Raw genomic sequence first — 68,229 nt, 5'->3', positions numbered from 1 at the left:
CAGAAGCCTCATGGACTCCAGTGGAAGCAGAAACGTGCAGTTTCCTCCAAGACTCGTTATGGGATTACGGGGCAGAAGGTGGCTTTTGTCAACAGGTATTAAGCCTGGTTTTCATTTTGGGCTCCCTTGCCCTGTTGGTTTATCTTTGGACGCGGTAGGGAGAGAAGGGATTTATCTGCCATTCAAGGGTTTGCTTGAGCATCGTTCTGAGTCCTGGCTCTACCAGCCATCGCTTTGGGCACGGACACGATGCTGTTGGGTCTGTCCAGGCTGGGTGGCCGTTTGCACTTGGGGCATCTTGGGGGCCTTGTAGATGAAGGCAGGAGCTCCATAGTCGTCTTGGCTGTACATGATGAAGAGGAGGAGCAACTTAGCTCATGAATAGTCATGCAAAGGGAGCAAACGCTGCTGAAGGAGGGGCAGGAGGCCCAGCATGAAGGGTGCTGTGCTGAGCTCAGGGGACAGGGCTCATACTTCAGAAAATTAACCTTGCCCTCCTCCAGTGCTCACCTATCGCACGGGGGTGGCATTGCCTCCCTCTTCAGACGTGCTGCCGGGGCACACACACAGCTACAGGAATGGTTTGGGTAATTCCATCGAGGCTCAGATCTCGGGGACAAGCCATGGGTGGCAGAACTCAGACTTGCAGTCACCGTGCTGAATGCAGCTCAGCTCCCCTGCGCTGCTGAGGGGCTGGTCCATGGCTTGCAAATGTTGGTTCTGTGGTCACACTTTGCTCCTGTGTAGACCACGTTAGCTGGAATCCCAAGGCACTTTGTTGAGAAAGGTGATGTGTCGCTAGATCCACTTATTGCTGGTAGAGAAAGGGAGAGAGATTTGATGCAAGTCTCTGCAGGGATGTCCCAGGTGTCGGGGTTGTGCGTGGAACACCCTGACTCACAGGGTCAGATTGGCAACAGTCCTCTTCCTCGGGTTACCTGGGCTGTGTCACACGCCTGTGTGTGTTTAACACTCACCTAACGTGGTGAGGTGTCAGATTTGCTCCTTGGTTGTTTGTCTTAGCTCTGGACTTAATGTTGCACGTGAAGCAAGTCATGAAGGGATAAATAGTTGCCTCAGGACAGTAGTCACGGATCTGTGAGTCTCTGTGTTGTCTTCACCAAGCCCACCTGCAAAAGGAGTAGGAAAAATGTGAGTTGCCTGTTTAATCCTGGGTTCTCAAACATCCTGTAGAGCAACCAAAACCATTTAAACAACTTTTTCTCTTGTCTGGTGCCCACGCAGTTCTTTTCTCCAGCACAGACACAGAGTATTGGATTTCCCATTGAACTGCATCTCCCATCAATATGTGGCTTCCATCTTTAAAAGAAAAAAAAAAATTCTTCCTTCCGATGGCTGTGCTGGGAAATCACTGCTCTGGAATTGCCTCGTGACTCCTTTGTTCTGGCCTGGAAAGGATGCTCCAAAAAATCTGATATGAAAAGTTTGATGGGGCAGAGGGAGATGCATTGCCAGCACCAAGATGCCCACCACCTCCAGCGTCCCACGGACCACTGGGTGTGTTGGCGGGACACCACTGAACACAAGAATTAAAGCAGGTTTCTTCAGCCTGGTTGAGAATCTGGGCCAGAGAATCTCCCCAGATGAACTTCTGTCTCAAAGCCAAGGGTGTTTGCCCATTAGCTCTGCAGGGAGGCTGTTGGAGGATATTGCTCCTCTTTTGGGTGGGAGGGCAGTTTTCCATTTCCCTGTTTAGAAGCTCTGCTCTTGGCACAGGCTGTGCAGGATGATGCCAGCTCGATGCAGGTTGATCAGCCTTTGGTCCTGGGTGGCATCGCGACTGTTGGGCCATAGGTCTCACCAGGGGCTGCCTTTATCGGTGGAACTGAACCCAAGTTCATTAATTCAGATACTGCTCATCCCACGCTTGAACTGCAACTACCACGAGGTGGAGATGAGCTTCCCCTCAAGGCAGAAATCTCCAGAGACCGTTCTTGGTTCCCTGGAGCTGCCTTCTCCCTTCGGAGCCTGTTTCCAGGCTGGGTATTTCCCCCCTGTGCAAACAGAGGCACCTCTCAGTGTCGGTACCGCCTGCCTCCTGGGCTCGAAAGGGATGCTGCCAGGTTGCATCTGTCATTAGTACAGTCTGTAGCAGGGCCATTTAGTTGTAACAAGGTCTGATGGATAATTCTGGGGAGACCTGCCAGTTTTTGTCGTAGCGCAGCCGCTCTGCGGGAGGTGGGAATGGTGAGAAATACAGGATCTTGCACAGAAATGCGGATATTGAGTGTCTGAGACTGGCTGGGGTTCGGTCAGCGTTGTCTGTGGTGTGGATCCGGGCAAGAGGCTGTTGTTGGGTCAGGTCTGGTCTAGATGCTGAGAGTGACGGGGACCGAGGATAACAGGGTCGTTGCTCCATGAGGCCAAAGCAGATCAGGTCCTCCCTTGCAGTGTGGGGGGTTCAAAGCAGCTCGTGAGCCCCCATCATGGCCCTGACGATCCCACACGGAGCCCAAAGATCCTAGAGGAGCTCCAAACTGCTCTCTTCCTCTCCTTTGCTGGCACCGGGAGTCCACAAGGCAAATCTTGATCCAGATCCCCTTCCTTTGAGTGGGAAAGACCCAGAGATGGTCCCCGTGGGTTAGCACCTGGGGGGGAAGGAAAAAAAAAAAGATACATGTTCTCTTTCCCTTGTGCTACTAAAAATAGCGCCTGGGGTAATTAAAACCAGGGAATTTTTTGGTACACTTATTTCCTCTTTTGTCCTCGCGGGGTGTTTATCCAGGCTCTCGCTGAAACTGTGAGTCAGTCGGTTTCGTTTTCTGGCTCTCGGTGGAGCAGTCACTGCCTGGTGGGTTCTGTTTGCTGCCAAATAATCCCGCTCCTGCAAGACAAAAACCAACCCCCTGAAAACACAGCAACCAGGGCTTGTCATTTCCCTTCACCTTTATTTACCCGTCCTGAACTCCCTGTAACCCAAGGCTCTGCACGACAGGTCCTCTCCCTTCCCTGCACCCCATCTGGGGCTGGGTCCATCTCCCTGGAGCCACACGTGGGCCGTGTAGATGTGGCCACCTGGAAAAAGCTCTGCCATGAGCAGTGTGGCATGTTCTGGAGACTTGGATACAGGGTTTTATGGAGCAGCCTTGGCAGGATAGTTGTGTCCTCCAGGCCAGGTCCTCACATCCCTTCAAGCTGCAACAGGGTAGGGTTAGACTGGACATTAGGAAACAATTCTTCACAGAAAGAGTGGTCAGAGACTGGAACGGGCTGCCCAGGGAGGTGGTTGAGTCCCCATCCCTGGATATGTTTAAGAGCTGTTTAGATGTGGTGTTGGGGGATATGGTGTAGGGGAGAACTTTGTAGGGGGGGGTTGATTGTTGGACTCGATGATCCCAAGGGTCTTTTCCAACCTGAATGATTCTGTGATCACAGCCCTGGGACATGCTTGGAGCATCTCTGCATTGGAAATGCAATTTCCAGTGGTCAGAGAACAGCACCGCCAGTCTGGCTGGTGGATTTACTGGGATTTATTGGGAAAGGGTTTTAGCTGGGTTGGCTGCAGTGAGCTGCACCACTGCTAGGGAGCATTGCTGGGGCAGATGTCCTGATCTGCTGCAGGTCACCAGCACGGCTTGGAGGATGAGCACCTAAAGCCACGGGTCTGCAGGGTCCTGCGCTTCTGACATCCCCCCAAGCAGCTTTTTCCTGGGCTCTGCACCTCGTTTAATCTCCACCCTGAGCAGTGATGCCCTGTCAAAGGAGCAGGGCTCTGTTCCATCCATACCATTTCTGTCCCCTACAAGTTTTACATCTGAGACAAGAAACCAGGAAGAACTGTGTTACTGGGACCTCAGGGCCAGCCCCCACGAGCCCTGCGGGGTGCCTTAGCTGGGCTACTTGGGAACCCGTGCTGTAGCCCAGATTGCTTCTCCAGCCAGCTGAAACCGAGCTCTAATCAGAGACATCCCGTGACAGTCCCGGGTACTTTCCCCGGGAGCAGTGTAAGGCGTGTGATAAGGTATCGGTCACCACGGGGCTGAAACGCCTCGTTGGGGGCTCCCTGATCCCCAAGGGGCAGGTCCCGGCCGTGTCCCGACCCCTTGCTCTGCCAGCGTGGGGCTGGGGGACACAGAGCCGTGGGCAGACAGGCAGGGACACGCTTGTCACACGGGTTGTTCCTGACTCACATCCTGCCTGCGGGTTGGTTTTCGCGCGCTGCCGGGGCCGGGTGACGTTACTGCACGGTCACATTCCCCTGCTCAACCCCGGGTACCTGCCGTGTTTACCAGAGCTGGGGAAGGAAGCTGCAGCACCCAAAACTGCCCCGGCCTCCCCCTCACCCTGCGACAGGCTCGTTGCTTCCACAGGGGTTTGTGAGCCAAGCAGGGGATTTCTGCATCCTCCTGAAAGGAGGGTGTAGAGAGGTGGGGGTTGGCCCCTTCTCCCAAGTGAACAATGACAGGAGCAGAGGAAATGGTCTGAATTGCAGCAGGGGAGGTTTAGATTAGATATTGGGAAGAACTACTTTCCTGAGAGGGTGATCAGGCACTGGAACAGCCTGCCCAGTTGTGTTGGTTTTTTTTGCTGGGTTTTTTTTTTTTTTTTTGGTGGTTGGACTCCATGATCTCAAAGGTCCCTTCCAACCATGAAGATTCTGTGATTTGGGGGGCTGCTCTCACCTGGTGGCAATGGGCATGCTGGAGACAGCGTTCAGTCCAGACTTATCGTCTGGCGGTTGTCTGCTTTCAAGTGTGGGACGGGGAGTCACTGATCTGGGTTATGGGTTATGAGTTATTCAAAAGCTCTTTTCCTTTCTCTTCCTGCCAAGCAGCCCGTGCAGGAGCTGCAAACCCTGCCCTGGTGTCACCACTGCTGGGCGTGAGAGCAGTGATGTGTGATTGAATCAGCAAGGAATTACACTAAAATGACCAAATTAACTCTTGCTCGCCGCGTCGCTGCTGATGCCACGCGAGGGCACGACCGGCGGTGACACTGAGAGACAGGACTGTGTGCTGAGGGTTGGTGGGCAGCACTCAGACGGGGCTCTGCCTCCCAGTTTGGGTTTGGATCTGAGATTCCTGGGCTTGTTCGTGCTGAGGAATGTCCTTCCTGAGAGGGGCTGGTGGGACGCAGGGAGCGCTGCCAAGCACAAGCACTTCGGCATCTGGTTTGTGTTGTGACAACCCTGTAGCTGTCTCTTGCCAGGAATGGATTCAAAAGGTGAGCCTGTGCCCCCTAAGAACAAAGGCTGGCTTCAAAATTAACTATTTTTTGTTGGATTCTTTTTGTTTTACTGCAAAAGGCCAGCGTCGATACAAATAACACAAATTTAATGGTCTCTTTCCAAGTTGGAAACTTGGGAAAGGGGGGGAGATGAGCTGCTCCCTTGAATTTCCTTCCTCTTGTCTCTCTCAGAAGACCAGGTGGTGAAGGAGACAGAAGAGGTGTTTAGGAGCTATGCCTTCTACCGCTACCAACAGGAGAGAGAGGAGAGAGGGGAGGAAGTGCCCATGGACCCAGAGATTGTGGAGATCGAGCAGGAGCTGGGCAGGTAAAACTCTGATATTAACCCTATGCAGGTCCCTTCACCCCAACCCGAGCCAGGCTCCCTTGCAGACCCACCCCCGGGTCCAGCTGACCTGTCCATAACACCGTCTTCCTCCTCAGCAGCACTGGGAGCCAGGTGGGAAGGCGCCTGGCCATCATCGGTGATGACATTAACGAGCGGTACGACGCGGAGTTTCGCTACATGCTGAAATCCTTGCAGCCCACCAAGGAGAACGCCTACGAGTACTTCACCAAAATAGCCTCCAGGTAAGGCCACCGGCTCCCTCAGCATGGGCTGGATGCCTTCTCCTGGAGAAGACCAGGGAAGGAAAGGTCAGACAGGGTGCAATGCAGTTGGTTAGACCTTTGTCCCCACCCCAGAGCAGCCACCTCCCTGGCTCTGTCCACACACACAGACCCCATCTGTCCAACCTTCACCCACTATCCCTGGGTTGAGCTCCCAACAAGCTCACCGTGATGGTTCCTGTGTCTTCTGCCCATCTCCTCTTCCTCCTGCGCACTGCCTGGACAGTCTTCACCTAACGTTCATCTCATGGTCCTGGCACAAGCTGACCGGGGTCAGAAAGTTTGGGGGATGTGCCTGGAAAGCCAAGTGAATGTCCCAGTTCTCCTTCAGGGGTCCGATCAGTCCTGGACCAAGGCAGACCCGCTGCTGGTCACACTGCTGCTTGCCTGATGGCTGGGAAGTCCCCATGAGTCAGGCATTCAGAGGCACAAAGCAAACGCAGCTGCAGGCAGTGGGGATGGGCAAGTACTTGCTGCTCTTGGCATGGTCCATGTGGAACAGGATCAGACTAACTGAGGATGGCGGATGCTCCACAGGCTTGTAGAACCTGCAGCCATCTCCTGCAGGTGACACACACCCAGCCCAAAGCACAGCAACAGGGTGAAGGCAAACACACAAACAACGTACTGCCCTGAGGTACAGGCTTGGATCGAGGTGGCCACCAAGGGGGCTCAGTCATAGAATCATTGAATGGTTTGGGTTGGAAGGGACCTTGAAGACCACCCAGTGCCACCCCCTGCCCTGGGCAGGGACACCTCCCACCAGCCCAGGTTGCCCCAAGCCCCCTCCAACCTGCCCTTGAACCCCTCCAGGGATGGGGCAGCCACAGCTTCTCGGGGCAACCTGGGCCAGGCTCTCACCACCCTCACAGCAAACAAGTTCTTCCCCACATCTCAGCTCCATCTCCCCTCTTTCAGGGTCCAACCCTTCCCCCTCCTCCTAGGGCTCCCCTCCCCATCTCTCCTCTAGTCCCCTTCAGGTACTCACCCCTCTGTCTGTAGGGAACCCAAGACACCATGAACATTAAGTGGCTTGCCCAGGGTCATGCAGAAGACCTCTGGCAGAGCCAGGAGAGAAGGTGGGATCCCCTGAGTTCCCAGGTCAGCTCCCATGGCTCCTCTGAGCGTGCCTGGCTCTGGCACAGCCCCGTGCACCCCCTGCTCGGTGTTTGTTGTCTAACCACCTCTCTTCTGTCCTCTTCCTGCTCCCCTCTCCTCGGGAGGCCGCACTGCGCTGTTTTCACTGCTTTGCCAGCCTGAGGCGGTTAACGCGCCGCAAACAGGTAAATTAACCTCTCTCTCTCTCTTTGTCCTACCTGTTTCTCTGTTGTTCCTTCCTGGCCTCTAACTTCCCTCTCCCTCTGCGACCCACACGGTGGTTCCATGGAGAAGACAGTTCCCTCTGGCTGCGCAGACGGGGACCTACAGGAACAGGGCACAAGATTAAAACACAGGGCCCGAGTCTACTCTTTTTAATTTTTATCGTTATTTTTCCTTTTTACTTGCCTTGCTGGAAATCAGGGGAAAAAAAAAGATTTCTTCAAAAATTGGTCTAGAGAAATCAGAGCCAAACCTGCAGACAGTGATCCAGTTTGTGCCCACAACCACCAAAACCTGAACTGGGAGCAGTGGGCATTGACCGATTTTTCCTTTTTACTTGCCTTGCTGGAAATTGGGGAAAAAAAATTCCTTCAAAAACTGGTCTAGAGAAATCAGACCCAAACCTGTAGACAGTGATCTAGTTTGTGCCCACAACCACCAAATCCTGGATTGGGAGCAGCAGGCATTGACCAGGCATATTTTGAAAGCCCCTCAGCCCTTTGGAGTATCAGTCTAAGGCAAGATCAGATCAGGTTTTGGTCTTTGAGGGGTTTGTCCACGCAGGAAAAGAGAAAATCCTCTTCTAACATGCTTTATCCTTAGATATATTTGAAGTTCCTTACCTCCAGGCACAAGCGAGGGATGCTCTGGGACAGGTTGGTGGTAGCTCCTGCTCCTGGTGGCATGTGTAGAGTTTGTTGTAGCCCACAGCCTGACGGCTTCTACCACCACCAGTTCCAGCTCACCTTGTTCAATAACCTTACCTGTGAAAGCACAGGACCTTCAGGCAGCTGATGTGCCCTGCGTTTGGGTTGAGCCAAGGCTGGATGGGTGGGAAGGTGGCAGGTCAACCACCACCATCCCAAAGCTTCCACTCTGGCGATTCAGCCTGTGGCTGTGTGGATTTGGCAATTTCCTTGTTCTGAGGACATCCCTGGCTGAGGCAAACAGCCGTGACCAAGACCACGTTTGCTCTGCTCTGACAGCACACCCTGGCTATCAGAGGCCACGTGTCACTTAGCCACAACACAGCTACATTGTCTGTGGGGCTGGGATGTGCCTCGAGGACCAGCAGCATCCCCAGCCCTGCTCGAGAGCCCGTGGCTTGGGATGCAGAGAGCAGGCAGGTCCGAGCCCAGCAGGGCAGTGATTTAACCAGACCATCACCTTCATTTCAGCCTGTTCGAGAGCGGCATTAACTGGGGCCGGGTGATTGCGCTGCTGGGCTTTGGCTACCACATGGCCATCTACGTCTACCAGCACGGCATCCCGGGCTTCCTCCGCCGCATCGCTCGCTACGTCGCCGAGTTCATGCTCCGGAACCGCATCGCCCAGTGGATCGCCCAGCAGGGAGGATGGGTGAGCCAGGGGGCTGTCCCGGGGGGGTTTGGGGGCCAGGGGAGGCAGATGCACTCTGGCTGGTGGAATGTGCAACCCAGGGACAACGGCATCACTGAGGTTGTGGGGCCACCCGGGTGCAGGGACCCAGCAGATCTAACGAGCTGTGGTTATTCTCTGTTCCCCGTTAGGTGGCTGCACTCGATCTGGACAATGTTTACATGAAGTACATGCTGGTGGTGGTGGCCCTGGTCATGGTGGGGCATTTAGTGGTACGACGCTTCTTCAGGCCCTGACTGACATGGGGGCAGAGGCTGGGGGGGCCCGGCCAAGCTCTCTCTCAAATCTCTGCTCTTCATTGACACCTCCCAAGAGAGGGAGAACCTCCAAGAGAGAGAGAGAGCAGCTTGGATCTGTGACCCTCCTGCTACAGGGATCCCAGGGGCTCTGCCATCTATGGAGACACCACCAGGAGCTATGGAGAGAAGCGGTTGGGGGTGGGAGGGGGGGAGGGAAGGTTCAACTTTACTGTCTGTTTCATGCCTCGCTTACCCGCTGAGGACAGAACGCCGCTGGGGCAGTCCTGGTGGGCAGCAGCGAGGGAGGAGAACAGGCTCCTCCAGAGTCAGGAGGAACAAACATGTAATTGTAATAACGCCAGTGTGTGTGCGAGCGTGTGGGTCTTGTCCGCTCCTTGGGGTAGGTGCAGAGCTCCCCATTTGCTAATGGCTCCAGCCCAGACTCTGCCTGATTTTGAAGAGGGATTGCAGCCATGGTTGCTGTGATTTGGAGTGAGTCACTGGAGGGACAAGCCAGAGTTAGAAAGCCCGTATGGGGCTTGCTTTCACCTCCCCTCTGCTCCTGAGCCCAAGTATTTGAGCCTTCTCTTCCCTTTTAGCAAGCAACCCTACCGCTTTTGAAAGAAAGATGCTGACTACCTGTCACCTGGCCGTGGATGGTGACACCTGGCTTTTCCCCTCCACAGCCTGAAGCTGGGACCTGCAGCTCTCCTGGGGCTGATGCGGGCGCTGGGGTGCAGCCTCCCAGCCCTCCATCAGCTCCAAGGCTGGGTGCCGGCAGGTCTAGGGAACACCAGCAGGCTTCCAAACACTAAAAAGCTGTGGGGTGAGCTGTGGGGAGCTGTGAGGCCTCCCTGTGCCCTCCCTCCAGCTCTGCTGGGGCTTCCATTCAGGAGACTCAGATGCTGGCAAAGGAGCAGCCCAGGGGAGACCAGTTGGTCTCCCTTGCTCTCGGTGGGAGGCACTGGAGTTGTGTCCCATCCCTGCATCATCTCTTTGCCTCCTGAGCTCAGCTGGGCAGGAGGGCACAGACGTGCCCTGGTGAAGCCCAGGGCTGCAGTGGTTTGTGGCTGCCCAGACAGCGGGGAACAGCCTCTGCTGGGCACAGTGCTTTTGGGAAGTGTTTTCACCTCGTTCCGTTCATGACAAATGCTTGAGCATGATGCTAGGGGAGGGAAGGAGGGAGGGAAGCAGCCTGCACGCTCCCATCCCAAATCTTTCTGCCTTTTTCAAAACAGAAGAGAGTCCCAGCGTGGTTTAGCTTTTTACTCCAGGTGACTCTGTAAAGGCTTGAAACTGTGACTGGCCCTGTCTGAGCCAAACTCACCCTATTCCAGCATCACTCAGGTCAGCCAGCTCGGGGAGAGAGTCAGAGGGACCTCAGAGGCTGGAAATGAGCAGTGGTCCTATGTCTGGGCTCCTCTCCTGGTGCAGACAGAGCCCTTCTGGGCTGCAGCCTGGGACAAGGGGAGCAGCAAAACGGTAGCCCTGAAGATCTGAGCCCTCCTGCCCTCTGGGGTCTTCCCACGATGGCTGGAGCAGGGACCTTACCTGGTATTGGGCTGGGTGACAAGTGACAGTGCTTTGGCTCATCTCCATGGGACGGGGATCACCAAAGCGGGGCAGAGCCCAGCTCACCCACAGCCCTGCCCGGTGTCACCTCCTGCAGGGACCACCGGGATGGCCCCAGGAGGGTCAGAGAGACCCCGAGAGCAGCCCGTCTGCCCCGCTGTAACGAAGGTGTTCCTGACAGACCTCTGTCTGACCTGCTTTTACAATCCTCCAGTATTGCCTCCCCGGTTCACTGACTCCTACCTTCATCTTCACCCTCAGATAGACTTTCTCCTCAGTGCCCATCCCTTGCTGCAGTTTAAGCTTGATACTGCACGTCCCGACCCGGCGCAGAGCCTGAGCGGGACCAGCCCTAATTTTATAACACTTGGGTCCCTCACGTTCCTGCCTCTTTTAACATAATAGCAAACTTTTCAGCCTATTTCCCATATCAGGGTCTTTTCTGTGCTTATCATTTTGACCCTGGCTGTTTCCGCAGTATCCCTTTCCCTGGCGGAGTGCCCTGGACTGTGCTTAATAGAAAGCCATTAAAATATTTGCTATGATATTCCTCCTCTATATATCTCCACTTTGGTTGCTTTATTTGTTTTATCTGTGCTGAGGGGCACAAATCTCCAGTGGATTGTCCACGCTCAGGTTTTGGTGCTGTGCTGGCTCTTTGAGACGCTGAACGCCCACCTGAGCTCCTTTGGCCCCTTGCAGGTGTGTTTCTTTGCGTTTATCCCCACACAGCTCCATTTACCACCATCCCACCCGTCTCGAGCAGATCTTGAGACCTCAAGGCTCTTCTCTGATGCAAACCAGTCAAACCAACTTAGTGTCACCCGCAGTTTCCCAGCCCCACACCTTACCTTCTCTTTTCTCGGTGAAAATACCACCAGATGGAGCCTTTTTGCCACCATGACAATGAACTACTAATTGTTATTTTTCCTTTTCTCTTAAGCAGCCCCTTTATTGACACGGCACTGTCCTCTAGGGCAGTTCTCTGGTTCGGTCGTGTCTCCAGCAGGACTTTTTCAGAGGTCCTTGGAAAGAAAACAGTACAAACCAGCTTTTATTCACTACTTCACCCACACACTCCAAGAACTCTAACAGATTGGAGATAGCTTTTGCTCGTAGAAAAAGCTGTGCTGCTTGTAATTTATTCTCATCTTCCAGACAGGGTGTTTCACCTCGCAAACCAAAATCAGCTGTAAGGCCAGCAGACTTTTCCTAGAGAACATTTTTCAGCTCTATGGTAGTTAATCAAGCCCTAGTAAAGTCTGTGATACCAGGACAGAGAAGGGAATTCTTAAGAATAGGTGCTGTAGCAAAGGGAAGTTTCCATTTTGTCTGTTTTCTCAGGGGATTTGCGGGAAGGATTGTCTCAGGATATCAGCGTTGGGTCTCCCTCTGCTCTCGCCTCTCCTCGCCTTCCTGATACTGGTTACTACGTGGGGAAAAAACCAAAACTTGAACTGGGAGGGTGAATGGGTGACTGGTCTGTAGTTCTGTGTCCTGTCACTGGATGGCAACAGCATTGCAGGCACAGCCACCTGGGTGCTGAGCTCCCACAGACCGGGAAATGTCCCTTCCAGGTCCCCCCGGGATCCATCGGCCATGGTTTGCACACCCAGAGCTGTGGGTGCCCACTGGTTTGTACTGGGCTGCTGCTGGAAGCACGAGTGCTTTAGCAGGGCAGGAAGAGGCTGGAGCAGGGTTGGCTTTGCTGGGCTCCGAGCAGCCCGAGGTGAGGTGGGTTGGCCCTTCCCAGAAGCTGATGCTCTCCGTGGGGCTGGTGGCCCCTCTCAGAGATCCACGGCGGTATCTACCTCGAAGCCCCACTCGGCAGAGTTTGGGCAGGGGCCTGGACACAGTCAGGCCACCTTGACTATATGCAGAAGGCTTTTGCTCTGGGACTGGCAGTGCCAGGAGCCATTTTTACAAAAAAAGAAAAAAAAAGAAAAAAAAAAGAGTACATCTCTGCTATAGAAGTAAGAGTTTAGATACAACTACATTCTTAGAATAACCCCAAACTTCCCTTGCAGACCTGAATCAGCCCCTTCATTCTGCAGGGATAAAGCCCTGAGCAACTACAACAGTTTTTTAAATCAGTGTGAACTTTGTTTATCCACCAACCCAGTCACACGTCGTAGCTTGTACAAAAGCAAGCCCTTCTCATGCACTGACCAGCAGGATCTCCTGCTGCCACCGTCGGAGCCACCGTGGTGCTACTGGGGATGACAGCCCCCGGGCTTGGGCTTCTTCCCCTGGGGAGTAAGGGTGACAGAGGTGGGAAGCCCTCAGTTGGAAAATGAAGGCAGAAGATGAGGAGAAGGGGAGAAGGCTCTGCCGTGGCTGGTCACGAGGGGATTGTTCATAGAGTTGTTTGGGTTGGAAGGAAGGGCTCACCCCCACTCAAGGCAGGGCTACCTAAATCACTGTGGGGTTTGGTGGAGAGCTGCTGGGAAAGAAGGCCATTTTTCAAGCATCAGAGACCCAACGTGGGGCTGCACCTGAGGAAGGACTGGCTCCCTCTGATGCTGCACCCACCGAGGGGTGAAGGGAGGAAAGAGGGGTTCCTTCTGGTGAGGATTTCTTTTTGCAAGAGGTTGTCCCACAAGAGCTGTTAAGGGAACACAGCACAAGGAGTTGTCTAGGTGGGAAACTTGGACTGAACAGAAACATGTGTTTGGGAGTGTGGGCAGAGGAATTTCATTCAGAAGGGTGCTTGAAAGAGGGGTGGGACTCTGAAGGCAGAGTCTCATTGACTCAGCCTATTTGAGAGCATTTTTTAGTGCCACCCTCTTCCCAGCATTTTCCTTCTGGATGGAGGAATCTACCTGAGCTCGTGGTTTGCTTGTCAGAGCCACTTCTCCCTTCTCACCATCCCTCATGCTGATCCTGAGCCATCCCCACCAAACACCGGGTACCAGAGGGGACAGTGATCCCCAGAGAAACCAGTCCTTTCATGGCCAGGACTGGTGGCAGCCTTCTGTGAAGCTCTGTGTGATGGGTTTTACATCTTGTATACTTGAAACCACACTGTCACTCTTAATCCTGGCTCTTCCTTGCCTTTCTCACAGCATCAAGGCACGCGGTGTTTCACACAGCTCCTTCCCCTCATCCCTCCAGGAAGCCCCAGTCTCTCCCAGCACTGCAGGAAGGGCATGGGGTATATGATGGAGCAATAAAGCATGTTTTGCACTGATTCTGGAGGGGAAGGGCTGGCAAACACCTTTTCTTGCCAGGGGAACGAGGAAGGAAGACCACAGGTTGTCCCAGCAGCAGCAGGGAGATGGGGAATGGGCTCCATCTTCAGGGCAGCCTTTCCCCAGAGCAGGGCATCTCCAAAGGGCAGGTAAAGGGGCTGTGTGGAACATGGTGTGTTGCTTTTACCTGAAGAAAACCCCCATCTCTTTCACAAATATTCATTTTTAAAATGATGTAATATATATATGTGAAAATAAAAATGGTACATGCAATGCAAACTCTTTTCCGGGCTCTGTTGAGATTTTTTTCCAGAAGCTGTACCCCTTTGCAGGATGCTCTTGGTAGCTCTTGGGTACGTGGTAGTTTCCCCTGTACAAATTTGCACAAGCCTTTTAATCTCAGTTGCCCCACTAGTTTAGGGATACCAGGCCTTCTTGAGCTTTTTCTAGCATGAAGAACTAGACGGGGGGAGAAATTTGCTGCTGATACTTGCTCTGCCATCCCTGAGATAGCACAGCAAACGTTGCAGGGCTGGAGAAGAGTCGGCTGCAGGAACCTGCTCTGATCAGCTGCTCGACCTGCCCAGAGTTAAGGATCTTATCTCTGATGTGTCCACACCTCCCTGGCAGGAAACAATAAGGGTAGGAAATTGCAAGGGGAAAATCCATTACAGGGTTCTCAACTGCCATAAAACACTCCAGCAAGGGGGGGAGAAATCTGCTGCTGACACTTGCTCTGCCATCCCTGAGATAGCACAGCAAACGTTGCAGGGCTGGAGAAGAGTCGGCTGCAGGAACCTGCTCTGATCAGCTGCTCGACCTGCCCAGAGTTAAGGATCTTATCTCTGATGTGTCCACACCTCCCTGGCAGGAAACAATAAGGGTAGGAAATTGCAAGGGGAAAATCCATTACAGGGCTCTCAACTGCCATAAAACACTCCAGCAAGTGAAAGAGAAACAGAAACGCGTTCTTATCAGAAAAGCCCAACAGGGACAAGATGGGGAGATGCTCCCCTTTCCCTGCACCCAGATGGGAGCAACTGCTGAAGGTGCAGAGAACTCATGGTGCTAAACAGAGCCAGGGTTGGCCACAAAGATGTGAAACCAGGGCTCCTGCACCAGCCACTGTCCTGGGCCACCTCTCCCAAACACTAGCCCTGGTCCCCAGGCCATAGCACTCTCTGTTGTGCTCTTTTCACACCCCAAGGCAGGACAGGACCCCGTACCAAGCTGCCCTCCCTCGCTCAGAGATAAACCCTGCTCCTTACCTGACTTCTCTCCCCTCGCAGGACTAGTCCAGACGAGCTTCCCAACCATTCCCCCGGCACTGCAGAGCTCTAGCTCTGTCTGTAACAGGGAAAGAAGCAGATGATGGTGGGGGGGGACAGGCTGCTTTAACATCACTGCCTGGGGTGTGACAGCTGGGACTGGGTACCTTGTTAATGAGCTTGTTTCACTAATAGGTAGGGATGAACCCCACCTGCATTAGTGGCCACTAAGTCATCCCCACCTGCAGCTGCTTCTGCTGGTGCCATCCCACCTCCAGCACTGGCCACCACTACAGCCCTTGCTTTTGGGGCTGGGGGAAAGTCCCCTTGGAGCCCCAGTCTCTTGGTTGCTGATTGTGGTGGGGAGGGGAAATGTTGTCTCCATCTGTCCTCGCTGATGAACACAGAGCATCCTTCCAGTCTCCCTGTGCCAACCCTCAATATATTGCTGCTGTTCTGGCTGGGAAAAGGTGGGGGCGGGCAGTGGCAGGGTTTATGGTGGCTGTAGGACTCTGCGGTGTGACGGGGGTGGCTTTACAATGGGGGTGGCTCTGCCTCGGCAGCCTGCAGAGCAGCAGGGCTGTCACTGCTCAGCCAGCTCAAGAGGAATCCAAGTGACTCCGCAGCTCCCATCCGGGGCTCTGTCCCATCCCACCTCACTGCAAACCAGCCTGTGGTTCCTGCAGAGCAGTGACAGCTTCAGAGCAGGGACAGCTTCGTGCCATCATCCTCCACACACCCCGGGATCTGCAGTTCCCACCTCTGGACGCCAGTCAGTTAAAATGAGGGGGGAGAGATGGAGGGAGGATGGTCTGGGACCAGGAGGTTCTGGAGGGTCTGAACCCAGGCCATGCCCATTTTCTGCAGAACTAATCCTGGGGAATGTGTATGAGAGCGTTGGGAGGAGGAGAGGAGATGAAGGCTCCGGTTATAAATTGCTGTAGGAGGAGTGGGGCCTCAGGCTTTCCACACAATCAGCCAGCAGCAGATTAAGCATCGGAATCTAAATAAATATTTACCCTGCAGTTCCTGGTCTCTATAAATAGCCGCGTGACACAGCTGCCAGTTGGTACTTTGGGACTGCTGCAGTGAGGGTCGAGTAAGATGAGAGTATTCCCAGTATTCCCAGTATTCCCAGCCTCACACGTACCCAGCACCGCACCCAAAACCTCTCTGCTGACGTCCTGTCCCTCGCTGTCACTGCCTCTCTGGACAAGTACAGGTTAAACTTTAACAGAAGATAAATGGCCCTAATTAAAGAGCCAGCTGCTCCTGTAATCCCCTTTGTGTCCTACCCCAAAACCAGATCAAGTTCCTAATTAAATTACCAAAAAAAAAAATATTAATATTATTAAGGCCACAATATTATTGAAGTATTTGCCTTTGGCCATTCAAATAGAATTAAACCAGAATCCAAGATCTGGTAGCAATCTAGATCTTGATCTGGTATTTGAGACAAGTACCCTATCTCCAAAACTGGGTCAAACTCTGAACCACCCCAAGTTTTGCGGAAATAAAGGCTTTTCTCGTTAATTTCCAGGATATGAAATGAGAGTGGGCAGGAGCGGGGAAATCGCACTTGTATTTATCATCTTAATTTTTTCAATAAAATTCCTCTGCTGGCAGGCAGGTTCTCCTTCATTTGGCGTGTGTTTGAAGGTTCTCAGCCCCTGGGTACGATTCAGCACGCTGTCACCGCGGTGTCAGGGACACGCTTCCCTCCCCAGGGCTCGTTCACATCCATTCATCTCACACATCATTTCTGTCGCTGAGATCTGGGATTCCACATGGGACCTGGCTGCATTGACACAAACGAATTGAAGGAAAGAGCCTTTGATCTCCCAGCTGAAAGGGGAACACGTGCAGCAATAAAACCCCGTGATTGACATGGGCTGGCACTAGCACCTCCGGCAGCAGGAGCACCCTTGTGACAATAGCTTTGCAGCAAACAGTTCACTAAACCAATGTGGATTCTTCTCCAATTTGTTCCTTATTCCCAGATGTCCCTCAATTCTCCTGAGCAATCTCCCTGAATCGTGGTGGTCTGGGCAAATTTGAGAGAAACCTGACTTCTCTCCCCTCGCAGGACTAGTCCAGACGAGCTTCCCAACCATTCCCCCGGCACTGCAGAGCTCTAGCTCTGTCTGTAACAGGGAAAGAAGCAGATGATGGTGGGGGGGGACAGGCTGCTTTAACATCACTGCCTGGGGTGTGACAGCTGGGACTGGGTACCTTGTTAATGAGCTTGTTTCACTAATAGGTAGGGATGAACCCCACCTGCATTAGTGGCCACTAAGTCATCCCCACCTGCAGCTGCTTCTGCTGGTGCCATCCCACCTCCAGCACTGGCCACCACTACAGCCCTTGCTTTTGGGGCTGGGGGAACGTCCCCTTGGGCTTTTGGGGCTGGGGGAACGTCCCCTTGGAGCCCCAGTCTCTTGGTTGCTGGTTGTGGTGGGGAGGGGAAATGTTGTCTCCATCTGTCCTCGCTGATGAACACAGAGCATCCTTCCAGTCTCCCTGTGCCAACCCTCAATATATTGCTGCTGTTCTGGCTGGGAAAAGGTGGGGGTGGGCAGTGGCAGGGTTTATGGTGGCTGTAGGACTCTGCGGTGTGACGGGGGTGGCTTTACAATGGGGGTGGCTCTGCCTCGGCAGCCTGCAGAGCAGCAGGGCTGTCACTGCTCAGCCAGCCTCGAGAGGAACCCAAGTGACTCCGCAGCTCCCATCCGCGGCTCTGTCCCATCCCACCTCACTGCAAACCAGCCTGTGGTTCCTGCAGAGCAGTGACAGCTTCAGAGCAGGGACAGCTTCGTGCCATCATCCTCCACACACCCCGGGATCTGCAGTTCCCACCTCTGGACACCACACAGTTAAAATGAGGGGGGAAAGATGGAGGGAGGATGATCTGGGACCAGGAGGTTCTGGAGGGTCTGAACCCAGGCCATGCCCATTTTCTGCAGAACTAATCCTGGGGAATGTGTATGAGAGCGTTGGGAGGAGGAGAGGAGATGAAGGCTCCGGTTATAAATTGCTGTAGGAGGAGTGGGGCCTCAGGCTTTCCACACAATCAGCCAGCAGCAGATTAAGCATCGGAATCTAAATAAATATTTACCCTGCAGTTCCTGGTCTCTATAAATAGCCGCGTGACACAGCTGCCAGTTGGTACTTTGGGACTGCTGCAGTGAGGGTCGAGTAAGATGAGAGTATTCCCAGTATTCCCAGTATTCCCAGCCTCACACGTACCCAGCACCGCACCCAAAACCTCTCTGCTGACGTCCTGTCCCTCGCTGTCACTGCCTCTCTGGACAAGTACAGGTTAAACTTTAACAGAAGATAAATGGCCCTAATTAAAGAGCCAGCTGCTCCTGTAATCCCCTTTGTGTCCTACCCCAAAACCAGATCAAGTTCCTAATTAAATTACCAAAAAAAAAAATATTAATATTATTAAGGCCACAATATTATTGAAGTATTTGCCTTTGGCCATTCAAATAGAATTAAACCAGAATCCAAGATCTGGTAGCAATCTAGATCTTGATCTGGTATTTGAGACAAGTACCCTATCTCCAAAACTGGGTCAAACTCTGAACCACCCCAAGTTTTGCGGAAATAAAGGCTTTTCTCGTTAATTTCCAGGATATGAAATGAGAGTGGGCAGGAGCGGGGAAATCGCACTTGTATTTATCATCTTAATTTTTTCAATAAAATTCCTCTGCTGGCAGGCAGGTTCTCCTTCATTTGGCGTGTGTTTGAAGGTTCTCAGCCCCTGGGTACGATTCAGCACGCTGTCACCGCGGTGTCAGGGACACGCTTCCCTCCCCAGGGCTCGTTCACATCCATTCATCTCACACATCATTTCTGTCGCTGAGATCTGGGATTCCACATGGGACCTGGCTGCATTGACACAAACGAATTGAAGGAAAGAGCCTTTGATCTCCCAGCTGAAAGGGGAACACGTGCAGCAATAAAACCCCGTGATTGACATGGGCTGGCACTAGCACCTCCGGCAGCAGGAGCACCCTTGTGACAATAGCTTTGCAGCAAACAGTTCACTAAACCAATGTGGATTCTTCTCCAATTTGTTCCTTATTCCCAGATGTCCCTCAATTCTCCTGAGCAATCTCCCTGAATCGTGGTGGTCTGGGCAAATTTGAGAGAAGAGAGACCTGAAGGTACCTGTGTCCGTTGGAGCGTGGGGTGAGGTGAGCCTGTCCCAGCAGATGTGACCATTCTGACAGGGATGAAGTTGAGCTCCACTGTGCTTTCCTGGCAGCCACACAGCTTTCTGGGTCAAAGCTGAAGCCCGTCCAGATATCAAGAGCTCTGGCAGAGCAATTTCATGTCTGCACTCAATACACCCTTTGGACAAACCCCTATCATCAGACAGCCGTGGGGAACACTGCAGTAATTCAATGCCCTTGGATGGATCTCTGTTGTGAAGCAGGAACCTCTTCTATTATAGTTGGAAGACCTGATTCAGCACAAAGCAAGCAATAAATTCAGTTTTCTACTTACACCAGGCATTGAGGGAGACCAAAGCATAACGCTGTCTTTTTGTACAAGTCACATTTCCAATTCAGAACTCCCTCTCTCCAAAAATGCTCTCACATTTGCGTGAACTATGGCTCTGCCCATCAACTGGGCCACCAGAATAGTCGAGGGAGTACCCTGGCCTTTACCATGTGCTGATGGTGCTCGTCTGGGGGGATTTACACCCACGATTTAGGTTGGGGTTGTTCTACACTTACTCTGCAGAACCTGGACCAAAGGTCAGAATGCTGAAACTGGATGAGGTCTCCATGGCTCGGATGACACCCTCTTTGAACTCCCGGGCAGCACACAGGCAGCACAAGATGTTTCATGATCCTTTTTCCCTGCAATCTCCTCACAGAAACCTGCAGCTAAACAATGACAAGACACGTAACGACCATGGCTTGGCTGCGTTTCCTTAAACATAAAGCAATCCAAACATCAAAGCACCAAGCAGCGAGGCTTTGCCAAGGCATCTTTCTAAGAAGAAATGAGTCATTTTTAGCAGCTGGCACATGTGAGTGAGGGAAAGGCAGACCCATAAAGACAGCAAAATTCTGGCACTCTGGAGCTTGTTCAGGCTTTGAATCTTGCCTTTAAAGCCATTCAGAGAAGCTCATTTTGTAACTGGCAGGCGGCGTTGCTCCTGCTGCATCCCCATCATCTTTACTCCTCGACAAAGATGTTCTCAGGGGAAAACAGCATCATTCCCAGCAGAAGCGTTGAGCTCCATCCCTTCTAGACTTTGCAGCTGGCAACTCCTCCGCTGCTGAGTGGAAAAAAAAGCATGCTCCTGCAGAGGATTCTGCTGTGGCAAGTATGCATGGACCATCAAGGGTACAGGCAATAATAAAAACTCAACTTATTGAGGAACTGACCTGAAACGCCACCAGAGAAGGGCATCAGGAATGGACACTGTGTTTCTCCTGTGACCCACTTGGTGGCCTTACCTGGAAGGTGCTCAGATGTGAAGCATCCTCTCTCCTCTGCACCTGGCTGCAGCCTCCCGGAGAGGGTGCTGCAAGAGGCAATAGTCATCTCACTCACACATCTCTGCATCTGGGGAGAAAAAAAATAAAGAAAAAAAAAATCAACCCAACAGAGATCCTAAATAAGAATAACACCAAGGTTAGAGCTGTTAACTCCAGAAAAGGATGCGCACTTCAGAACAAATAAATGAAAAAACCCACATTTGTCACATCTTCCAAATCTTGTGGTTTCTCTTCCTTTAATAAAACCGTGGTTCTCTGCAGACTCTTTACCTTTATTTTCCTTTTGCCAAGAATTCCCTCCGGTCCCTGTGTCCTTTCACCTTTTCATTTTCTATTTCTGCTACGACTGAAGAAACACTGAAGAAAAGCATAGTTTTTCTCTTAACAAAACCTTCTCAAAGCATTGTTTTGATGCACTTTGACAGGTTCTCAGCAAAAATATTTAGACCAAAAAGAAGCAGTCACTGAAGTTTTCCCTGCCAGTAAAAAGGGCATTTCCATTAAAAGAAACACAAAAAACCTTTGATATAAGTTTCTCGGCCAATCTAATCTTGGCCTGAACTGAAAAAAAGGAGTCAATAAATGGAGATGTGGAGGTAATGTTTCTTCCCAGGTCATGTGGAAGCCTTGAGTTAATGAATTAGGGTGAAAGACCCCTCCCAATGAAAATCCAAGACAGTTGGTCCCCTTCTTCTTCATAATCACCACAATAACAACGTTGCAGGTTGATTAGTGCCTTCCCTAATACCAAGATGAATCTTGTTCCCAGGTTTTGTGCTTCCTGAGACCTGGGTGAGCCAAGGGCTTGTTGGACCTCCAAACCTGGAAGATCCCTTGGGAAGAAGCCTGCCCTCCTCTGGCTTCGTTAGCAAGAGGGAAGGGCAGGTGCCAAATTAGCAGGAAGCTGAGCTCACCAGGGTGGGTGCAGGAAAGGGTTACACCATCCTGCTCCAGAAATAAGAGGCATCCAGTCCACTGGAGTTCACTGTTCAACGCCTGCTGCTGGTGCTTGTCTTCCTTTCCCAGTTCACTACCTGAAGCACCTGGGTGAGGAAATATTCCAGAATTTTTCTTACAGTTGAAAAAAAACCCCACAACTAAAGGTCCAGAGGTTTCCTGCTGCTTTTTTAAGACCTCAGGGAGGTGATGCCGCTCAATTTCTGGCTTTCCTCTGAAAGAACCAGCAAGAAAACCCTCTCCCCAGTTTCTTCATAACTGGTGAGCATCAGGCCCTGGCTACAAAGCCTTTCCTGGCTGGAAATCTGCACCGGTGTAATTTAGGGCACACCAGCACATGAAAGTGAACTTGATTTAAGTGAGAGCATCACTTGAAACTGCAATAGCTTTTCTCAATTAACTCTGCATGTAGGAAAGACCTTGAAATGCATTTTGCGCTGCTATATTAAGGCACTATAAAATCCTTTGTGAACCCTATTATTCTGGCTCACTGTAAACCCAATCCCCCAATCTGACATTAATGCAAGGGCTGCGACCGTGACTGAGCGAGGCACCAGCAGCTGAGTTGTGATAACACTGAACCCCCTGCACCACAACACCCTGCCAGCGACTTTGTGCCATTTCTGGGGCTATTTTTTTTCTTCTTTTCTGTGGTAAGGGCTGAGTCCTATGGCACAAAAAGCCAGTCCCCTGCACACCCCCATCCTGGCAGTGCCAGGAGCCCAGCATCCCGCCGTGCACCCTGCAACAGGAGGGGACAACGTGCCACGGGGCGGTCGGGGACACAGGAGTTACGTGCCCTTGTGAATTGAGCTGCTACGGGTCAAAAAGAGCACTACCCAGTCCCCCAGTAAAGCAGGTATTACTGGTCACGGTAGTTGAAGGCAAAATATTTTATGTCACATTAGTGGGTGGCTGGGCCCGTGCACGCGGTTAATTAAAGAGGCTCAGCTAGAGAGCGGTAATTTGCTAAGCTGCATAACTTAATTGCTTGCAATCATCTGCCTATCCCCACACTAAGCTGCTCCCAACATGAAAGAGAAGGCGCTGAACTGTGTCCGTTAAAAAATTATTCTTTAGGGCTAGCGAGGTGCACCTTCTGCGGGCAGATAAGAGCCAGCCATTGCCCTCACGGTTATCATGGGCAGGCAGCTCCACAGCAGCCCTCCCCAGCTCTGCTGCTGACAAACACACGGGGCTATGAGGGGCCCCAAAACTCAAAATTTACCTGCAAATTCAGCCTGGCCACAAAAAGAGCCCCATGAGATGCAGAGATCCCGGCCAGGGAGTGCAGGGAGAGTCCCAGGGCAGCAGCAGGGAGCTGGGGTGGCCTGGTCCCCCTCCTCTGAGAACAAGCTCTGCTGCTGACAAACACACGGGGCTATGAGGGGCCCCAAAACTCAAAATTTACCTGCAAATTCAGCCTGGCCACAAAAAGAGCCCCATGAGATGCAGAGATCCCGGCCAGGGAGTGCAGGGAGAGTCCCAGGGCAGCAGCAGGGAGCTGGGGTGGCCTGGTCCCCCTCCTCTGAGAACAGAGAGAAATCAAAGGCTGAGCCCTGAAAAATTAAAGAACCTTTTCTGCTGTTCATCTCACCAGAGTTCATTCCTGCCATCAGCTACAATCAGTTGGGAGTGACAAAGAGGCTTGTGCCGCACAGAAGGGCCAGTGCCCCTCTGCATCCAGCCACAGCAGCGTCCTGAAGGCACTATGTTTTAACACCCTGAAAACTGGGCTTTAATCCCAAGAAAGATTTTTTTTTTTTTTTTTTTTTTTTTTAAATTCCCTCTAGCGGAGAGAGAGTGGAAATTCAAGCTGCGAGGTTCAGCTCACCCAGAAACCTGCGGCTGAGTTTTGGGGGGCTGTGAGCTCCCACGCTGACCCACGAGGGAAAAAACCACCTGAGTCCACACGGGAACAGAGAAGTGACCAGCTGGAAATTCCTCCATCATTTCATATTATCTGGCACTTTTATTTCAACATAACTGAAAATTTAAAAACAAGCTTTTTGTTCATTAGAAATAAAACTAGGGGTTTATTTGTATTTTTTTCTTCAGTGGCTTTTCATACTGGAAGATGAAAGGTTCCATTCTGCAGTGGCGAGGCTGGCAGGTTTGAGGGGCTCAGAGGATGGTGATGGCCATGAAGGTTCCTCCCCGGCCACCGGCGTGTCCTTGGTGGCAGCCGGGTGAGCACCGTCGCGCTCTCATCAGCGACAGACAAACCAGGACGACTTTATTGCCGATGTAAATCAGAGAAGCTCCGCTGGCTTCCGAGGAACCTTGCAGATTTATGCCAGCAGCTGACCCGGCATCTCTATTTTCAAAACTAGGGCAGATTGAAATATGCTGTTTTTCAATAATATATTCAGGTTAACAGGGCTTTTATATTTGGGCAATTAATCTTGCATAGACTGAGAACCTCTCGGGACAACGTGCAAAGGTTGCTAAGAAGAGGAAAACAAACACAGTTGTGTAACTCAGCTCTCCCGTGTCTTTTCTTTCATGAAAACACATTGCAGTGGTCTGAAACCCAGCAGTAATGTTACTTGGATAATCAGGAGCATACCGAGACATAGCATAGAAATGACTTTACTGAGAGGTAGTGTTACCTCATCTCGTGTTACTGTAAAATGATGGAAACCAGAAATAGTGGGACACAAATCTGTGGTAACGGAGGAAAACCAATATTGTGCTGGAGGAAGTGTTCCCAGTTCATTGCAAGGACAGGGAACTGCTGGAGAGGGGACAGCAAAGGCTACAAAGATGATGAGGGGCCTGGAGCATCTCTCTTATGAGGAGAGGCTGAGGGACTTATTCTGGAGAAGAGAAGGCTGAGGGGGGATCTGATCAACACCTATAAATACTCGAAGGGTGGGTGTCAGGAGGATGGGGCTGGTCTTTTTTCAGTGGTGCCCAGGGACAGGACAAGAGGAAATGGGCACAAACTTGAATATAAGAAGTTCCACCTAAACGTGAGGAGGAGCTTCTTCACTTTGAGGGTGGCAGAGGGGGTTGGACTAGATGATCTCCAGAGGTCCCTTCCAACCCCATGTCATTCTGTGATTCTGTGATTAATATGGGCTGCATCTGTTATTGCGGAGTGGCAATTGCACTGTACAAACACACCACTGCAACAGCAGTGCGTTGATTGATGCTCGCTGGAAATCTGCCCCTTTACACCATTTTTTTCCCTTTCTTTCTCCTCCCCCCAAAATATAATTTCCTTCTGAGCCCAATAAAACAGAAGATCTCATTGGTTCTGTGTTATAACAGTAATAGAGCATTCTGCTAGGAACCAGCAATTCTGCCTCTGGCCATGAAATTCAGGTAATGACCCATAACTGAAGTAAATTAGTGTTTAATTTCCCATCCCTTGCAGACAGCTTACTAATGGAAATTGATTTCTAGCTTTTTTCTTTTTCATTTAACATGCTTGTGTAATGTCTTTATTTTAGATTCAAGTGGTTTCCAGTGAATTTTAGCCCAAAGGCTGGTGTACAGGTGACCGCCGAAACTCCCTGGTGAATCAATGCTGTTAAACGGTGCCCAGGTACCAGCAGGGCAGGGACATCCTCCTGGGCACCATGAGATCCTTCTGTCCTGCACTAACACCCATGGACGTGCTCTGGGACAGATCCCCAGGGAGAGTGAAAAAAAGAAGAGTTCCCATCCATGTACCACGCTCAGAAGTTCAGCAGTTACGGAGCTGATCCCTAATGTACAAGCTCTTGGACAATTACCATGTTTGTTTATACGTGATGCACTTTAATTTATACTTTCACATGCCCAGTGCACTCCCAGCCCCATCAAAAGGTGCTTCCTTGACCCACTGAGCTCCAGGTGAGATGCTCGTCCTCAGACCAAGCCAAGGTGCCCAGAGAAGCTGTGGCTGCCCCATCCCTGGAGGGGTTCAAGGGCAGGTTGGAGGGGGCTTGGAGCAACCTGCTCTGGTGGGAGGTGTCCCTGCCCAGGGTGTCCCTGCCCTTCCAACCCAAACCATTCTCTGATTCTTTGTCACTCTCCTTGGTGCCTGGAGCCTGAAGCCAGTCCTGGCCCCACCACGGCTGCTCAACCACTGCCAAGTCCCCCGTAATTCTCTCTTCTGTTATCTGATCCAGCCACCGGCACACGCACACACCCTTTTTTCTGCTATTTAGGTAAAACTCAGCTGACAATCTCTTCATTGTAGAGCAGCACCAGCGGTAGAGACAGAAGCCTGGCCTTGGATGTCCAACCCTTTTTCTTTGCGAGGGAGAGAAAGGCAGTAAGAGACGGTAAGGTTTTTACAGCTCCTACCCCATTAAGTTACAGCAGCTGTGGAAAAAATAAGGGTTTATAACAGCATCGTGTTATTTTCACCCCTCAGTTACTCCCGCAGTCTATCAGGTTCTCCTGGCAGCCACAAAGGAGTTGGGAGGAGGGAAAAATCTCCTTTTCCCATTTTACTTTTCTGAAGTGCTATGGAGGAACCAGAACTCAGCTGGTGCCGTTTTACACTTTAAAAGCAGGACTAACAGCTATTATATTTTTTTTCTCGGTGTTGGGTAGATTTTCTGGTTCCATAGACACTTTAATAGCGCTATAAATTGTCTGGTAAAGGAATTGTTAGTTAGAGATGGTGTCTGGGGTATTTGTTCCTTATTGATGTGTAAATTGGCTTGTGGTGCTGGCGTGCGTTTCTCAAGATGAATGCTTTGTAGCACGATGATAATAATAACAATTAGCATAGGATATAGCAAAACGTTAATTGTGAATTAAGATCCCAAGCAGTGATGGCTGTGAAGATCAGCCCTCGCCTCGTGCTCCCTGTTTCTCAGAGCTCAGAGTGTTGGGGACGTTTCCCCAGGCGAGGGAATTTCTGTGCCCTCTTCTCTCTTCCAGCATCACTGGGAGCAATTTATCCCCAGTGCGTTTGCTCAGGTGTGTTTGTGTGGAGGCTGAGAGCACAAAACCCACTCGGCTCCTGGCGAGTCCTGTGCATTATCCCTGACGAATGATAATTTGGGTTTCATTCCTTAATGTACCAAAAGGGCAGGTGAACGCAGAGAGGGAAGGCAGGAAGGAGAGCAGCAGTGACAGGGTCAGAGCCCGATGGAGAATAACAGCGGGTGAAGATACGGGAGAGGGAATGAAATGCTGGATATTGTCCTTATCACAGCTGTCTGGAGTGGGAGCATAATGTAGTTATTAAATTAAATGGTCTTGTCTTTTATGCAAGAGGCAGAGCATGAGGAAGTTCAGAAACTACTCCTGTGCCTTGGCTTTACCTGCTTCCAGGGGTGAGAATCCCTCTCTGCCTGCGAGGGCTGCCGGGACGATTAAACGAGGCTTAAAATATGTGGTGAGGGTACTGTCTTGTTACAGACCTCATTGAAAATATAAATCCATGGTGAAAAATTAGAGGAAGTCAGAATGGATGGGGGTTTCTGGCCATGATCTGCCTGGGTTTTCATATTGAGAATGGCATGCAGAGGGGAGATAACGGCTCCGTGGAGACGCACAGCCGCCGTGAGCCCCCATTAAGGTTTGTATCTGTCTGACTGGGGCATCCAGAGGAGGAGAGATAAAAGTTACTGCAGTCTTGTCTTCTAAGAGCATAACCACCTCGGCTGAACCCTGCCACAGGAATGTTGTAAGAAGCCATGAAACAGCAGCGGGGAGCCACTTTGCTGGGGAGATCAAGGGGAAAAATGTAACCATGACAGAAATAATTACCCCTCCTTCAGAGATGGGGCGATGGGCAGAGGGCAGTCAGCAGCAGAACTGAATGCAATATTAAATACTTGCCTTCTGCCTTAGAGACTAAAGCAGAATACGGGCAATTAGAGAAAAAACTTGGAAGATCAAAGTAGGAAAAAATGTCTTTTTAAAGTGATAATCAATTATTGTTTTTAACTTACAGCAGGCAAAAGGCTACTTGAAGCCACCAAGGAAGGATGTGGGCTTATACTGTTGGTTTTACTGTCCTGCCTCATGTTGGAGGCTTCCTTGGATGGTTCATTAATCGAAAAGAAATTCCTGTTTGGTACGAGAAGCTGAAAAAGCCTTCCTGGTGTCCTTCCCGCAAAATATTCCCTGTCGCTTGGACTGTCCTGTACACTGGCATGGGGTAAGTTCTGCATCCCGCTCCCTCTCTCCTCTTGCCCTTCCTGATACGGGGAAGAACAGACATTTCAAACTCTTCCATTTGCTTCTGGGGTATCCCTTGTGCCCACACCAGCCGGGCACGCCGGGCACGCTCATTCCCAGCAGATGAAGTACAGCCTGAGCCAAATTCTGGGCTGGGTCCCTCAGATTCACACCCCGGGCAATGCTTTTGGCCAGGGACACCAGCCCACACTCAGCTCTGGAAAGAGACACTAAAACCAGCCGCTGCCCTGGGGAAACTGTCAGCGTGACACAGGGTTTGGGGCCCCGAGGGACAGGGTCCTGCAAATACCACCCTCCCACAAATCGTTGTGAAACCATCTTAGGTAAAGTGTTTGCACAAGATGCAGAACACTGAGGTGTGTTTCTCTCTTGACAGCTACGCCTCCTACCTGGTGTGGAACGACCTGGGTGGCTGCAGCAGCAAAGCCCTCATCCCCCTTGGCCTCTACGGGGCTCAGCTGGCCTTGAACTGGGCTTGGCCTCCCTTCTTCTTTGGAGCCCGCAACTTGAAGATGGTAACGTATCCCACCACCCACTCCTCTGCTGGAGGCTCATTCGCTGGTCTCCCCACCATGGGTTTTGGGGTCGTTTGGAGGTTTTCTAGCTAGCCTTAGGCAATTGTAAGGGGAGCTGCAAGAAGAGCTTTAGCTCAGATATGGTTCCTGCTCCACCTGGTTCCAGACAATGGTATCAGCCCCTTCCACCCCCCATCCTGCTCCTGCCCTGCCGATAGCAGCCCCACCAGCCCAGGGTGGGAGATGGGGGAGTCCATGGTCCGGCTGCTGCATCTCCCAGTTAAGGATCTGGGGTTAGAGATAAGCCCTTCTGGGAGTCCCACCCAGCACAATTGGCATCCCCTGGGGGGCACAGGAGCCGTGCGAGGCTTATCGAGCAAACACAACGCACCGTGCATGGCAGAGGCTGTCAGGAGAGTGTGCATGAAGGTAAGGCACAGCCGAGCTTGTGAGATATTCAAAAAGTACTTACCTCAGGTGCCGAGGGCCAGGGGGGATGGAGACACAGAGCGGGATTCATATTTCCATCTGAATTTTGTCATTCTGTGGATGAAAGGTACATTTAGAAAGTTTGTTAAGTGATAACAGCCATCTGTAGTAACGTAAGCATGTTCCTGATCCGCCTCCACAGGCGTCATCAGCAGAAGGGGGCACTGATCACCATAAAAACTGTATTAATCTGTGAAACTTGATAATGAACTGAAAAAATCAATATCAGTCTTGGCTCCTGGTGCGCTACATTCAGATCTGACTGATGTGAGTTCGGAGCCAAGGTCCTGAGGTTCAGCATCACTCTAGGTGACTTCCCAGGGCTAAATCTCCCCAGGTCTACCTTTGGAAGGATGGTTTATAGTCATACTGGTGAAGACCTCTGTGTGTTCCCAAACCTGAGCACCACGGTCATTGTCTCCTCTCTGCTCCAGGCGCTGATTGACATCCTGTGCTTGGACGGCCTGGCCATAGGCACGATGTGCTCCTGGTACCCCATTAACAAGGTGGCCGCGCTGCTGATGGTGCCCTACCTGGGCTGGTTGGCCATGGCGACTTGTCTCACCATCCGCATCTGGAAGGACAACCCTGAAGAAAAAACAGGAAAGAGTGAATAAGCGCAGGACGGAAAGGAAGGCATTTTGTGAAACTAAACTATGCTGATGTGAATCAAGATCTCATAATTTGGGGGATTCATTTTTGGGAAAGGCATGAGAACATGCCACATCCGCCTCCTCCTCCCACCTTCATCATGGTTGTGTAAAAGAAAGGTTTGCCCCATGCTCCTTTAAAGAAACCGAGCATCCTTAACCTGGGAACTATTTTCTCCAGCTCTGTTGAGGTTTGGGGGCTACAGCTGTACGGTGATCTTAACGCTATCAGGTCAGATTCCAAAAGCCAAATTAGGATCTCAGGATACCAGGGTAATTCAGAGTGGCAACGCTGGGTACCTCTAGACCTGCCACTGTTCCCCCCAGAGAGCAGAACTTGTTCACACACGTGGTAAATCCCATCTCCTCCTCTGGGACCAAACAAAAATGCCCTTCACTTGTGCACACTGATTTTTAAGAATGTACTTGATTTTTTGCTATTTGTGCCGTTGCTTCATTTTCATGTTTCACCTGGTTTGTGCTTTATACCATTAACTTTTTATCTGTCAGCTCCTGAGCAAGCAGTAATCTGTCTTGTTCTGCTAGTGAAAGGAGACCGGGCACTTTGACTTCTATTTGTGGAGCATCACACTTCTTGAGTTTCATGCTCCAAGATAAAGCAGCAATGATTAGAATGCAAATGCTTCTCCCAGGAGGAAATTTCTCTCCTCCACCTCTGTCTCCTGCTCCTCATTGGAAAAGAAAGCTAACATCAGTGCCTTTGGAAAAAAATACTTTAAATATGGTGGGTTTTTTTAAGTACAGAAGCACAAGAGCCTTCGTAAAATTTAAGAATTGCTCACGCTGCCTTGAAGGTTGTAATTCCATGATTGGCAAAAAGCCCCATGTCGGGTGCAGTGTCTCAGCCCTGAGTCTTTCCATTCCTGACTACCATTAATCAGGAAATGTTAAAATACAGGTAGTTCTAGAGAAACGGGACCAAGCCATGACAGAATCAGACACCAAACAAACATGGACCATTCACCTTGTCCATCTTTCATTCTGGGCATTGTCTTTGATAAATCTGAACCTTAGAAGTTGGTGTCTACAGGAAATACTTACTATTATTTTTTTAATTGCTAGAAGCAGTGTATGTGGAGAAAAGTGGTAGGTGGATCTTCTTCCTGGCAGCTGGCTGTAGATGAAGGTGCCTGGGTAGACTTGCAAAGGGTGGGGGTAGGAGGGCTTAGCTGGGCATGTAAAATAAATTGTGTTTGCTTTTAATAAAAACAAGTCACTTTTGTTTGGAGAATTAATAAACCCAAGTTATTCTTGTTTTACTGGTTTGGCACTAGGTTTGCAGCAGCTCAGGGGATTCTGTCTGGAGTCGGTGGCTTGTGCTCTGGCTCCAAAGGGGAGGGGATCGGCAGCAGGTCTGGGGGGGCTCTGGTGGCCAGACCCGTTCCTGGGAACGTGTTGGGAGTAAAATGGCCTGGGGGGCCTCAAGCCTAAAGGTCCCAAAGGTTCCTTCAGCTGTTGCCCCTGCGCAGCGGGGACCTGCTCGTTTGGAGATGGATTCCCATCACGGGGCCCTCCATTGTGCTTCACCCACAGCTTCAAGAAGTGAATCCTTGGGTTTGGGCTCCTCCCCGAGTCACGTCAAGCCTGATTTTCAGAGATGCTGAAAGTTCCTGGGTCCAGCCCAGGCAGATGGCAGAGCTGGGCGCTCAGCGTGACTGAAAGCCAAGGGAAACAAACACGGGTACCTGAGAGCAGTTGAAATTTGAAGTGCCTTTTTAAAATTTGGTCATATATCTTGTTCTGTCATTTTGATCCCATCCATTATTCCTCCTTTCTAGCTACAGGACACCCTCATACAGGGCTGCTGCTGCAAGTGCATTGCTGTCATCTCCTGAGGAAGAGCTGCATAAGAGCAGGTTTTTGAATAGATGTGGCTGTAACCAGGAGCAGGACTATAAAGCATCAGCGCTGCCAGCAGCACTAGAAAGATCATAAGCTACTTAAAAAAGAAAAATAAATTCTATATATTTCAGGGCTTTGTATAACTGTATGTTACCACTGAGCTTATTTACAGTGATGCCTCGTCTGTGTCTTCCAGAAAGCCACATGCCAAAGGACAGGAAGACATAAATTATTTCTTCCTAAAAAGAAGCTAATATCTGGGCTGGCAATTCAATTCGGTGGAGTTAAGGATGATTTAGAGCATCTGAACATCATTAGGCCTGTCCTTTCCTAGTGAGCACGGCAAAGTCAGCAGGAGCGCGATGAGCAGAGCCATCTAGTGAGGCCAGGAGGGATAAAGAGAGTCTTTACGGGCTTCTGCCAAGGGGAAAATATTATTTAAACAACATTTCAGTTGGCAAGCTGCTGTAGATCTCGTTCAAACCTGCAACATTTTAATAAGTTTTCCAAATATAGATATATGGACACATATTTGATCAGCTTTAATAAATTAGTCCTCCTTCCCCTTCCTACCATTTTTTTCTGCAGGCAACGGAAAATCTGGAATTAACAGATTTTTTTGATCTTTTCATGTTTTCCCTCCCCATTTCCCCAAGCTAACTTGTTCCTACTTTCATTTCAGTTCCTCTTCCTTCCAGTCCTCCTCTAAGTGCACCGATAGCTTTTCCTTGCTCCTTGCATTTTCTTGCAGGCAGCAAAAACCAGCAAACGTTCCTACATGTATTACACATAGTAGCTTGAAATCAATTTTCAAAGTTAAATTCAGCAAAGCACCCTCTTGTATTAATATTTAAAGCATCATTTGGCATATTTGCTATTTAAACAGATACACGAAACCCCCTTGCATAAAAATAACTTTAATGACATTTCAAAGTCAGCCATCTAGAAAAGGGCTTAGTTACATCATGCAGTACAGACCCAAACCAGCGCCTGTGAGTCTGGGGGCGGGGGGGCTGCGGGAGGGGGCTCCTGCCCCGGGTCACACAAGGGCTGGAGGCAGCACATGGATGTGCAGCCCTTGCCCAGAGCCAGCCCTGTGTTATAGAGCAAAGGGAAAAGGAAATAAAGACAAAACAGAGATGTGCTAGGAATCCAAAGCACCATCAGGAACATGGATTGGTAAAATCAGTGACATTTTCCCTCTGAATAAGAAAGGGGATTTGAGGTGCATGAGCTCTCCTTCCTGCTCTCCATCTTCCCAAGGGACACTTTTTCCCAGGGGATCCAGAAGGAGCCCTGGGAAGTTTTGCTTAAGCCAGCACTAGCCAGGCTGGATCACCCTCGTGGGCATGAAGGGTGTTTGTCCATCCCCCCAAAATTAGCTTATGGAATGGATCCCAGGTCCCACCCAGTGTCAGGAACATTCATAACCCACGACGGGACATGTCACGCTCAACATGACTCCAGCAGTGACTCAGACAAAGGCCACGCATTCGTGACAGCTCTCGTGGGGTCGTGGCATTTAGAGAGAAGAGCCACCTCTCAGATCACCATGTCTAATGATGATCCCTCTCCTCAAACTCCAGCCAGTCTTTCCAGAAAGCCGGATTTGATATTAAACTCATCGTTACACTTGATCTTGGCCCAAAGGGCACATCCCCTGGCCGCTGGATACACAATATTTGTGCACAAACAAAATCTTCCTGCCTTTCACTCCAGCCTCTTTGCCTAAGCCTTGTCTCATTCAATAATTTACTAGCTGTTCCAGAAAACACTCTGGCTTCAGTAGTAAGGAACTTTAATTGATTTGCTGATGTCGGGAGCTATGTTAAAGTACAGAGTCAAATGCTGGAGGGGATTTGCTGCCGGGTGTGCACGTAAACTTCAGAGAGCAGACTACGGGCCAGCAGCTCTCCCCACCGCCCCTTCGTTCCCAGAATATAAATTCCTGTGGCTTTGAGCACCTGCAGCACGGCTGGGGCTGACCTTCCCCTTGAACTGCTCCCAGGAAAACCCCAACTGGAAGGGGGTGGTGCTGCTTGGAGCCGTCATGAACTTCCAGATGGGCTTTGAACTCATGGGACACCCCCCCAACAGACCAGACACCTTCCTGGCTCCACATGGCAACGGGTGTGCGAGGGAGAAGACAAGGCAGACAAGGAATATTGCGTCCTATTCCAGGCTCCCCAGTTCAAGAGAGACAGGGAGCTGCTGGAGAGAGTCCAGTAGGGCAACAGAGATGATGGAGGGATTGGAGCATCTCCCTGATGAGGAAAGGCTGAGAGAGCTGGGACTCTTGAGCCTGGAGAAGAGAAGGCTGAAGGGAGACCTTATTCATGCTTATAAGTATCTAAAGGATGGTTTGAGGGAGGATGGAGCTGGACTCTTTTCAGTGGTTCCCAGTGACAGGACGAGGGGCAACGGGCACAAGCTGGACCATGGGAAGTTCCACTCCAATGTGAGGAAGAACTTCTTTGGGGTGAGGGTGGCAGAGCCCTGGCAGAGGCTGCCCAGGGAGGGTGTGGAGTCCCCTTCTCTGGAGATCTTCAAGCCCCACCTGGATGCTCCTGAGCGATGTGCTCTGGGCAACCCTGCTCTGGCAGGCATTGGACAAGTGGAGTTGGACAAGATGATCTCTAGAAGGTTCCTTCCAACTCCAACAACTCCGTGATTCCGTGAAGGCAGGCAAGGAGGCGAGAGCATCACTCTCACCATGACCACGGCTCATGTCAGCTCTGGGGGGGTTTCACAGGAAGCCTCCAGCCCACACCGAGGGACCTGGGCACCCTTCAGGATGAACTCTGCAGCATCCAATACCGGTGTTCCCTGCCCTTTCCTTTAGATCTTGGCATTGTGGTCCCACAGCGGGAGGAGAGGGGCAGGTGAGAGCCCACAGGGGCCCAAGGGAAGGAAATCTGCCTCCGCACATCACTGTCAGAGTGTTTATTTATTTATCACGTAACGGTAGTTACAGCTGGAAAAAAAAAAAAAAAAGCAGGAGGGGGATTGCTGCCAGACAATGTATCTAGGGAGATGTTTTGTTAGTGCCACCAGCTGTCCCCTTGGAATAGAGAGCACGATTGAGCCATGACTCACACAGCCTGTCTCTTATTTCACTCTCCCATCTATCCAAAAATGTTCCTCCAGCCCGAGAATGCAATAAAAGTCTCCTTTTCCTGGCAAGGACTTTTGCAGCCAGGTCTCTTCTCCTGCCCCTTTGTGATCAGGAAACCGTAATAGCATTTTAACTTCAGGGAAATAACTCCTGCTGCAATTAGATGAAGAGCAGACAACCTGCCGGGGAGACAGGTCAAGGGAATGCAGTACTCTCTACGCGAGATATTTATTTAAGATGGGGAAAATGCCACCAGAGATGCCTCTAAATCAGTGGGGAAACTCTTCTGGACTTGGATGGATCCGATACTCCAGTAAAGCCAGGAAGTTTCTCCCAGAACAGGTTATCTTAGCCTTGCCTTGCCAGCAGTCACCTTTGCTGGCAGCGTTCCTGTGCAGACAGGTCCTCAAATCTTACTGTGGGTTTGGGGTCTTTGAGGTCTACCCCTCCCCATCACCTTCATCTGCCTCTGTTCGGGCATTCTGGCCTTGACACCTGACACAGTGAAGCCAGACCTTTTAAAACAGAGGGAGACGGGCCACCAGATGTTGTGGGACACATCTGTCAGGGGATGATGGAGAGCAGGCTCTGGCAGGAAAGCACAGCTTGGGTTTGTGCCACTTGAGATTGAGTCGGCTCAGTGGCTGATCCCGGGGTGCAGGGCTGGGGTTTCCCCCCACAGGAGGTGCTGCTGCTGGGGAGGATTATCTACGGGGGAAGAGTCTGCACCCACCAGCAGCATCAGGAGCACTGGGGATGGGGAGAGGCCACAGGGCTCTGTTGGAAACCAGCATGGTTTGGCCCTTGCCATGGGTAGAGGGATCAGGGAGAGACCATGGGCTGATTCTCATCCTCCCTGCACGAGAGATGCCGTGCAATCAGATCCCTTGTGCCTCTGCACTGGCTGAGCAGGGCTCTCCGAGCAGAAGGAAATTCATAGTCAACTAAATAAACCATGAAATCAGCGGGGAGAGGGGCAGGGTGGAGGGGAGCCTCAATAAAAATGCTGGTTGGCAAGCGCAATGATTTTCATTAACCCAAGTGCCATCGGGAGGCTGAGCCACATCCCTGGCACCTCTGGGCACCCGCACCCCGGCCCCCACTCCCAACGAGCTGACGGAAAAAAATATTTCCATCACGGGCTTCAGTCCCCAGGCCCAAGCACGCACCCGGGTGAACACTGCGGGGGAACCGGGGTCACTCAAAACCAAGCAAACAAAACCCATCAAAGCTTTCATTCCTATGGCTCTAACGCCAAATGTCAGATTGACAGCAGCTCCGTGGCAGCCCTTTATATTTTTGGCGCGGGCAGACGCTGCAGGGGGGTGGATCGGGACTATTTAGTGCACTGCCCTAGATGGAGCTGCGAAGCAGCTGGGGAATAGAGGCAGAGTCTCAGTGCCACATTCCCCAGATTAGATTAGAGCTCAGCCCTGAACCCTGCAGAGGGGCCAGGCCAGTGAAAGCTGGAGGCTGCAGGAAAGATGGGACCCAAGCCTCCAAGAGCTTCCAAAAATAAAGAAAAGTGGGTCAGAGGGACTAAAGAGTGGCTGGAATGCTGCTTTGAAGTATAAGGGTAAGAAGGAAACAAGCTGTCACTCATTAAGAGAGGATTCCCATCCCCAAAAACACTGCCTGAAATGTCAAAGGTGAGAGGAATTGGACAGGGGGGGTGGGAATTGGAGCATAGTTACCATGCGAGAGGAAAAACACTACACCTGCCCGCCAGGAAAGTATTTTAAGCTCAAAAATAAATAAAATTCTGCACCACGAAAATGAAAGATATGTGTTCCACGGATAGGATGTCTTGGAACTTGTCAAATCCTTGATTGCGCTGTTGTCACAATACTCTCCATGCCAGCTGTGTCAGTCATCAAATAAACAACTTCTCATCACTACAAACAGTGTGGGAGGAAGGGGGGTGCTCTGTCCCCGCAACGACTGCATTTCCGTGATGTTCCTAATGAAACGCTACAAAGGATATTGTAGCACAGAAAGTCAGGCTGTTGTTAGCAAGGGGGCTTGAAACAGTAGCCAGAATAAATAATATATTACTATAGATAATTCATTATCTATGAGAATAAATTATTTATTGTCTATGATAGTAAATTATCTGCCCAATGCCATAAATTTCTTTCACTCCATGATACTGCAGACCTCTCTAAAGTCTCTAAAGAGCTGACTCCAACAGTATCACAAAGACTGAGTTTGGCCCAAAAGCAGGTGTTCACACCTATTTGGTTTCTACAGAATACAGTTCATCCTCCTCAGACTAAAAGCAGCTTTTCCACTAAGTACAGACTGAACGCTCAATCAAATAATGCTTAATATTTCATATTTATCTAAATCTTGACGACGGGGGGTTCTGTACTAAGTGCAGAACCCAAGACACCGGAGGCTGGATTTCCGATATGCCTTGGCTAAAACACGAGTTCTGCACAGCTACACATTTTCCATTTACTTCCACCCTCGTGGCACAGCAGGACTAGTCTCAGAAAAATCTTACTCGGGTTTTCATTAGGCTTGGCTCACATGGGATTTATACAAACTCTAAATGATTTAAATTTAGAGTGAGAAATTGGAAGAATTTAACATGATCCTGAAGGCAAAAAAAAAAAAGAAAAAAGAGAGACACACCCTACCCCCAACTCAAACATATAAAACTCTTTTTAGAGCTCATGTGAAAGCCACGTTACCCCCGAGCATCCCTCTAAGTTACCGCAGCCTCTTCAGGAAATCTGCTTGATACAGTGCCCAGCAAAGCAATCATCCCAGCCTCGCCTCAATAAAATCTTTATAGTCCTTCTCATTTCTCTTTGCACGAAGAGGCGGGTTCCACACCCACACTCGCTCAGGCAAATCCCAGTTAAGCACCTCACCAGAATATCTCCAGTGCCCTGTCCTCAGCACGCTGCTGACACACCAGTCCCAGTTATTACTGGAGAACCACACACCCCTCACCTCTCATCACACCCCTGCGGTTCCTCGGCTCCGGTACCATCGCCCCTTCAACATCTGCATTCTCTGCAGCAGCTGAGGTGAAAGACACAAAGAAATACTGCAAGAACCACTAAGCCCAGCAGTTTTCAGCTGCTTACTCTCACCCAGCTCCGTTATCACTCCCAGTATGCTGGGTGCTTTTCAAACATTCAGAAAACAGAAAGGAAAAAATACAGAGCAATGAGCAGATGCTCAGCACACCCATCTGGAATTGCCCTGCACCAGAAACCCTGCCCCACTGGGAATTATAAGGCTGACTTTAAAATATTTGGGAGAAGGTTCGGGTTTGCATTTACACCAGAATGATCTGACACCACCTTCAACAAGGAAGATTTCACCCTGTTCAGCTCCTGGTTTCATTGTCCCCACAGGGACGAGCAGGCTGGAAGGAAAGGCAGGTCTCCTGCTGGGATGTTCCTGGTGGCCCATGAGACCAAATCCACCAACAATAGGGATTTCTCAGCAAATCAAATGGGGGCTGCCCCCTTCCCCTCTTGCCTGAGCCAAAATAGTGGTCCTTCAAGGTCAGCAATGTAATAACCTGGCAAAAGAGGGTGGATGGAGGAGCTGCCAGCTCCATCTTGCCAGCTATCTGTCACCCTAATGGATAAATAGATACTTCTGCTTCCAGGATTTTCCATCCATTGCTTAACCCGCCCACACTGAAGTCGTCACTTACTTTTAAATTAAAAGGGGAGCAAGGGGGATTGTTAAAAAGACCTGGAGAAAGCAAGGGAAGGAGGCGACATCTGAGAGCCCTGGGTCATCCTACCCCATCCAGCCTCTGTCGTCGCTGCTTTGTTCCATATTTAGCTCCTGACAACTGTGCCTACTGCAGGAACCCCCAGCTCTGTTTTTCCCTCCTCTTCCTTAGAGCTCTCAGAAACTGCTCTTTCTTTTTCCCAGTGGCCATAACTTAACAGCCCCACACTCGAGAAGATGGCAGAAAAGCAGGAGGAGCCCAGCAACGCCCAGAACGGTGAACCTGACAACGCAGAAGAGGGTGAGGAGAAAAAGAAGAAGAAGTTGAAGCGGGAAGACCTGCCACCGTTTGAAATTGTGACCGGGTAAGTGGTTTAGATATAAATATGGGAAGTGGGGATGTTCAGAGGTCTCTCTCTCAGCTCTTATGTTGGGCAATTAAATACGGCACCTTCAGCCAGGGTACTTGTGAGTGCTCCTAAATAATGTAAGCGTGGCTTTCATCATTGTGGGCTTTTGTAAAGTTTCACCGAGTTTTACAGAGGACAGGTTCACAGCAGGCAGGCAGACAAATCTGTTTGTTTTACACAAGAAGGTCTGTTTCTACAGCGCTGACTGATTCCTCACAGTGCAAGCAGTCCCAGTGACTGCAATGGATCACTTGCCTGATGATACCGGGATGGAAGGTATTGGCCCTTGATGAGCACTGAATATTGATTTCTTGGTGTGATCAATGGCTCTTGTCTGAAAGTTTCTCTATCTGTGGATTAGGAAAAATACCCTGCTATGGCTGATTTGCTTTATGGACCTAAAGGAATAGGTTTTTCAAGAGAGCTAAAAGTCCACATTTTCAAGGGCTCCACACCCACAGCTGGAAACCGACTTTCAAAAAGCCCAACTGGCAGAAAGGCACCAAAACAATAGGCAGTTTTCAAGACAGCAAAGCAGCAGCAGCTCCTTTTGCTCCAGTGAGCCTGGCCTTTGAAAAAGGCAGATATAACAGAGATCTACAAGGAAGCTGAGCTCTGTCAGACATAATTGACAGCTACAACTAGAAAAAAAACCCAAACCCATCTAATCTAATCTGCTATCTCTAAGCATTTCAAAATGCTCATTGTAGTAGCAGCAAGATGCCAAGGCAGTGTTCCTAGCACGTAAACCAAACCCACAATTTCTTCCAGCTGCTTGAACGTAAAGCTCAAACCAGACTCTAAAATCCTGACGTGGTCACTGGTAAGAAAGATTTTTAAAATTTGAAAAGCGATTGGCTGGCATTTCTGAAAACAACACGTGAGGCAGGACAGCACCTGTGTCTGATCTCACGCAATTGGGTTACATTCCTCCACAGGGCTGAAAAAAAACACATTTTCTTCATAATATGTGTCTGCTCTGACAAATCCCTTGTGGGGTGGGGCTGTTCACAGCCTTTGGTCTCTGTCAAACACAATCATAGCAGTAACACACGGCTACTAGAGCTGGGACTTCCCTCCCCTCGGAAGGGAGCTAAGACACCAAAAATTGTTTATCTCAGCCACTGGACCAATGACATGTGTGATAACGACTTCTAGACACTTAAGACGTACTAAAATGAATCTCCACGAGGAAATCAGATTTTTCAGCCTTAGAGCACTCACCTCGCAATTAGAAATGCTGAGGAATTGGGCAGTGTCTTCAAACTCCTGTGCTAACCCCAACAGGGCTCAGGGATGCAGGAATCACGGATGCAAAATACTTTCTTGGTGTCATCCTGCAATGAAATTATTTGTTGAAATGATAAGGGTGTTGCAGGATTTGACAGGATTTTCCATTCTGGAAAGGCGGCAGCAAGAATGCGAGGGATGACGTGTCGTTAGGATTGAGGCATTTAGAAAACCCCTAAAATGATGATCTTCAGAGGAGGAGGAGAAGAATGGAGATTTCAGTTTTTACCTTCCCATACACCACAAGTGAGCTGTGTGGCCTTTTCACTGGATGATCTTTAAGGTCCCTTCCAGCTCTAACCATTCCCTGATTCTAGGACACGAGCAGGAAAAGGGGTAAGACCAGGACCCCTAAACCCAGGGAGGAGCAGGCTCTGCTGGGACTCAGCAGGCAGAGCCGGGGTGAGAGCAGAGTGATGGAAGGAAGCTCCAGGTAACGCTTTTCTAGGGATGAGTTAAAATCTGCAGTATGGCTTCTAGGTACATTAAGCTGGTACCAGCTGAGTTTCACATTCTATCCCCTGACACCAAGAGGTTTAAGTTTCTGAAATGACATTACTCAGACAGCGAGGGCCCCCAGAGCTGTCAGTATGTATTTATACCCCCCTCATCACAATACCATTTGGAAAGTGCTTATAAATATCTGGTGAATTCCCACAGGAATCATGACCACGTCTCCTCTGATTATTAGTTTATTACTAATATACTGGCCCTTAAAGGTGAGACTGAGGAAGTAAAGCAAAAATCCTAAAGGACTCTGACAGGTACAGAAAAATCCAGCAATTTTTACTTTCATTTTAAGAAATACGCTGTCAGTTTAAACTGTGCCTCCACCTGGTTCGATCTCTGGATTTCTCTAATTATTTACAAATTTTCAGCCAATAAAGCCAGTTATGTGAATTACGAGAAAAGACATAACTGCAACTGTGGAAGCACTTAAATTCAATTACACTGCATTTCAGTTTTAGCCCTTGGATTAGGGGCATCTTATGACACACAGCCAAGTTTCCAAGCTGTTGCTTATAGCTCTAAGGAGCCTGGCTTACAAGAAAAACACTGAGAACATAATCACACTGTTTAAGAATATTAACCCCTTTTTTGTCAACATTTGGCTCAACAGAGTCTTGGATAAATATAAGCCCCATCTGTGTACGTTTCCTGACACTTAAGTAGACGCATTTATTTACGCTTTCCCCCGATGCAAATGGAGCAGTGATAAATCCTTGGCTCCTGTTTCTGTTATCGGTACAGCCTTTCTATAATCAATGAGCCCAGCATGAACGTGTTTATTTGTGAAGTGTTTTCAAAGAACAAGCAAAAGGGCACTGTTTTATTGGCTCAGCTAACATAAGACCATAGTATAAATAGTCATTGAACAAATATTTAAATGTAAAGGGTATGCCCTAGTAGTTGTCCTAGTCCCCAGCCCCCCTTATCTCAGCAAGCTTAAGAGCGTATTTGCTGTTCAGCCCAGGACTGTTCTTACACACCAAGGTTTCTGCCTCGAAATTTCAGTCTTTTTCATCTCAATATGATCCAAGAGACAACAGAACACTTTGCTGCCCAGAGCAAACACCTAAATAAATCAGATTCGAGGTATTTAGAAAATCCCTAAAGGCCAATATTTAATGCTCATCTTCAGAGAAGTGGGAGAATTTGAAGATTTTAACTTTTACCTCCCCATACACCACAACCAAGCTGTGTGACCACCTGCATCCTATTCTCGGAGCAGGGAATTAAGAGCATTTGTGACAGTTCAGTGCCTGAGAATGATTTTTAAAAGAACTAAATACATAAAACTTACGTGCAAGTCTTACACTGAAGAGTATGGCTTTACCGGAAAGGGAAATGGCAGGAAAACTTCACTAATTGCAAGAAAAAACAAAAGCAGAAAAGCAATTACCCTAGTCGCTGAAATATCTGATATCTGTGTAATTTTATAGATTGCAAAGTCATGTGCAAGACAACACAATTTTTATGTTTAGCACTTAAAGCAGTACAGCTTCCAGTGTAAAAAAAATGTGAGATTGGAACTCACATCTCCTAGGCACGTTTTGTAATCATTAATGTTGGAACAACAACAAAAAAAATGGGTAAAATAGAGATAATATTACCATTTGTACACCGTCTGTCATTGAAATACAGGAAAATAGGATTGCCAAGAACTGGTCACTTAATAAAAAAGAGCCGTTTTGTAATCATTAATGTTGGAACAACAAAAAGAGATAATACCATTTGTACACCGCCTGTCATTGCAACACAGGAAAATAGTATTGCCAAGAACTGGTCACTTAATAAGAAAGAGTCTACTCAAAGCTAGACTTGAGTTTCCAAAGAAGTTGGCTTTGTTGTTGTATTTCAGGGGCGCATTTTGAAGCTCAAGTGTTTTCAGAGATTTTTTAATCTGCCCAAATAAACAATACAATCACTTTGCAGTAGTTATGAGGGCCATCGGCTGAGGATGCTGTAACTCACAGGTGAGATTTTGCAGCATCGGGCATTTCAGTACGTACACAGTCTGACAGCACACGTGGGCCGTTCTTGCCCATTCTTTCACCACTGAATCACTCACTACGGGGTTTTCCAGTTCCTCCCAGGACTGGAGACTCCTTGCCTAAATCCCCACTGCTGGGAAGAGTCATGCAGCAAGGACTCAGCGAAGCCCTGTCAGGACAGAAGTTTACAGTCCACACTTGTGCTGAAACGTCCTCCCTGCCCTGGTTTGCCTGGGATTAAGCAGATTCTCACTAACTGGCACACACAGCTCAGCGGTTGCCTACGTATCCATGACCAGCAAATTTTTTCCAAGCTCTCAGCCAACTACTTACAGACTTGGAAAATGCCCTTAGCTTTGTTTATGTCTTTATCGGAAACTTATTAATTAAGTTGACGCACATTCCACGCTGCTAGAAGGGCAGATTTAGGTGAACATCCCAGATAATCTTAGAGAGACGCCGAGATGATAAGCAATAAAATCCGTCTAGAAGCCTGAATAAATACACCTCTGAGGGGATACATCCTGAACAGATCACGGCAGCTCATCCAGACACGCAGAGCCCATCTCAGCACCCATGTAGCTGCTTCACAGTCAAGAGTCTTAAATCAGGAACAAGCTTCTATGTGACTCTGATGTGCCACGTTTAAATACACAATGGTGCTGTTTTTAAAACAACTTATTGTAGTCCTACAAACTTAGCTCTGAAACACAGCAATGGGCAGCTTACGTCAGACCCAACATAGCTGGACTTTAAAGAAATCTTTAATTAAAGAATCATTAAGACATTAGCCAAAGAACCTTTCATTACATTGGATATAAAGCAGGAAAAGCACTATTCTCAGAAGGATGTGGGTGTTTTTTGCCTCAAGGAACAAGAGAAAGGAGTTTGTTGATTAAGAGGCATTGTGCTAAATTAGAAACTGATAACGATCTTTAATAAAATCAGTAGAAGTCTTGCAACTCATCTTAAAGAAACCAAGACTCCCTGTAACAGGTAACTTTCAGTCATCTAACGTAAGGGAGGTCAAAATGCCAAGAAAAGGATGTTAAAGTAGTCTCTCCAGGTCGCTTAGAAATTGTGCAAGCCAGCACAAGCTTCCCTTGTCCAGGCTTGTGCAAACTCTCAGTGCAAACCAGAGAACCGCAAACCAGAGAACCACAAACCAAATCATACCAAAGCAGCAGGATTTATTTGCTCATTAATCAAACTAAAAGTCTGTATCCCACACTACTGCTTCTCATCCCCCATTAATACACTGCTGGCTGAAACAGTAATAGTGCAGAAAGCTCCCAAGGCTTTTCTATTGTTTAAGCCCCATCTTGCACAGATCTCATCTAAGCAGAATTGAACAATGTAAGGCTTTAATTATGTCGTTTAAGAAGCAGCTGAAAACCCCCTTCTATAAAATTTCTAAAGCCAAACCTGTACTTAAACTTCCACTCTCACGAATCAATGATACGTGAAAAGAATTACGGTGGTCCTTGCCTGACAGCAACAGTAGATATTCCCAGTGTAGATGCAATTTTATGAACAAAACTGCTTCGACTCGTACATCTTGTTGCATTTGGAAGAGTAATGATCTTCCTCTCGCAGCACAAAGTACAACTGTGCCAGCCCAACCGCATCGACTCTCACACCATTTGGCTGGAACAGGACACTGATATTCCAAGCGAAGCTCTTCATCTGTAAAATCACACTGGTGGGAAATCCAAAACAGAAGCGGGAACTATAACTCCAGGCCTTTTACTGCAAATCTGTGTAACAGGGCCACACGGATCTGAAATACTACTGGAGTATCATAAAAAGATTAAATAGAGAGGGTGTTCTTCTGTGTTTTAATTTTCTCAAAACCCAGAAATGCCACAGGACTTTGGCAGCAAGAAAATTCCTGGCTGTGGTAAGAGAAGTATGGAATATACACACACTGAAGAGAAACTTCTGAAACTTTGTAAGTGGAATTAAATATTAATGGAAAATTGTATTTAAACTTTAAAAATAACACCACCAGAGATGCTTGGCAACAGCTATAATTTACTCTGAGCTACATATTTAGACAGCACACTATTTCCAATTCTTTTCTAAGCAAAAAGCCATTTGCTTGCAGCAGGAAATGTAGCACTTGCAGCCAGGTATTACACGCAGAACTAAGTGCCTGTTCACTCATCTTTCTGCTCAGCCATTCCCATTTCAGCCCCTCTCACTTGCACAGAATATGATGCTATTTGGGGCTTTTGATGGGGTCCTAGCTTTATCCATCAGGCTCTATAGAAAGACATCCACTAATTCTAAAAGGCATCGGATCCAGGTCTCCATGAACAGCCCTCCCTCCTGACCTGCCACCACCCCACACCAGCATTTCCCACCAGCAAACTCCCAGCACGTCCAGGCACCCTTCCCACATCACTAAGCCAGTGTAACATCCCAATTTTGATTCTCTCCACTCTTTTCCATACCATTCACTTCCCCTGTCTCTGGAGACATCCTGCGAGATGCTGCATCACAAACTGTTCTTTCCTCCCAGCAGCATGATGCTTCGCCGCTCTCTCCTGCAGCCTCGTTGCTCTCCCCAATTAAAATTTCCAAGAGTCTGAGCATCTCTCCTGACCTTTGCTCAGTGAACCCCCCGGAGGGGGCTGACATTATAATCTGACTATAGATGAGACAGGGATGAATAAGACACTTACTGTTTTACAAAGATTCATTATTGCCTCGCTGGGAATATCAAGGTTATAGGTCCACCTAAAGCTCAGAGGAGAGGAGTACAACACGCCAGAAGATTACTGGTGTGTAATAAATGAAATGTTGTGTTACTACGTTTCATTATTTCACTCTGGCTCCTCTGTGCAGCCTTCACTCCCATCCTTTGTAGCGTTTAGCAGGTCACAAGGCATGTTGACAGCAGTATCTTTTCCATCATTCCACCTAAGATCCTTCAAGTAGTTCTTGCCTTGATGTAGGTACTCTGCAGCAGATGCTACAGGGAGCCATGGGGAAACCTCCTGACTCCATCAGAAAGGACCAGGCACTATGAGACGAAGCAGTTTTTCTTTTTCACCTCTTCAGTCAGCAACACATAAAAGCTACACACAGTATTTAAAGGGACTCATTTAAACTTCCCTAAATACCAGCTGACTACCTCGTTCGGGTGAGAGAGGGCTGCAAACACGTTACTCACCACCATGACTCACTTTGGGTTATGCTCATTTAGAAGCCCAGAATGGAAAAGATACAGAGCAAATTAGAAAAAGGACCTGAAGTTTATCAGTAGCATCCCTGAGACAGCTATCAAACCTCATTGGGAAATATGCTTTATAATAGCAAAGCTAGATTTATCTCAGATATTTTATTAAACCAAAGTCACAACATAGTCCTACTGAATATTAGTATTCAGCTTTGGCTGGGAGAGAAAAACTAGAACATGTCAAAACTGCGACTAGTCAGTCCCGCCTGCCTCGACTCAGGAAATCCAGCCTGCAAAAGTAGTAAAATATTAATTAGCAATGCCAGAGTTATCATCCTCATAATTTAGGACAACAGATCCCACAGATTAACTTTGCAACATCACCTGAAAAAACTGTTAATGGCCTAGAAAAGAGTACAACAGTTCAGTCTCCAGGTGCATTAAGAGTGGGAAAATGCCAATTGCTGCCCCTCCTTACCTACAATAAACATCAGTCTCAAGAAATACATTACAGAAACAAGTTGCTCTTCAAATATCTCAATGGAGATACCAGAAATTCCCAGCATAAGTTTGTTATAATTAAGTGAAAAAGACCACGTAGTGAGAATGAGCCTGGGAGTCTCACCACACTGCAGAACTAGCAGAATTTCTTATAATTTTTAATCTATTTTTATCGTCCTATTGAAAGGCATCTCCTTTAATATAAGGAGAAACACAGCCATCCGTAGATGCAGCGACTTGTCCAAGATCACACACAGGAAGTAAATATATATATATATATAGATCTTTATTATCTGCCTCTGAGATGCCTCTCTTCTCTCCACTCTCTATAGGGAGCGCCTCCCAGCCATATTTTTCAAATTCCAGTTCAGGAACGTGGAATACAGCTCAGGCAGGAACAAAACCTTCCTGTGTTACGTTCTCGAGACCCAAGGCAAAGAGTCAGTGACTTCTCGGGGTTACCTGGAAGACGAGCACGCGGCCGCCCATGCAGAAATGGCTTTTTTCAACACAATTTTACCAAAGTGTGAATCGAGCCTCCGCTACAACGTCACCTGGTACGTCTCCTCCAGCCCCTGCGTGACCTGCGCGGATCGGATCACCGAGACCCTCAAGAAGAACAAGAACCTGCGGCTGACAATCATGGTGGGGCGGCTCTTCATGTGGGAAGAGCCAGAAATGCAGGCTGCCCTGAAAAATATGAAGTCAGCTGGCTGCAAGCTGAGGATTATGAAGCCTCAAGACTTTGAGTATGTCTGGCAGAACTTTGTGGAGCAGGAGGAAGGGGAGGAAGCAAAGGCTTTCGTGCCGTGGGAGGACATTCAAGAGAACTTCCAGTATTATGAGGAAAAGCTGGCTGAGATTTTGCACTGAAGCTCACGTGAGTCAGGATTTCCAGTTGATCGCTCATTTCCTTCTACTAATATTAGACTCCTCTTTTTAATTCAGGTTGTTAAAGGTGTAACCCAGAGCCAGTGTCATTTCCTGTTACTCTCACATGTACCTGTCTGGGTTTTCCTGTACCTGAATATTGAAAATAATCCCAGGCAGAACCTCACTGCTCCCAGGATAGCAGTACTGCAGTGGGTTCCTCCACCACAGACACCTAACAGATTTAGAGCCTTTTTTCCTCTGTCCTCAGAGTAAACACCTCCAGGACTAAAGAACAAAAAGGTACTGGACTCACTAGGTACAACAAGAATGCCTCATTGTTCCCCATGTGCATAATATTCAGGATACACGTGGAAACAGGGAGAGGAATGTAGAGAAAAGGGGATTTCCTCCACCCCCCCAAAGTCCAGCCCTAGGGAAAAAAAAAACCCAAAACCAACCAGTAAATTAAATGAGTAATATCATTGCAGGATTCCCTTGTTGTTTTTTTTTTAGGGGTACTCAAGAGTCACTATTTAAGCCATAAAACACGAAAGCATTTAAAGCTTCTAACACATCTCTTTTTGCTACCCCAGGACCAAGGCAGAAAATGTCCATGGAGAGCTGTGACACTCAGGACACCTGGGACACTCCTGCTTTCCGAAGCTTTGATTCCAGCAGGATGGAGCATCAACTTCTGGAAGACTCGGCCCTGATGGACTACAAATACATATATACAACACAGATCTGTGGTGTTTGGGATTGTTTTGGTTTATTTTGTTCCTTCCTTCCTGCCCCAAACAAACCCATGTTGCCTCTGCTGATAGGAAAAGACAAGGCAAGGTAGAGCATGGTTAAAGCCTTGAGTGAGATGGATTGCAGGTGACCTACAGGAAAGGCCTCAAATACTGGGACAATTTAATGAGAAAAGACCTTAGAACAAAGCTGGCAATTAGATAAATAAATTTAGAAAGTACATACTTCATAAAAGTTAAAAAGAAAGGGATTTAAAATTAAAAAAAAAGGGTTTTTTCCTCTGTCCTCAATAACCAGAGGTGTGATTTAAATTAGGGCTATTCTATTCTAAATTACTGATGGAACCCCAAGTACTTGATTTCAAATATGTTCTCCTCTCGTTCAATGATGTTTGTGATATAAAACTGAGAAAAGCAAAAGCAAAATAAAATTGGAAGTCACTGCAAAAACCAATAGCACTGTTTATTCCCTCTTCTCTATTTGCAAGAGGTCCTAAATCTAATCTGACAAGTAAGACATCCTGGGACAGCCACATATGAAATATTTTGTAGCCGAAGAGCAGCGTGATGAGAAAGGAGAATTACTCGATGCCAAAAAAATTTCAAGAGTACATACAAGTGTTAGAGACAGGGAGAATGGGCATATCACTTTCCATATAAAACAAAGCACAGACCAAACAAGGCTCACGGGGACCCTCATCAGCTAAAGAACCGAGACAGATAAGGTTCATTCTTCTGATCAGTTCTTCACCTTGGTTTCTCCTGCACCATCACAAGCTGGACCAGCGTTAGACACACACACATCAACCCCTGACTGCACCCATCTCTTACCTCTGTCACCTGCACTCAATTCTGGCATAAATTTTCCAGGCAGAAAAAACAAGCGACAGTGAGAACACCTTTGTGGAGCCACTGTGGATTTCATCTCTTTGCCACTAGATTTAAAAAACAAACATAAATAAGAATAAGGACTAAATCAATGAAGAGTCTTGATGCCCGCTCTCCATCAGCTCAATACTCCAAATTCCTATTTGTCTTACCGAGTTTATTTTTTTTTTCCAGTTGTGTATTTAGCTACAGAAAAAATCCACCAAAACCAAGTTTACAAAGTATGGTGAACAAACAGGGAAAGTAATAATATGAAGCTCTTAAAGACACAAACAGGCTTGGCAGATCTGCATGGGCAAAGGAATCACACAATAAAGATTAATCCACAACGCTAAGAACAGAAAACACTTCACCCATTCAATCCACAGTGAAAAACAATTAGGAACCATATGTTATACTACAATTTTCTCAACTGTTATATCCCATCTTTTAGGGTTATTCAACCCATCTGGCATTTTTCCGAGCGTTCAGTATGAGACAAGGCAAAAAGATTTGTTATTTTGAGAGGCTGGGGAAAAGCAAACATAAAGGAAGGGCAGAATATATGAGAGTTCTTCAGTACCAGAACCAAGCTTTCAAAAATCAAGTGTTTACCAACAATCTGATGAACCAAGCCTGTTAGTGATTTGCTTTTGCTATTGATCACATCAAACACCAACCTACATGCAAGAGCTCAACTACAAACGCAGTAAAAAAAGAACTAGGAAAAACAAACCTTAAACTCCATACTGCAACATTTTACAGCACATCGGTCATTCACGTGTGGATTCCCAGAAAGCCAAGTTCTGCAGACTATACCCCTTACACAGTATGAAATGCACCCACAAGGTGTCTTCACACATCTCCAGCCCCCCCTTCAAACCCCACAGTTCCTCTACAATAAAGCCACGACAGACACAGGAGGGTTTTTCAGAAGGAAGGTGCTGTGATCTGACAGCAAAGCACTGAAGAGCTATTTATTTAGTGTTGACAGCATGATTCTTAGGGAGTACAATCTCATAATAAAACACTGTGTTTGTGGCCAGAACGTAGAAATTACATTTTTAATCCTGTAACAAACAAAGGAAACTGTATGCCAGATAGAACATTGCAAAACTTTAAAAAAAAAAAAAAAAAAGGTGACAGGGCTCCACAGCTCATCGTTACCAACCGAAACTACAAACCAACAAATACCTCAGCAGAGACAGCTCCGGTTTCAGTCTGCACAGGCACTGCCAGCTCCAAGCAGAAGCCCGAGCGAAGGCAAGAGCTCTGTGGAGGACCAGTGACATCTGGTGGCTTGCTGGGACAGACTGGATGCAAAAATTTAAAAAAAAAAAAAAAAAAAGGTGACAGGGCTCCACAGCTCATCGTTACCAACCGAAACTACAAACCAACAAATACCTCAGCAGAGACAGCTCCGGTTTCAGTCTGCACAGGCACTGCCAGCTCCAAGCAGAAGCCCGAGCGAAGGCAAGAGCTCTGTGGAGGACCAGTGACATCTGGTGGCTTGCTGGGACAGACTGGAAATCCCCCGAGGGTCACCACACCACCTTCTCCACAGGCTCCCTGAACACAACATCCCAAATCAGCTGCTCTGGAGCTTTTTTTTTTTTGTTGTTGGTAAAGCCACTGCCAACAAAAGAGTGAGCGACGCTCAGGTGCAGGATGTGCTGAGCATGCAGTTTCCCCTCATCAGTTAACGGGTCTCCACTCCTGAAAGCGGGGAAAAAGGGGCTCTCTTTGATCTCCTTTGCTCACAGACTGTAAACTGTGATCTTTATATCTGTGTCTTCAAACACTTGGTCAAGTATTGCTGAAACTTTATTCCAATCCAGGCCGTCAAGTCCACACCCAATCCTGGAAAAAAAGACACCAAAAGAGCTGTAATGGCCTCTTCTGGAGCACACTAGGAACAATTAGCTCTTCACGCAGCTACAATTTTACATGGCACTAACTCAGCTCACCATAAATCAACGTAATGCAGTTAGAGTAAGGAAAACAACCAAGTCGGTATGTTTTGTTATCATTTAAGCACATCAGGAAATACAAATTTCATTTGCACAGCAGAAAAGAGAAGTAGATACTTGAACTCTTCTTTCACGGCAGGGGATCATCTCTCAAACATCCTTCTATGCAAGGAACACCGAAGCATTTACACCGCAGTAATTAATTTTCTTACCTAGGCATGGAAATGTCAGTAACCCCATTGTTCAGACAGTGGGCTCTCATGGCTTCTAAGCTCTGTCGCATACTGTCGTACGTCGGCTTGTGAGAAACTTTCTGCTTCGTAATCTAAGTGCAAATGTAAAAGGTCAGTTGTGCCTTTAGCATGATCACTGCAAGATTTTCCTTCTAAAAGCCCCATTTCACTACATTCAAACTCCACTCTCAGACTTGCTACTGTGAAGGGAAAGAGACTTGGAAAAAGAACTGCATTTCACAGCTTAAAACAGTGCAATTTGGCAGGTAGTTCTGTCAATTTAAATTATATATACATACACGAGAGCGTGGCTTCTCCTCAACTAGCAAGATTTGAGTAATACCAGTCACACTTCTTACTTAGAAGAAACTCAAAACCCCCACAGCTATTAAAGTCCTCGTCATCAAATCTAACAGAGTTTAGGTAGAAGAAAATGCCTGAGTAACGTCCCCCTCTTACCAGGTAGTAAATGTATCGGTCATCTCTCTGGAGAACTGCCACCTCCCCAGTCTTCTTTTCTAAAGTGAAGAAATTAAGAAGGTATTTTTACCCTCCACTACGTGATTCCCCCTACACCCCAGGTAGCTTGGAATACCCTTACTGCTACAAATCAAGGTTTCCCCTGCAGCTCCTGCATGCCCACCCCACAGGTATCACTCACGTTGATCCAACAGCTCTTGAACGCCGCCAAACTTTTTCTTAAAAAGAACAGCTATGCCTGCACCCATGCGACAGTCCTCGCTGATGCAATGAGCCAACGCGTCCGTCGCGGGGCAGGAGAAAAGGTCTCCCTTAACATATTTGATCTAGAAAACACCACAAAAAGAAGGGTAAATAAAAGGAAGCTGAGTGCTGACTCAGATCAGGGACTGCTCAGGTAACGGGGAATCTGGCAGGTCTGGGCAGTGAAGGGTAAGGCACCGAGTTTAAGATGCAGTTCACAAGCAAATGAGTTGCTGTGAATTATGGACCCAACATATAGACAACTATCTCTTCTGCAACATCAGTTATAAGTATCAGATGCCAGCTCAGCAATTAATTTTCCAAACAAAATTCTTAAACTCAAAAATTCTGTAACAGAGAACCCAGCTGGGTTGGTGCACACCTTGAGCACACAATCAGTGTGTCGGTGCTGGGTAAGACAATACTCCATTAAGCTCTGTGCTATTGTACACTATCTGCATCACTGACGTAAGCATAAAAGCACAAGGAATTTAGCAGTTTCAGCCACTTTACTCCAAAAAGCTACATGGCACAGCCAGTTGCCGCATTATTTGGGGGACAGGGAAGTCTTTTTACAGAGACACACATCACAGCAGTAGCCCAGGTAACCCAGTTTCTACGCACTCTCTCCTCCTGATCCTTGGAGAAGTGGGTGGCCATGGTAACATGGGCTACAGTGAAGACTCCTCCAGCTAGAAACACGACAGAGAAAAACACAGAGTTATTATGGACCCCAAACCAGGCAATAAGCTGGTATGCCACAGGGTACAAGGCTGAGCCTACTTCATCTATGGGATGAAGACTCCCCTTAAACATCAAGACACCCCTTAAAATAGAAAAGGAAGAGGCCAGTAGCTCCGAACAGTGAAGTGCAAGCTCTCCCGCTCCAGCCCCACAACTCCAGCCCGTGAAGCTCAAGGGGACACCAGCACAGGGTCACCACACAACTAGCACCTAGAGGCCTTCCATCCTCCTCCGAGCCACCCCTGCCCCTTGAGGAAACCCTTCAGCAGGCCACACCCGCGGGGACGGCGTGAAGAAGGACCCGCCGAACCGAGGCTTGAGCCACAAAGCACCTCCCCAGCGCTCCCCACATCGGCCACCCCAGCCCTCCTTCCGCTCCGGCACAGCGGCCTCAGTGCCACGCCAAAATGGCGGCGGCCGCCCGCCTCTCTAGGCAGCCTGGCGGACTGCCCTCTCTATGGTACTCGCCCAGAACTTTCCGCAGCCCGGCCTCCCGGCGCACGCGCACGGCGCTCAGAGGCGGTGCCGAGGGAGGGGGCGGAGCCTCAGCCGGCGCTTGCGCGTTACTGGCCGCGGCGACCCTCAGCGGCGCGCGCACCGCCCGGGGCGCAGGCGCAGTAGGCGCGGGTGGGCGGGGCGCAGAGGGGGCGGAGCCCGGCTCTAAGGGCCCGCGCCGAGGGAGGGGGCGGGGCCACGCGGGGCGCGGCACCGCCCTGCGCCTGCGCCGCCCGCGCCCGCCCCCTCCCTTCGCCTTTGTTCGGGGTTGGGCGCCATTTTGCGCGGCGGCTGAGTGGAGGCGCTGATTGGGTTTCGGGGGCCGGTGGCGGAGCCAATCAGCGCGGGACCCGAACCGGGGGAGCGAGGCACGGTGAGCGCGAGCAGCCAATATGGAGCCCCCGAGCGCCGGCCCCAGCGCCGGGATTGGCGGGGCCGAGTGACCAGTCAGGAGGCCGCTCGCAGGGCCGGGGCCGGCCGGGGCCGGGGGAGGCGAGGGGACGGGGCGACGGGGCCCGGCTCCGCCGGGGGTGGTGGTGGGGACCCATGGGGCTGCTGTGAGGAGAGGGCCTGGCCCGGGATGCGGGAGATGGCGGGGCGGCGGTAGTGGTGGAGGTGGTGGAGGTGAAGGCGCGGCCGCGGGCCGGGCCGCTGAGGGGAGGCGCGCGGCGAGGCCGGCCTCCCTCGGCGGGGACGAGGCCTTGCCCGTGCGGGGCCGCTGGGACGGGAGCCGGCAGGGCCCCGCCCTTCCACCGGGCGGGCGGGGGGAGCGGAGCGGGCGAGCCTCCCCGCCGGCCCTGCCGTGACAGATGGGCCGCGGGCTGCCTGGGCCGCCCCTCCTCCTCCTCCCCCCCTCCTCCTTCTCCCCGCCTTGCCCGGGGGAGGTGGGGAGGAAGGCGGTGAGTGTGCGCCGAGGGCAGGTCGCTGCCCCCCCCCCAGCCTTCCTCTTCCCGCGGCTGCCGGTGAAGCAGGTGTGTGGCACCCCCCCCTCCCCTGAACGCACCTGGGCGCCAAATGCCGCTAGCCTTGTGCTCCTCTGTGAGGAGAAACTGCCCTTGCTGCCGGTTTTTGCTTCTCTCGGAGCTGCGGGGCATTGCCTCCGCCTGCCGAGGACGTCCCCGGGGTGAGGCTTTCGGCAATAAAACGAAACCGTCCCTGGGTGAACCCCCTGACTTGGCGGGATTGAGGAGGAGGTCAGAAACAAAGCCTGGGTAGCACGTTCTATTCTGCCTAGCAGTGGGAGATTTGACTGTGGCCTCCTTGTCCCTCCCTGGGCTGTTCAGTTAAATCCCGGCCTTGGCTTGGCGCGGGTGTCTGTCCTCCCCTGGTGTCCTTGAGGACAAGGATCGTGTGGGTGGACTGGCAGGGTCTGCCCTGGAAACTTCTGCCAATTTAGTAACGTTTTCGGGTGCAACACGTTTTAAAACAATGCTTTCAAGGTTGCTCGAGCCATAGCACAATTTAGTTTGTTCTTAGCATAGCTTGTTTGCCAAGAGAACTGTTGGTGTAGCTGCTATAGCCTCCTGTGTGTACATATATATGAATATATGCCGTTAGAACTAGAACACAAAGTCATTTTCATGCAGACAAGGGCCTGGTGAGGAGGAGCCGAGCGGTGAGATCAGCAGGGGGAGGAGCTGCCACTGGAGCAGATGACTGAGCTTTAAAATTTAACTTGATTCAGTAACACTGGTGCTCTGTGTTTTCATGAAGGGAGTGAAATAATGCCTTGGAGGACAACGTTACCACACGTGTAAAATCCTCCACTAGAGGCAATGACAGAATTGAGATACTTTCTGCTTCTCAGTCAAGTTATGTGTTCTTCAAATTACAATTCTAGTTTTGTTACTCACTGAAAGTGAGGTGATGTTATGAAGGAGGAAGGTCCTTGATTAAACAGCAGCTTGTAGTGTGTGTGATTTGACCTCTGTGTCAGCAGATGGTTTGCTTTCCAGCTACTGTACAATAATTCCAATTTTCAGACCTTGGGATAATAATCACACGGGGGTGTTTCTTTTTAACTTTTCTTGCCAGATACACAGACTGAGGTGTGCCTTTGCCCGTCGTGGAGCTGAAGCGCCATGGAGCAGTACACAGCCAACAGCAACAGTTCCACAGAGCAGATCGTTGTGCAGGCTGGGCAGATCCAGCAGCAGGTATGGGAGATGACAGCGGGTGAACTGGTGTTGCCAGGGCCCAGTTACAAATCTGTTTGTATTTCTCAGAGTTTCACAGAACCAGCAAGACGCTTCACGATACTGCCTGGCTGTGTGTGTACCTGGCTTCTGTCACCTGAGCGGTGGGCAATGGTCTGACTTGAAGTCAGAGTAAATATGTTTGAAAGAAAAACCCCAAACTTATCAAAAAATTAAATTGCAGGTGTAGAAGTTGCCAAATTTCAGTGTAGCGGGGAGTTTGCAAACTCCTAATGACATGAGGGAAGAAACAAATCCTCTCTGAAAATGGAGGAAACAGAATATTAATCCAAACAGTCACACAAGGAACAATGTAGATTTATCCCCCCCCAAATTGAAATAGGTTTTGTTCAAGCTCATAGGGGCTTTCTTCAGCTTTCTCAAAAGAAGTTTTTATTGAGCTGGTTTGGATTAGAACTACAAGTGGATCAGAATGAACACCCAGGACAGGAACTGCAACAAAATGTATAGCTTTGGATGAATTAACCCATTTTAGAAATAAGCTTCTAGTTGATGTTATAATGTGCAAATGAGTAGGGCTGGGAGTTTTTTAAGGGCTTATAGATTTTTGCTGCTGTTAAGCTTCACCTGTTCAGATACAGTGATGCATTTTCAGATGACCTATGCTGCAGCTGGATTTTTTTTGCATCTTATGTTTGTTCTAGTTCAAGGCAAGAGGAGTTTCATGATTTGTCATGCAAATAAATGAGCCACTAGATTATATTTTCACTGAGATAAGCTTTGCTTTGTCATTGGCCTGTTTGAGTGTTTGACAGCAGCGACTGGCTTCTTCCATCGAATTTAGTTGAAGTTGACTTTTTCAGTAAGAACAGGATTGTGCTTGAAGTAAAAAAATTATATATTAAGAATTATCAAAAATACCTGTTTCTAGCAGATAACCAAAGATACATTTGGTTTTATTGACACTTTGTAAGTAAAAAGGAGGTAAAAATGTACCTTGGCTTGTTTCATTTTTATTACATGCCCTTAAAGCCTGTGTTGTATTTGATGTGAAATGTTTTTTTTAAATAATTATTTTAACAGGCCTGTTGTAGTTCAGCTTTTAGTAGAGAGATGTCCTTCATCTCCCCAACGTGAACACAGTTAACACAGGTTATTTTGGGACTCTTACTAAAGAGGCTAAAGATAGAAAAGGCTTTTAGATTTAACTGCTCTTGCAACCTCTGAAGATTGTCCTTCAAGGTCAGTGGTGGGAAGACCTTGATGCAGGGGTGACACAGATGAAGCTTAGACTGTAGTCACCTGAGCTGCTGTTCTGTGCAGAAAGGAATTTATGGTCTTTATTGTGACTAACAAGTCTGACCAAAATCTGGAACCCCTTCACTGTAAGAAACCTGGGCAGTGAAGGGAGACACTAAGCAAAAAGGTAGCAGTTTAAAACACTGAAGCTGAGATTTTTAAATTCTGTAAAATAATCTCTCCTGTTCTTTGTAAATGATTTTTATTTGGGATATTGAAGCCTGTCAGTATCATACGCAGTTTTGTTGGTTTCCATTCTGAGGTTTGCTAAAATTATTCACCTTCCTTATGTTCCAAGAAGTTTAAATTCAGCCTCTTCCAGCAAAGTGTCATTGTCTCTTGTCAGAGCTGTACATTTCCATGTTTCAAGCTATTCCTGTTCCTATTCCCAGCAGCAGGGTGGTGTCACTGCTGTCCAGCTGCAGACTGAGGCCCAGGTGGCATCCGCCTCAGGCCAGCAAGTCCAGACCCTCCAGGTAGTGGTGATCTCTCTAATTGTGTTTGTGAGCACTGCATGACTCTCACCGTCGCCACATATCTAATGCTGTGTTTTTTCCAGGGTTTGAAATAGGAACAGGAAAATTTGTTAGCAGTAGAGTCCTTGCTTTCTGCTGGTTGTAGGGTTTGCCATGAAGAACATGGGGTTACAGCTTTTCCCTGGATCTCGAGTGTGTGCCAGAAACCCAGATGCATTCATGAATTCCTGCTTCTGCAATTCTGAAAGTGAATAGTTGTTGAAAGGGGAAAAAAAAAATCAAGATGAAGTAACAGTCAAGATTTCCTGTAGTTTCAGGGAGATAAGATTGCTGATCTCCACCGTGAGTAGTTCTGTGTCTTCTCTATGTGACAGAGAGACATAGAGGTGGTGGGTGATGCACCAGCTTGAAGAGTGAAGCTTCTTCATCTGATTAAAAAAAGCACCTGGGGACAATATTGGCCTCTGTGGGACTGAGAGATCCTATTTCTTATTTATGTGTGAACAGCACAGGGAAACACAGGAGAAGTAGGTATCCTAATGGTAAATACAGCCCAAATTGGAAAGAAATGCAAGGTTATTTCAAACCCTGATTTGTTTCAATGTGAAGTATTTTCTGTCTTGCAAACTTTGTTTCATTAGCTCAGCTAGGGGGCTTTTAAAGGAGTTGACAAATCCTGGATGGCTGTAGCAGTTTAGTAGCTCACTCAGTGTTTTGGTTTTGGTTTTTTTTAATTCTTCAGAGGAGGAGAGTTCCAAGAGGCTGGAACGGTGTAAAGTTGAACACAGCATTTTTTATGTTCAGATTTAAAATCTGAAAAACTGGCTGACTTGAATTGCTTGGGTCACTGTGGCCTCCTGGTCATTATCATGTGTCCTCCCTCCCTTTTTTTTCTTTTTTTTTTTTCTTTGCTTGCTCTAATACATTAACAAGAATCCTGGAATGTATCGTTTTTCTTTCTGCTTATTGGCCATCGTGCTGCTGACTCTGCTTCTCTGGGGATGACACGAGCATGCTTATCTCTCTCTCTGTTGTAATTCAAAACAAGTGCTACCGATTTTTGTTGGGGCCTCGTACGCAATAGTTACAAGGTTGAGGAACAGAACGGTGTCGCAAGGGGATTAGTGACCTGTAAAATCCCAATATCCTGCGTAGGGCATTGATCACTGAGGTTCTGTAGATGTGTCAGCGTATAATTCACTAAGGTATTTGAACTATGCAAAATAGAGGGTTTTTTAAGGTAGTTCAGTATGTGCTGAAAATCCGTGCTGCTGTTTAGCCTGGAGTTCTGCAGCAGTTGAAGAGTGAGCGTTTGCTCTTGCACATTCTGGAAATTTACAGGTAGGAAACCCAAGAACTCGGTGACTTTTTATCATGTTGTTTTGCGGTTGTTTCTAAACAACTCCGAGCGTGGTAAAGTGTGATTGAGTTCGTAAGACTCGTTTCACATGTAAGCCGTGGAGGTACAGTGTTTTCAAAGGGATATTTTGAGGAGTTTGGAGCATTAGTGAGTGAGGGTGTTTGAACAGACAGGTTTTCTCCTCACTTTTCTTTTTGTTGGCCTTTTCCCTCATGACCAGAGCCACACCTGAGCCAAGAGTCCAGACTCTTACGCTGAATTTAGAAGTTCACTGTAAGCTTTTTGGGCCAAGAAGTGGCTGCTGCTCCTTTTCTTCCACTCTTCCTTACTGAACTACATTTTGTGTTGTTACATTTATAATTTCACTTAATGCCCATGAAAAGATTCTCTAAGAAAGTCGCATGCTTTATATCGGTTAGAAAATGGAAATGTTGTAGGCATGTAATTGGAGAGAGTTGAAGCTACCTCAGAATCTCTCTGTGAGAATAGCTTATACAGAGCTCTTTCTCATTAGAAACCCCAATTAAAGATTAGTAATAGTGATGTGGATAATGAAGTTTCTTTTATTACACTTTGCTCTCGGGCTGTGCATGAAGATAGTTATTGTCTCTGGAAAACTTAGCTGTGCTTTTCATGCTTTATTGCAATTTGACTTGGAAGTTTTGGTTAGACTGCAACAGAAAAAGATAATTTACTAAATCCAGCAGCACATTGTGCAAAAAGTTTTAGAAATGAAAGATATTTGATGCTGACTGTGACCCCAGGTTAGTGAGTGTTGCTCAGGTTCTCTGGTGGTGACCAGAGAATTCAACTAGGTAAGAATTCAACCTCATGTGGCAGCCACTTTGGGTTCTGGCTTCACCTCAGCAGACTTTTTCATTGTCCTGTTTGGTTTTTTTCTCCCATTTCCCAGGTCCAGGGTCAACCCCTCATGGTCCAAGTGAGCGGAGGCCAATTGATCACATCCACGGGGCAGCCCATCATGGTGCAGGCCGTGCCGGGGGGGCAGGGTCAGACCATCATGCAGGTCCCGGTTTCTGGAACGCAGGGGCTGCAGCAGGTGAGAGAAACCCACGTTTTGTTTATGAGAAATTGCAGAGAACGAGCCGTGATGTTCCCACCTTGTCAGATAGAACCTTTGCCTCAGGGCTCTTAAATGAACTGGGCAAAGACGGGTGTTCTCCAGCTATGGGTCTGGCAGTGAACTGCGTGTTAAGAATGCAATGAAAATTCTTTGTGTATTTGATTTTCGTATTTTATGGGATGGTGCAAACCTTTAAAATGAAGTCTGTTAAAATACAGCTGGAGTTGGTTTGAGTTTTTGGTTTGTATTTTTTTTTTTAATATATTTTTATTTTAACTGGCCCCTGCAGGACAGTGGGGATCTGGTGCCTACTCAATTTATGGCTCCAAAAGAGGTGTTTTTTAAAATTTATTTAAGAAAGCTTCTTGAAAATAACTTTTATGCTTGAGTTCATCTAATAGGTGATGGCTGAAGGTGGATTTAAATGCTTCCATTGCACAGAAGGTACAACTGTAGAAGGTATAGAAGGTGGATTTTATTAGAAGCAATTATTTTGAAATATTTGTCTAAAAGACAGTTTTTAAATTTAAAGAAGAGCTCAAAGTGTGTTCCTCAAAAGCAGTGGCCTAATGAAAGTGGTCTAGTGATGTGAGAATGGGATTCAGGAATCAGGTTCAGCACAGTCCAGGAGGGCATATGATGCCTCACTGTTTTGAGAGGTTTATTTAGTGTTTATTTAAAATTTTTGTTGAAAAGCAATGTATTTTGTGTTAGGTTCTTTAAAGTCTGGTGGTTGGAGGAAAATCCATAACTGGGTTTTTAAGCACAAGCTTCGAACTGTATTCCAGTTCCTCTTTTTTAATCTAAGAAATGTTCCACGTTGGTGGAAAGACTCCTCTGCAAAACTGAAGGCAACTTTTATATGTATCCAGGAGTATTTCTCTATGCTGGGTAATTAACATCAATCTTAGTTCTCTTTTTTACTTTCAGCAGAGTATTATTACTCCTAGTTTCATGTGAATAATTTATTTCTTTTGACCATTTTATTGTGTAAGCAGTGGAGAACTGCTAGGGCATAATGACACCAGCACGATATGTCTCCTCTGTTCTGTGCGGTTATGACTGCTGTGTCACAGGAGGAATGAATTAAAAATCTTCATTTTAAAATGGAATGGGAGAAGAATCAGTGCGTGCTTTTTTTTTTTTTTCTTCTTCTTTGCAACAGTAAATCATCCTCAGAGATGGTTTGGTGATGCTGAGGCCAAGGAGGGAGAAATAAGAGGCGTAGTTAATGTTCCTTTCTGACTCTTTCTTCCACAGATTCAGTTGGTCCAGCCAGGTCAGATTCAGATTCAAGGTGGGCAGGCTGTGCAGGTACAGGGGCAGCAGGGCCAGACCCAGCAGATCATTATACAGCAGCCACAGACTGCAGTTACTGCTGGCCAGACACAGGTAACTGCACCAGCATGAAAGGGTTTTCTTGAGAGAAACAGGAAGAGAAACTTGGCAAATGACTTAAGGTGTGGTTAAGTAAAAAAAAGGGGGAAAAAATAAAAAGGGATTATTTATATTGAGGAGAACGTGAGAATAAATTTCCATCTTTTTGTAGTGTTTTCATGCATAACTCTGGGGCAGAATAAATAGATTGCATGTTTTTATCCATTGTGTTTCTGTATTTTATTGGTTCGTGGTGGTTTTTGTCTATTTGTTGAAATTTTGAAAACATGAAGTATTGCTAATTTCACACTTGCGCCATTTTGTGAAGCAGTCTAGTCATACGTGGGCTTTCTGCTGACTCTTTTGCTTAGGACCAAAATTAAATTTCTGAGCAGAATAGTTCTCTCTTTTAACATGTTCGTAGTGAGACGGGAAACCTAGAACTTGTTTCTTTCAATATTAAATACTAGACTGTTCGAAATGTGTGCTTTAGGTATTTTATCCACGGTTCAGTTGGTTTGTGCTCCATCCTATTTCTTGACGCTGGTAATAAAGCAAAAGAAATAGATGCCTGAAACACCTAAAATACCATGTGTTAATTCAGGAATTGTAAAATTTGAGAAATAAGCAGTTTGTAAAGTTTACTGTGTTCTTTGTTTTGTTTAGACCCAGCAGCAAATAGCAGTTCAAGGACAGCAGGTAGCACAAGCAGCTGAAGGGCAGACTATAGTCTATCAGCCAGTTAATGCTGATGGAACCATTCTCCAACAAGGTATGAGCTTTGGTGTGAAAAGAATCAGAATTTCACAATAACTCTTTGGGTTTTATTGCCTTGTAATTATTGTCCAAGGAAACGGGGAGTTGTGATGCTGGTAGTGCTGTGATACGATTGCTGGCGGAGCGAATGGAAGAAGATGTTTATAATATTATACAGGAATTCAGGCTCTGGTTCTTCCCTCAGAAAATAAAAAATGGCACTTTCTTTGGCAAGGACTATTAAAATAGAAACAATTGTTTGCTCTTACATACTAGAGTAGATGTTTTACCTGACCCTGGGATTACTGTGCAGATAGAAATGCCAAAGACAGGAAATATGAGGATGAGGCGAGTGGATTTAGTTACTAACTCGCAATGCTTTTTGAAATCTCTTTTGCACGTTATGGAAGGATGAATGAGTAAAGAACAGAAGTGGGACTAATGGTGTTCCCTTCTTTTTGTGTGCGTGTTTTTGGTTTGGTTTTTTTTTTTTCTTCTTTTGTGTTTTATTTTCTTAAAGTTACAGTCCCTGTTACAGGCATGATCACCATTCCAGCAGCCAGTCTGGCTGGAGCGCAAATTGTCCAAACGGGAGCCAACACCAACACGACCAGCAGTGGACAAGGGACTGTCACCGTGACGCTGCCAGTTGCTGGAAACGTTGTCAATTCAGGGGGAATGGTCATGGTACGTATTTAACTTCCCTTTGATATTTTTAAAGGTTGAGGTTTAGGACGCAACAAAGTGTTTTCTGAGATTCATGTCACCTGAATATGGTCACACTTCTCAGGAGCTACCATTAGTTTCAAGTTTAAACGCTACAAGATTTCTGTTGTAATGGCCTGTGTCCTATTGTGACCTGTGTATTCCGTACTTTGTTTTTTCCCCCAGCAGGTTACTGAGTCAGGAATCTAGAAATTGAAATTCAAAATAAGCTGTTAACTCCTAACAGAGCTTTAAAAAGATTGACTTGACTGTCACGTTTCTTGAGGATCCCCAAGTATTTGTTTTTCTGGTTCATAATGGCCTCAAGTTGGTCCAGGGGAGGTTCAGATTGGATAGCAGGAACAAGTTTTACACCGAAAGGGTTATTAAGCCTGGGAATGGGCTGCCCAGGGAAGGGGTTTAGGCAACATCCCTGGAGGTATTTAAAAGCCAGCTTGACATAGTGCTTGGTGACATGGTTTAGTGATGTTTTTTTATCAGACTTAGGCTGATGGTTGGACTAGATGATCTTAAAGGTCCCTTCCAACCTGGCCAATTCTGTGATTCTATAAGAGGGCTTTTCTGCCAGTTCTTTATAGCGTGATGCCTTTGGACTTGAATTTCATTTTGTCCCCACTAAGTGGCAGCAGCTCTGCAAGTAATATTTGCTTAAGAAATGCTCTGAAATTATCATATAAATTAAATAAGTGATAACCAAAAAGAAAGGGAAGCAGTGGGCATGTCCTCTATGCTTAATTGTACAAGAAGCAGTATCATGGTCATAGAATTATATATGGTATTGAAATTTTACTATAATCAGAAAAAAAAATGAAGCACGACTGATATGTAATTGATTTGTTTAAATTTGTTCTGCAGTTTGAGGACAACTTTCAATTTAAGGAGGTGCATTATCTGAACAAAACCCAAACACTTCCCATTATAACATCTTTTTAATTACTTTTTTTGCATTCACTTTGTGTTCTGAGCGACAAGTACTAAGAACATACTCTCCTGTGCACAGATGGTCCCCGGAGCAGGATCGGTACCAGCTATCCAGAGGATACCTCTGCCTGGAGCAGAAATGCTGGAAGAAGAGCCCCTGTATGTAAATGCCAAGCAGTATCACCGCATCCTCAAGAGGAGACAGGCACGTGCGAAGCTTGAAGCAGAGGGAAAAATCCCCAAAGAAAGAAGGGTAAGAATAAAACTCGGATCTAATCACAGAATGACATGGGGTTGGAAGGGACCTCTGGAGATCATCCAGTCCAACCCCCTGCCAGAGCAGGGCCACCCAGAGCAGGTCCCACAGGAACGTGTCCGGCCAGGTTTTGAATGTCTCCAGAGAAGGAGACTCCACCATCTCTCTGGGCAGCCTCTTCCAGGGCTCTGCCACCCTCACAGGAAAGAAGTTCCTCCTCATGTTTAGATGGAACTTCTTATATTCAAGTTTGTGCCCGTTTCCTCTTGTCCTGTCCCTGGGCACCACTGAAAAAAGACTGGCCCCATCCTCCTGACACCCACCCTTTCAGTATTTATCGGTGTAGATCAGATCCCCCCTCAGTCTCCTCTTTGCTAGACTAAAAAGACCCAAGTCCCTCAGCCTTTCCTCATAAGAGAGATGCTCCAGGCCCATCATCATCGTTGTGGTCCTCTGCTGTCCCCTCTCCAGCAGTTTCCTGTCCTGCTTGGACTGGGGAGCCCAGAACTTGTCCCAGTGCTCCAGATGGGACCTCACCAGGGCAGACTAAAGGGTCAGATAACCTCATAACCTCCCTCAACCTGCTGGTCACACTCTGCGTCAGAAGATGCCCCCCGGGATGCCATTGGCCTTCTTGGCCACAAGGGCCCATTGCTGGCTCCTGGGCATCCTGTTGTTCACCAGGACTCACTAGTCTTTTTCCTCAGAGCTGCTCTCCAGCAGGTCATCCCCAACCTGTCCTGGTGCAGGGGGTTATTCCTCCCCAGGTGCAGCACCCTGCACTTGCCCTTGTTGAATTTCATCAGGTTCCTCTCTGCCCAACTCTCCAGCCTGTCCAGGTCTCGCTGTGTGGTGTCACGGCCTTCTGGTGTGTCAGCCACCCCTCCCAGTTTTGTCTCATCAGCAAATGTGCTGAGGGTACATTCCATCCCTAATACAGGGTTTCTCTGTGAGAAAGGCACAGAAAACCACCTGTGCTGGAAAATGAGGTTTGGAGTCTTAAAGTTCAATTTTTTTATTTTTATTTTTTTTGTTCATAAGCTACATCAGTAAGTTTTGAAGTCCCTTGGTGGCAGTCTTGCTTCCTTTGCATGCTTTTAACTGTGGGAGATGTATGGAGCTGTATTGCAAACCGACCTATAACTGTAAACACTTTCTCTTGGGGAAGGATGTGGACTGGGCAGGCTTTTCTAGCACTCGGGAGTTTCCCCCAGTGGCAGTACTGAACTGGAAATAGTGGGCTGGTCTCTCATTACCCACTTCATGTTGTTACAGAAATACCTGCATGAATCTCGGCACCGTCATGCCATGGCCAGGAAGCGGGGAGAAGGTGGACGTTTCTTCTCACCAAAGGAAAAAGACAGCCCTCATATGCAGGCGAGTAAAATTGTGGCACAACTGCCATTTTCAGTTCTTCAGAATTCACTTTAGAGGTGCCTTTGTATTGTTTTGTTTGTTGTTTTTTTTGGCTGGGCTCTGACCTTCTTTCTTCTCTGCCTTTGCATTTATGTTTCAGCCCTTGTAAAGAAACCTTCTGTCTCCCTTCTTGTAGACAGCAAGTGTCTGTTTGCCTTGAGTAATTAATTTATAATAATATTGATAGAAATGTAAAATGTATTCACTTTGTTTTGCAAACAGAGAATGCTTGTATTTGTTTGTCCTAAGAAATGTAGTCTTTTTAGCCTTTCTGGTTACATACCAGAAGTACTTACTTTCATTTTTCTTTAGGAGATGAATTAAAGGAATAGAAACCTTATCTTTCATCTGATGGAAAATTAAAAAATGTGAATATCTGATTCTTGGCTGCATGTTGATTTACATAAAAAGTACAAGACAGGTTTTCAAAGGAAGAGACACAGTAGAGTAGAACTGGCAAATTCTGTTGTTGATGAGTGCTCTAAAGCTGGAGTGGAATCCTTCCCAAATACTTGACCAGTGCTAGGTCTTCCCTGTTGCCAGAAACAAAACATTACTAGGAACAATTTAGATTTATATATCCCATTCTCTTACAGTGGCCTGTAAAACCCAGGGAAAATAGGACATGGTCAAGGGAAGGGGCAGGAGTGTCTCCTCTTGATAGTTGTGTGTGATTCCTCTGCTGTTATGGAAAAAAGTTGAAGTTACAACACGGTGTTTTGTATCTGTAGGATCCAACTCAGACCAACGAAGAAGCAATGACACAGATGATCAGAGTCTCCTAACCACTGCTTCAAGAAAAAAAGCAACTGAATGGAATTCCCATCCCTCCTGCAAGTCTGTCCTTCCCTTCCAGTCTATCAAGCAAGTCTTTCCATGGGACAATCGCTGTATCACAGCCTCCCCTTTTCTACAGAACAAACACCACGGTTTCAGTGTGTGGTTGAGATTTTAAACGCAGTTGACTCAACAAATGGGAACTTACCAACCTTCTTGGTGTATTCTTCTGATCCAGCGCAGGGATTTCAGAGTCTGCCTGCTCATGCCTTTCTTTTGTTTTTAAACATCTCTCCTGTTAAGATTGGCCGTGAGTGAGAGCGTGCCCCTGCCTCGGTGATCAGCAATAACTCTGCCGTGCTGAAGCAGGGCCAGCAAAGACCTCTTGGACTTCAGCTCTTCTGTACAGAGACATAATCCAGTTTTGAGCCACCAGCTCTGGCCTGGCTGCACCACGGTACTTTGTTTTCCCAGCAGAGACTTGTTATTTACATCCACTCCTTACACCTTCAGGATTTATTGTCAGCTGAACCGGTCCCTGTCATTGCGTCTGCGCTTCTGAAACTGGCGGAAACTGAAGGGGGTTCTTTTTCAGTTCTACCTTGTCAAATATGTAAACAGCAAGCTCTTCCCTGGGAAAACTTCAGCCATCCAGTCACGATGATAGAAATATTGCAAGATGATTGCAGGACTTGATATATTGTATATCCGTTCCAAGAAGGAAGAGGGTAATGTGAGGATAAGGATTTAATTAGGAAAAGCAATGTCTGGGTGTTTTTTGGCATGTTTATTGCCAGTAGTTGTTGCTTTAGAAGAAAGTGGATGCTAGTATGAAAAGGATTAGAACTTCTAATTGAATCTCTTCCAAAGGATTTTGTTGGGGTTTTTTTAATCTTCCTAACCTGCCAGTCCACTGCACGGTTCCTCCAACAGACATAAAATCTGTGATCTCAGACTGATAGCACTTGACTGTCTTTGGGATGGTGTTTCTTGATGCCTGTTGTAAATTGGTTCCACAGTTCTCTTGTTCTACACAGTGAGAGATTGTTTCATGACAGCAGAAGCGTAGGGCAGCTCTCCTCAGCTCATCCCCATGTAACTGAAGGACTGTTAGACAAATGAAGGCAGATATTGATGAACCTTTCAGGCTTTTTATAGACTGTTCTCTTTAAATAAAAAAAAGTGGCACTTAATGAAGGAGAAGTACTTACATTTAAAAAAAAATCATTATTTCATGAGCTATAGCTGGCTTCTGGCTGAGTATCTTGACAAAACATATCTTGATCTTTAATTCCATAGCTCATTACAGATTTAAGCTTGCTCCATTATTACTAATTTGAAGTTTGGTGATGGAAGCTGTAGTTCATAAGCATTTTAACAGTTGGTACTTGCGTCTTTCCATTACAGGTTTTCTGTGTATCACCTGTGCACTATAGTGCCATCTCTTCCAATTTTTGTGTTCTGTAAAACATAAAACTGCACCGTGGCAGTTAAAGGTGGGATTGGAAATCCAGCCAGGTGGTGTTGCTGGGGGAGGAGATAACAAGAGTGAATAGGTAAAGTAGCAGGTGAGGTGTTTCTGAAGAAAGCATCCAAGGATGGGGAGAGACTGGTTTAAATTCAGTGAACTCTTTTTTTTTATATTCACTTGAAAACAAAGGAAATGAAACTTGAAAAATACAACCTATGTTATCTCCCTTACATGTTTTCCCCATTTACTGAAAGCCTATGAATAAATGCAAAATGGGGGACAAATTAGCAAGTTGTAGACAACTGGGAGGATACAAAACTACACAGCCTTGAAAATCCTATTTATTTGGATAAAGGAAAAAAATACTAGACCGAAGAGTATGAGAAGATGGGAAGGAGTGCAAGAGAGGAGGCAGCAGAAACGTGGAGAATTGTTAGATTCTACATTGCCACTGGGCAATCCTGGAGGAAGAGCACCCCTGTCTGGAGACTAAGGATGACAAGGTTTAGGTCAGGTGTCTGTGGAGTCACACAGCAAAGAAGAAATGCAGGTTTGGTGTATGTAGTTAGGCAGCTGGATTTTCTAAATTGAGTTTGGTTCATTTTCTTTCTGAATTTTTAGTTCCATGTTCTTACTGCAGCTGACAATGGTGAGAAAGAAACGGTTCAACACTGCGGCTCTGGGAGGAGATGGCCTAGTTCTTGACATGCAAATAAACCTTTCTTTTGACTTTGTCTTAAATTATAAGAGTAATCCAACTCTCTGCTCACAAATCTTAAACTAGGTTATTTTTTTTCTAATGATCCAAAAGGCATTTGCTTACCTCAGTTGTGTGGATGGCATCTTTGGTGCCTTTGGTTGCTTCCGCCTTAAAATACTTGGCTGATCAGAGCATGGTGCTTATGTTCTTCAGTTGGCAACTACGAAATCCTCACCAAGCATTTCTTGTGAGGTCACCCATTTCAGGAAATATGTAGCTCTCTTTTAGTGAAGGAGTAATGAAACACTTGCTTTAGTTGACTTCGCAGCATTATTGTAAATAGATATATTTTTTTGTAGATCATCTGTACATTTTGTCAGTGGTGGAGGAGTATTTCTGTGCTGGAGTAATTCAGCTTCTCTGTAACATCTCTGCTCTTCAGCTGATAGCTCAGCTCTGGAGAAACCCCTCTGGAAGTTGGAGGTTAGGGAAGCAAGATTATTGCTCTGACATAGGTATTATTTTTAATGAGTAATTACTTCTTTTCTTAAAGAACTTGTAAACTTATTTCAGACATCTAGAACTTTTTTTCCCCAATAAGCCCTTCATATCTAGGTTCTCTGATCCGTTGTTGTAGAATGTGTATTAAGACCTATGGATTTGTGTTACGTAGAAAGTCTTATTGTTAATACTTTAAATAGTGATGTGCAAGCCTGAGTGCTACTGTCATATTTTTTTCATTTGCTTTGGGTTATGTGTATTCACTTCTAAAAGTAGTGTTTGCTTGGTGAGATTGGAGTTATCGGTCAATGCCATGTTACCAAAAAAAGTCTGCTTTATTTTCCTGGGAAAATTTGTTAAATTGGAGATGTCATCGAGTTCAAAGCCCTCTAGTAATTATATGAGCATTCTATGTGGATTGGCTACACTTGAGCAAAAACTCCACTTTGGGAGCACATAAAAGCGTGGATGAGGATAAAAGAAAGGGTTTGGGGAGAAGGAGAAACATGGAGGATTGACCCGGAGAGCACTGGAGCCAGGAACCGATCAAAACCCAGTTTTATCTGAGTGTAAAGAATGGGATGTGGAAAATGGTCTTCAAGTGATGCTAAATGGCTTTAAAGCTTTGCATGTGAAAAAGGGGCG

At 47.7% G+C, this 68,229-nt stretch overlaps 5 protein-coding genes and 1 long non-coding RNA gene across 27 annotated transcripts in view; 4 read left to right on the top strand and 2 right to left on the bottom strand.

Annotated features, from left to right (window-relative positions):
- BAK1 (BCL2-antagonist/killer 1) overlaps positions 1 to 12,288 on the top strand; it is a 14,322-nt gene extending 2,034 nt beyond the window's left edge. Inside the window, exons 3-6 of one of the 3 annotated variants that reach the window (XM_014953743.1) lie at positions 5,383 to 5,515; positions 5,632 to 5,778; positions 8,316 to 8,496; positions 8,667 to 12,288. In XM_014953743.1, the coding sequence (XP_014809229.1) occupies positions 5,383 to 5,515; positions 5,632 to 5,778; positions 8,316 to 8,496; positions 8,667 to 8,771 (566 nt within the window). In that variant the 3' untranslated portion in view covers positions 8,772 to 12,288. Of the gene's footprint in view, positions 1 to 5,379; positions 5,516 to 5,631; positions 5,779 to 8,315; positions 8,497 to 8,666 lie in introns of all 3 variants that reach the window. The other 2 variants (XM_014953742.1, XM_014953741.1) reach the window with 2 other exon arrangements.
- A 10,948-nt stretch (positions 12,289 to 23,236) lies between these two features.
- Positions 23,237 to 49,455, bottom strand: LOC106894784. Of its 2 annotated transcripts, none has more exons than XR_001413308.1 (5): positions 48,108 to 49,455; positions 39,406 to 39,518; positions 28,840 to 29,029; positions 28,425 to 28,495; positions 23,237 to 23,613 (listed from the first exon to the last, which is right to left on the bottom strand). It is a non-coding gene; the product is annotated as an uncharacterized LOC106894784 (long non-coding RNA). The 2 variants fall into 2 exon arrangements; XR_001413309.1 differs by having other exon boundaries at positions 28,975 to 29,029.
- TSPO2 (translocator protein 2) lies at positions 25,056 to 30,367 on the top strand. Of its 2 annotated transcripts, none has more exons than XM_014953685.1 (4): positions 25,056 to 25,561; positions 27,190 to 27,396; positions 27,814 to 27,952; positions 28,876 to 30,367. In XM_014953685.1, exons 2-4 carry the CDS (start codon positions 27,224 to 27,226, stop codon positions 29,056 to 29,058), a joined length of 495 nt encoding a protein of 164 aa, XP_014809171.1. In that variant the 5' UTR covers positions 25,056 to 25,561; positions 27,190 to 27,223; the 3' UTR covers positions 29,059 to 30,367. The 2 variants fall into 2 exon arrangements, with proteins under 2 accessions (XP_014809171.1, XP_014809172.1); XM_014953686.1 differs by lacking the exon at positions 25,056 to 25,561 and adding an exon at positions 26,871 to 26,919.
- Positions 37,765 to 47,730, top strand: APOBEC2 (apolipoprotein B mRNA editing enzyme, catalytic polypeptide-like 2). Its single transcript, XM_014953678.1, has 3 exons — positions 37,765 to 38,136; positions 45,984 to 46,531; positions 47,118 to 47,730. The coding sequence occupies exons 1-2, from the start codon at positions 38,009 to 38,011 to the stop codon at positions 46,522 to 46,524; spliced, it is 669 nt and encodes a 222-aa protein (XP_014809164.1). The 5' UTR covers positions 37,765 to 38,008; the 3' UTR covers positions 46,525 to 46,531; positions 47,118 to 47,730.
- Positions 49,456 to 49,470: 15 nt separating the features above from the next.
- On the bottom strand, positions 49,471 to 53,417 carry OARD1 (O-acyl-ADP-ribose deacylase 1). 6 transcript variants are annotated; one of them, XM_014953680.1, is made up of 6 exons: positions 53,312 to 53,417; positions 51,694 to 51,761; positions 51,008 to 51,152; positions 50,806 to 50,864; positions 50,326 to 50,438; positions 49,471 to 50,003 (listed from the first exon to the last, which is right to left on the bottom strand). In XM_014953680.1, exons 1-6 carry the CDS (start codon positions 53,400 to 53,402, stop codon positions 49,901 to 49,903), a joined length of 579 nt encoding a protein of 192 aa, XP_014809166.1. In that variant the 5' UTR covers positions 53,403 to 53,417; the 3' UTR covers positions 49,471 to 49,900. The 6 variants fall into 6 exon arrangements, with proteins under 6 accessions (XP_014809166.1, XP_014809170.1, XP_014809167.1 ...); XM_014953684.1 differs by lacking the exon at positions 53,312 to 53,417 and adding an exon at positions 52,282 to 52,300 and having other exon boundaries at positions 49,472 to 50,003; XM_014953681.1 differs by lacking the exon at positions 53,312 to 53,417 and adding an exon at positions 52,090 to 52,245 and having other exon boundaries at positions 49,472 to 50,003.
- On the top strand, positions 52,559 to 66,105 carry NFYA (nuclear transcription factor Y subunit alpha). Of its 13 annotated transcripts, none has more exons than XM_014953669.1 (10): positions 52,559 to 52,681; positions 54,343 to 54,464; positions 56,159 to 56,239; positions 58,513 to 58,659; positions 59,944 to 60,075; positions 60,727 to 60,832; positions 61,337 to 61,503; positions 62,543 to 62,716; positions 63,995 to 64,096; positions 64,867 to 66,105. In XM_014953669.1, the coding sequence occupies exons 2-10, from the start codon at positions 54,390 to 54,392 to the stop codon at positions 64,918 to 64,920; spliced, it is 1,038 nt and encodes a 345-aa protein (XP_014809155.1). In that variant the 5' UTR covers positions 52,559 to 52,681; positions 54,343 to 54,389; the 3' UTR covers positions 64,921 to 66,105. The 13 variants fall into 13 exon arrangements, with proteins under 13 accessions (XP_014809155.1, XP_014809153.1, XP_014809154.1 ...); XM_014953667.1 differs by having other exon boundaries at positions 56,159 to 56,242; XM_014953668.1 differs by having other exon boundaries at positions 56,156 to 56,239.
- Positions 66,106 to 68,229: the final 2,124 nt, after the last annotated feature.

Source organism: Calidris pugnax, unplaced genomic scaffold (assembly GCF_001431845.1).
Source record: "Calidris pugnax isolate Ruff unplaced genomic scaffold, ASM143184v1 scaffold245, whole genome shotgun sequence".
Classification (NCBI taxonomy): Eukaryota; Metazoa; Chordata; class Aves; order Charadriiformes; family Scolopacidae; genus Calidris; species Calidris pugnax.
This window is presented reverse-complemented; position numbering and strand designations above follow the sequence as displayed.

Excerpts from the sequence above, each read along its gene's own strand:
- TSPO2 (XM_014953685.1), top strand. The coding sequence starts at position 27,224 with ATGTGGGCTTATACTGTTGGTTTTACTGTCCTGCCTCATGTTGGAGGC. Across the intron at positions 27,397-27,813 it reads GTCCTGTACACTGGCATGGG|CTACGCCTCCTACCTGGTGT; the intron begins GTAAGTTCTGCA and ends CTCTCTTGACAG. Across the intron at positions 27,953-28,875 it reads GAGCCCGCAACTTGAAGATG|GCGCTGATTGACATCCTGTG; the intron begins GTAACGTATCCC and ends TCTCTGCTCCAG.
- NFYA (XM_014953664.1), top strand. The coding sequence starts at position 54,390 with ATGGAGCAGTACACAGCCAACAGCAACAGTTCCACAGAGCAGATCGTT. Across the intron at positions 56,243-58,512 it reads AAGTCCAGACCCTCCAGGTA|GTCCAGGGTCAACCCCTCAT; the intron begins GTGGTGATCTCT and ends CCCATTTCCCAG. Across the intron at positions 64,097-64,866 it reads AAGACAGCCCTCATATGCAG|GATCCAACTCAGACCAACGA; the intron begins GCGAGTAAAATT and ends TTGTATCTGTAG.
- APOBEC2 (XM_014953678.1), top strand. The coding sequence starts at position 38,009 with ATGGCAGAAAAGCAGGAGGAGCCCAGCAACGCCCAGAACGGTGAACCT. Across the intron at positions 38,137-45,983 it reads CCGTTTGAAATTGTGACCGG|GGAGCGCCTCCCAGCCATAT; the intron begins GTAAGTGGTTTA and ends CACTCTCTATAG.
- OARD1 (XM_014953679.1), bottom strand. The coding sequence starts at position 51,885 with ATGTTTAAGGGGAGTCTTCATCCCATAGATGAAGTAGGCTCAGCCTTG. Across the intron at positions 51,153-51,693 it reads CCAAGGATCAGGAGGAGAGA|ATCAAATATGTTAAGGGAGA; the intron begins GTGCGTAGAAAC and ends GGTGTTTTCTAG. Across the intron at positions 50,439-50,805 it reads ACCGATACATTTACTACCTG|ATTACGAAGCAGAAAGTTTC; the intron begins GTAAGAGGGGGA and ends ATTTGCACTTAG.